Below are 72,089 nucleotides of genomic sequence, written 5' to 3' on the forward strand. Positions count from 1 at the left end.
TAAAGTGCGGACAGACAGACAAAGCCATCACAATATTTTACAGAAAACTAGAATAGAAAATATAAAAAACCTTTTTTATTATCATATATACCTCTGGTGCAATATTACATTTGTCCTTAAACTGCCCGTCAGTCCTATGCAAAATTCAGATTACATCAACGAAAAACCCTCTAATTTCGCCGCCATCCTCGAAAATCAAAATAGGATTTACTATAAATCTTGAAAATCACATTCGCTATTAAACTATTACGATTTATTTATAAATGAAAAGTCACACTGCTCTAAAAACTATTAAGATTTTTTATAAATCTTGAAAATTTGCTATAAATCCTAAAAACTATTAGGATTTATTTATAAATCTTGAAAAGTCACACTAGCTCTTAAAAACTATTATTTATTTACAAATTTGAAAACACATTCGCTCTTAAAAATATTAAGATTTTTTTATAAATCTTGAAAAGTCACATTCGCTCTTAAAACTATTAGGATTTATTTATAAATCTTGAAAAGTCACACTAGCTCTTTAAAACTTTGGGATTATTTACAAATCTTGAAAAGTCACATTCGCTCTTAAAAACTATTAAGATTTTTTTATAAATCTTGAAAAGTCACCACTCTTAAAAACTATCAGTTTATTTATAAATCTTGAAAATCACACTAGCTCTTAAAAACTTATGATTTATTTATAAACCTTGAAGAGACACTAGCTCTTAAAACTATTAGGATTTATTTATAAACAGCTCTTAAAAACCATTAAGATTTTTTTTATAAATCTTGAAAAGTCAGAAAAAAAACTATCGGTTTATTTATAAATCTTAAAGTCACACTAGCAGAAAACTTATGATTTATTTATAAACCTTGAAGAGTCACAAGCTCTTAAAAACTATTAGAATTTATTTACAAATCTTGAAAAGTCAATTCGCTCTTAAAACTATTAAATTTTTTTTATAAATCTTGAAAAACATTCGGTCTTAAAAACTTTTAGATTTATTTATAAATCTTGAAAAGTCACACTAGCTCTTAAAAACTTATGATTTATTTATTTGAAGAGTCACTAGACTTAAAACTATTAGGATTTATTTACAAATCTTGAAAAGTCACATTCGTTCTTAAAAACTATTAAGATTTTTATAAATCTTGAAAAGTCACATTCCATCTTAAAAACTATTGGATTTATTTATAAATCTTGAAAAAATCAAATCTTAAAACTTATGATTTATTTATAAACCTATTAGCTTTTTAAAAACTATTAGGATTTATTTATAAATCTTGAAAAGTCACATTCGCTCTTAAAAAAATTAAGATTTTTTTATAAATCTTGAAAAGTCACATTGCTTTAAAAACTATTGATGATTTATTTATAAATCTTGAAAATCACACTAGCTCTTAAAAATTTGATTTATTTATAAACCTTGAAAAGTCACACTAGCTCTTAAAAACTATTAGGATTTATTTACAAATCTTGAAAAGTCACATTCGTTCTTAAAAACTGTTAAGATTTTTTTATAAATCTTGAAAAGTCACATTCGGTCTTAAAAACTATTAGGATTTATTTATAAATCTTGAAAAGTCACACTAGCTCTTAAAAACTTATGATTTATTTATAAACCTTGAAGAGTCACACTAGCTCTTAAAAACTATTAGGATTTATTTACAAATCTTGAAAAGTCACATTCGCTCTTAAAAACTATTAAGATTTTTTTATAAATCTTGAAAAGTCACATTCGCTCTTAAAAACTATCAGGATTTATTTATAAATCTTGAAAAGTCACACTAGCTCTTAAAAACTTATGATTTATTTATAAACCTTGAAGAGTCACACTAGCTCTTAAAAACTATTAGAATTTATTTACAAATCTTGAAAAGTCACATTCGCTCTTAAAAACTATTAAGATTTTTTTTATAAATCTTGAAAAGTCACATTCGGTCTTAAAAACTATTAGGATTTATTTATAAATCTTGAAAAGTCACACTAGCTCTTAAAAACTTATGATTTATTTATAAACCTTGAAGAGTCACACTAGCTCTTAAAAACTATTAGGATTTATTTACAAATCTTGAAAAGTCACATTCGTTCTTAAAAACTATTAAGATTTTTTTATAAAGTCTTGTCTTAAAAAAAAGTCACATTTGAAAAGTCACAAGCTCTTAAAAACTTATGATTTATTTATAAACCTTGAAGAGTCACTCTAGCTCTTAAAAACTATTAGATTTATTTACAAATCTTGAAAAGTCACATTCGCTCTTAAAAACTATTAAGATTTTTTTATAAATCTTGAAAAGTCACATTCGCTCTTAAAAACTATTAGGATTTATTTATAAATCTTGAAAAGTCACACTAGCTCTTAAAAACTTATGATTTATTTATAAACCTTGAAGAGTCACACTAGCTCTTAAAAACTATTAGGATTTATTTACAAATCTTGAAAAGTCACATTCGCTCTTAAAAACCATTAAGATTTTTTTTATAAATCTTGAAAAGTCACATTCGCTCTTAAAAACTATTAGGATTTATTTATAAATCTTGAAAAGTCACACTAGCTCTTAAAACTTATGATTTATTTATGATTTAATTTAAAACCTATTAATTTATTTCACACTAACTCTTAAAAACTATTAGAATTTATTTACAAATCTTGAAAAGTCACTTAAAAACCTGAAAAGCTCTTAAAAACTATTAGGATTTATTTCATCTTGAAAAGTCACACTAGCTCTAAAACTTCAACAGAGCTCTTCAACAGAGGCCTTGTAGTAGTAACGTCAAAATAGCTAAGATGTCAATTTCCCATTCCAGATCTTGGTAACACCTGTGCTTTGCTGCCTCCCTTTCCAGAGCCGGCCCCAGCGGCTCTGCCAAGCCCACTTCCAGAGCCCGTCCCAGTCCCCGATCCTAAGCCAGGATATGGCAGACCTTACCGAGTACTTGGGGGCTACGGCGGATTCAGACCTTATAGAGTACTTGGGGGCTACGGCGGATTCAGACCTTATCGAGTACTTGGGGGCTACGGCGGATTCAGACCTTTCCGACTATTTGGGGCTTCAGGTTTTTCTGGGGATACGGGAAATCACGTGCCTCACGTGCCTCAGATCCCTCATGTGCCTCAGATCCATCACGTGTCTCAGATCCCTCATGTGCCTCAGATCCCTCACGTGCCTCAGATCCATCACGTGCCTGAGATCCCTTACGTACCTCAGATCCATCACCATGCCCAATTAAAAATTTGTATTTATCACCTAACGGCGGCCATTAAGAGTCCGCACTCACCACCAAACAGGGGCCATTATGAGTTTGTAATCATCACCCAACGGGGGTCATCTGGAGTCCGTATTCACCAACAAACAGGGGTCATTATGAGTTTGTATTCATCACCCAATGGGGGTCATTTGTATTCCGTACTCACCACCAAACAAGGGTCATTATGAGTAGTATTCATCACCCAAAGGGGGTCATTTGAAGTCCGTACTCACCAACAAACAGGAGTCATTGGAAGTTTCTATTCATCACCCAATGGGGGTCATTGGGAGTCTGTACTCACCATCATACTGCGGTCATTATGAGTTGCAATCATCACCCAATGGGGGTCATTTGGAGACCGTACTCACCACCAAACAGGGGTCATTAGAAGTTTCTATTCATTACCTAACGGGGTCATTAAGAGTCACCACTCACCACCAAACAGGGTCATAAAAAGTTTGTACTCACCACCAAACAGGGTCATTAAAAGTTTGTACTCACCACCAAATAGGGTCATTTGAAGTTTGTATTCATCACCAAACAAGGTCATTATTACTTTCTATTCATCATCAAGAGTCTGTAACAAACCCTGAATGGTGGTCATTAAGAGTTTGCATTCATAACCAAATAAGCAGGGCATTAACACTTTTTAAGAATCTGTACTCACGAAAACTACAATCGTGGTCACGAACCCACCAAAATCTGTCCATGCCAAAGTTAGTTCACAAGAATGTTAAATATTTTTGACGTTTTCAATCTTATCAAGATCATATTGATTCAGTTTATTGAGGACAGCATTAGTTTGAGGTATGCAAACGATTCTGCTTCTAAGAACCTTAAATTTTATGTATACGCAAGCACTTAATCCAGTTTTGTGATTTTGTTTAGCGTTATATTCTCATGGTAAAATAATTCTGATTAAGAGTTATATACATCCCACTGAGTTTTATTAGACCTGGATCGAGAGGGAAAAGACTAAAATAAGCATCACGAAAATTCAAATGAATACTAAAGATTGTTAATGGTTCAGCAGTAAAAAAAAATTATTCCTGTAGATCAACAGTGTAAATCAAATGAAAAGCTAATTTTAATATTAAGATTATATATATAATATATAAACACACAAACACGCACACATGCAGGTGTATACATATATAACATTATATATATACACACATATATACACATATACATATATATAATTAATTATATATAATATTCACACTCTACAACCTGTAAAAAACTTGTATAGACAATAGGGCTGGTTTCACCAGATGAACCACTGAATCCTCGCGTACTGTCTATATAAAGTACGTAAAGTATATATTTTAATTCACGTCATGTAGGTAATACTTCGTCTGAAGTAGAAATGACGGGATAAATCTGATTTAAAAGTCTTCATGTTCACAAGACTAAGTTTTTTGAAGGAAATTAGATTTCTCATGAAAGAATGACGTTTCCAAAGGTACCGACCACACGATGGTTCCCTCCCAGTGGATTTAAAACCTTTCTGTTCTCAGAAGAAAACATGTAAAAATGCGCCGGAGTTTCTTCGGCGCAATCGAGTTTTCTGCACAGCGTATAATGCTGTATGAAACTCTCTGCCGCGGCCCGGTGGTGGCCCGCGACGTTAGCACCTATAGCGGTGCCACACTCATGATCAACGGCTAACCTTAACCTTAAATAAAAGCAAAGCGTTTTAAATATCAAACGCCTTTCGCTCGCACTGACTGTCTTGTATAAAGCTTAATCATTTCCTTGATTAGAAAATGATCTTAACCAGTGTATAATTCAGCTTGTAACACTGCAAAATATGTGATAAAATACAATGTATAAGATCATTTTATTCATGATTTTATGCACAAGTGCCTTTTAACATAAATATGAGTGACATCGTGAAAAACGACCTTCCTTACAGTTGGTGTCTGCAATATCATACACTAACCAACTGCCTAATATTTATCTTATTATTATTATTATTATTATTATTATTATTATTATTATTATTATTATTATTATTATTATTATTATTATTATGATTAGATTATGAACGTTAATTATTATTATTATTATTATTATTTATTATTATTATTATTATTATTATTATTATTATTATTATTATTATTATTATTATTATTATTATTATTATTATATTCAGAAGATAAACCTTATTAATATGGAACAAGCCCACAGGGGCCATTGACTTGAAATTCAAGCTTCCAGAGAACATGGTGTTCATTAGAAATAGAGAAAGAAGAGATAACTCATAAAAGAGAAAACAATATAAATTAATACATTCCATAAATCAATAGTTACAAATATAAATAACTTATAAAGCACAAGGTGGCGGCCTCTGTTGTTGGTACATACCTACAGCGCCGCCAGAAGTACGATTATGGCTAACTTTAACCTCAAAGGAAATTTTTTTAAAAACTACTGAGGCTACAGGGCTGCAATTTTGGTACGTTTGGTGACTGGAGGGTGGATGATCAACATACCAGTCTGCAGCCCTCTGGCCTCAGCAGTTTTTACGATGTGAGGGCGGATGGACAGACAAAGCCGGCGCAATAGTTGTCTTTTACAGAAAACTAAAACTCTACTAAAAGTTGGAGACCTTCCGGAATTATCTCTGAACGCTCTCTTGTTCCTCCGCAAAATGTAAAATGGTAACCGTAGACAGGAAGAACATTACGTTGCAGGACGATTGCTGAGATGCTGACTGCAGTATGGGAGAAACAAATCTACATTTTATGTACGAGTACAAATATATTTAAAAATAAATCTCTACAGTTTCCCGAAAGCTCTCTGTAGAGATTAATTTTTCAATATATGTACCCATACGTAACTGTGGATTTTCGAGACTCGAGCTACTACGAGTATTTTTATGACTGCAATATTAAGAATTCCGCAATTCCAACGTAATACTGCATTGTACCCAGCGTACTTCGTTCGCGCTTGTTGCAAAGGCTACAATTTCCCGGAATGATTGCAGGATGCTGGGGAAAAACAGAAATTAACTCAAACCGGTTCAGAGCAAACTCAGTTGACAGATATCGTCGAGCCGATTTTAGATTCACCTGATCGTCCAGAGGACCAGACGTTCAGCGAATCCCCCTCGATTCGCTGAAACAATTCTTCTTTTAGGTTCATCAGAGTTCAAATCCCTCGTAGTATCTTGATAGGGCTTTGTCACGACGAATGTCCTCGTCGTGAGGAACTAGTCACTGGCAACTCGAAGCTGAACTCCGCTCGGGACGAGTCCTACGCTGCTTCCAGTGACTGGGATATAAAAGTGAAAACAGGACATACCCTCTACGCATTCAATCTCCGGTTACGTTCTCCCACACAAGACAGTCAGCTCGACGTACACGAGTCTTGGCGCAACTATGAACTTGGTAAGGCTTCAAGTGAAGTGTTGGATTCTGATGTAAACATTGCACATACGTGCTTTGATTCCTGACAGCAAAATACTTCGACAGAGACGTGGGTGAATATTAAACTAAATGTTTTAGTCATTCGGGGTTTGAGTTTAGTGTTATCTCTAGCAAGAGTTTTTGAATTGCATGTGTCCTAATTAGAATGTCCCAAATCCTGGTATAGTTTAATTATATCAACGACTTCACGCTTTACTTATTCAGGGTTTGAATTTAATACTAACTGGCTCTTATACACAGTCCCTGAATTACTTATGTTCTAATTAGAATGTCCCGAAACATTATAAAGAATCAAATTTCTGGAAAGTCTCAATGACGATTTTCTTAAAAGCCTGGAACCTTCCAGGCTCTTACCAAAAAAAAAAAAAGACTAATATTCCTTCCCATTCCAGACAGTCAAATTACCTCTTCTTATTCAAAATCTGTAAGAATCTTCCAGTCTCTTGAAAAACTCTAATATTAATTCCCATTCCAGGTCCTGGTGGCGTTGGCGCTCTGCTTTCTTAAAAAAAACTGTAATATTCATTTACATTCCAGAAATTGGTGACAAAAAACTCTAATATACTGTACATTCCAGATCTTGGTGACATAAAACTCTAACATTCGTCCCCATTCCAGATCTTGGTGACATAAAACTCTAATATAAATTCCCATTCCAGATCTTGGTAACATAAACCTCTAACATTCATCCCCATTCCAGATATTGGTGACATAAAGCTCTAATGTAAATTCCCATTACAGATCTTCGTGATATAAAACTCTAAAATAAATTCCCATTCCAGATCTTGGTGACATAAAACTCTAACATTCATTCCCATTCCAGATCTTGGTGACATAAAATCCCCATTCCAGAATCTTGGTGAATTAAATAACATTTCATCCCCATTCCAGATCTTGGTGACGTAAAACTCTAACATTCATCCCCGTTCCAGATCTTGGTGAGATAAAACTCTAGCATTCATCCCCATTCCAGAATCTTGGTGACATTAAACTCTAACATTTCATCCCCATTCCAGATCTTGGTGATATAAAACTCTAACATTCATCCCCATTCCAGATCTTGGTGACATAAAACTAACATTTCATCCCCAGTCCAGATCTTGGTGACATTAAACTCCAACATTCATCCTCATTCCAGATCTTGGTGACATAAAACTCTAACATTTCATTCCCATTCCAGATCTTGGTGATATAAAACTCTAACATTTATCCCTGTTCCAGATCTTGGTGACATAAAACTCTAGCATTCATCCCCATTCCAGAATCTTGGTGACATTAAACTCTAACATTTCATCCCCATTCCAGATCTTGGTGATATAAAACTCTAACATTCATCCCCATTCCAGATCTTGGTGATATAAAACTAACATTTCATCCCCAGTCCAGATCTTGGTGACATTAAACTCCAACATTCATCCTCATTCCAGATCTTGGTGACATAAAACTCTAACATTTCATTCCCATTCCAGATCTTGGTGATATAAAACTCTAACATTCATCCCCGTTCCAGATCTTGGTGACATAAAACTCTAGTATTCATCCCCATTCCAGAATCTTGGTGACATTAAACTCTAACATTTCATCCCCATTCCAGATCTTGGTGATATAAAACTCTAACATTCATCCCCATTCCAGATCTTGGTGACATAAAACTAACATTTCATCCCCAGTCCAGATCTTGGTGACATTAAACTCCAACATTCATCCTCATTCCAGATCTTGGTGACATAAAACTCTAACATTTCATTCCCATTCCAGATCTTGGTGACATAAAACTCTAACATTCATCCCCATTCCAGATGACATAAAACTCTTAACATTCATCCCCATTCCAGATATTTGTGACATAAAACTCTTATATACATTCCCATTCCAGGTGACATAAAACTCTTAACATTTATCCCCATTCCAGATCTTGGTGACATAACACTCTAAAATTCCTCCCCATTTCAGATCGTGGTGACATAAAACTCTAATATACATTCCCACTCCAGGTAACATAAAAATCTAACATTCATTCCCATTCCAGATCTTGGTGACATAAAACTCTAACAATCATTGCCATTCCAGATCGTGGTGACATAAAACTCTAATATAAATTCCCATTCCAGGTGACATAAAACTCTAACATTCATCCCCATTCCAGATCTTGGTGGCCTTGGCGTTCTGCATTCTTCTGGGTACAACGACGGCCTTTCCAGAACCGGCCCCAGTGGCTCTGGCGAGCCCTCTTCCAGAACCCGCTCCAGACCCGGACCCCCACCGACGGAGAGGCTTTGGCTTCGGCCTTGGGAGGTTTGGAAGATTTGGAGGCTTCGGAGGCTTCGGGGGCTTCGGAAGGCGCCGAGGACGCTTCGGAAGGCGCAGAGGCCGCTTTGGGCACGGCCTCTTCGGACATGGCCTCTTCGGAGGCCTTGGACTCCTCGGCGGCGGTCATCACCACTTCGGAGGCGGGCATCACCACTTTGGGGGAGGTCATCATCACTTCGGCGGCGGTCACCACTTCGGTGGCGGTCACCACTTCGGCGGTGGTCACCACTTCCATGGATAATTCTAACTGTTTTCCTAAAGATTCATTATTCGTCACCATTTTCAGTGGGGGTCATTAAGAGATCGTGTTCATAATCCTCTGGAGGTCATTAAGATATTGTATTCATAATCCTCTGGAGGTCATTAAGAGAGTGTGTTCATAATCCTCTGGAGGTCATTAAGATACTGTATTCATAATCCTCTGGAGGTCATTAAGATAAGATAATCCTCTGTAATTGTTGATAATCCTCTGAGGCCATTAATAGTGTGTTCACAATCCAAAGAGCATCATTAAGACACTGTGTTCACCATACACAGGGGGTCTATAAGACACTGTTTTCACCATCTAATGGGGTCATTAAGACATTGTGTACACTACTCAGTGAGAGACATTAAGAAATTGTATCACCATCCAATAGGGGTCATTAAGAGTCTGTATTCATCACCAAATGAGTCATTAAGAATTTGTATTCACCAACCAACAGAGGTCATTAAGATATTGTGTTCAGTTCCCAATGGGATTCATTAAGAATTTGTATTCACTATCCAGTTGGGTAGTGTGTTCAATACCCAATGGGTGTCATTAAGAGTTTGGATTCACTTCTCAGTGGGGGTCAATAAGAATCTGTTCACCACACAAGGATACATCACCAACCAATAGGGGTCATTAAGAATCTGTATTGACATCACAACTTGGGGCCACAGAGTCTACACTCAACACCAAATGGGGGTCATTAGGATCTAGTTCACCAGCTAAAAGGGGTCATTAAGAGTCTGTACACCCCACAGCTACTATTACTGGTCACAAACTTACCAAATTGTGTGGCAATTATTTTTCCTGACGTTTTCGCTCACATGAAAATTTGCTGCAATAAAGGCTTGAGATATTCAAGCGATATCCTTCAGTATTCTGATTTCAGAAACACAAATTTCATTCACATTTAAACCCTTGTAATGTGAGGGCTTAAATATGTAAAGTAAAGTGATCTCATTTACTGTTGTATTCTCAAGGAGAATAAAGTTATGCATCTTACAGAAGTTCACTAAACCTAAGTCCAGAGGGAAAACTAACTTAAGTATCATGAAAATTCATATGAATACTGAAGATGGTCAGTTGATTCTAAAGGATCAATACCATGATCCATGTGGAAAGCGCATTTGCAAAGTTTTTTATTTTATTATTATTATTATTATTATTATTATTATTATTATTATTATTATTATTATTATTATTATTATTATTATTATTATTATTATTATTATTATTATTATTATTATTCAGGAGATAAAACCTATTCACATGGAACAAGCCCACCAAAGGGGCCACTGACTTGAAATTCAAGATTCCAAAGAATATGGTTTTAATTACGAAGAAGTAAGAGGAGGTACAGGGAAATACAGAAAAAAAAGAGATCCCACTTATCAAGAGAGAAAAAAATTATTAAAAAATTAATAAATATATAAAAACATATTAAAATGCAAGGAGCATAGTATTAGTGCAGTAATGCATTGCATCTTCGGTTGGGCTTCTGAAGTTCCCACTGCACGACATCCTCTGAAGGGAGGCCGTTCCACAGAAGTCACCACAGGGCAGAATCAGAAATCAGATCAGGCAAGTGTGATTAAGGAGCAGACATATGACATCGATGAGTTCCAGTTTCGTCGCAGTCGATTGGTCCTGTCAGTGCACTGCCCTGTGAGGTTGATGCACTCTCCAGTGCCGACCAGATTCAGAAGAACCAAACCTGTGATTGTGTTGATCTATAGCTGTAAAAGATCTTCATACAGCAGAATAATTCACCCTGTTCAAACCAGTTCTTGCCTTTTCGTTGTGCAGTCTAATGCGTTTCCATGTAAGCTGACTATCTGTTGAATCCTGTTTCAGAAATGAATTGGGAAACTTTGCTTGGTGAATTAAACATTATGCTAAAGAAGAAGATATTTGATTTTCTGTCTTATAATGAAACGCATATTTTTCTACATTACTTGCATGTTAATCCATGTGCTTTGTATTCAGTCATTTATTACTCATACTGGATGGATCTACACTCATATATGCACACAAATACACATACAAATACATATACATATATACATATATATACACACATATATATATATATATATATATATATATTATATATATATATATATTATATATATATATATATATATATATATATATATATATATATATATATATATATATATATATATATATATATATATATATTTATATATATATACACACACATATATATATGACCACTTTTTTCAAGAACGCGTTATTAATACTTACCGAAATCATCATCTCATTATTATTATCAAAATAGTTTAACCAGACCATCTCGTAACAAAGATAGAATTCTCCTTCAAAAACTCTTAGGTTCCGCTACCGTGACATTTCATTAGGAGTTTATTATAGCGTTGCAATCCACTTATTGCAACAGGGATTTCATTTTCTTCGGCGCAATCGAGTTTTCTGTACAGCCGCTACAGCATGTAATCAAGGCCACCGAAAATAGATCTATCTTTCGGTGGTCTCGGTATAATGCTGTATGAGCAGCGACCATGAAATTTTAACCACGGCCCGGTGGTGGCCTATCCTATATCGTTGACAGAGGCACGATTATGGCTAACTTTAACCTTAAATAAAATAAATACTACCGAGGCTAAAGGGCTACAATTTGGTATGTTTGATGATTGGAGGGTGGATGATCAACATACCAGTGTGAAATCCTCTAGCCTCAGTAGTTTTTTAAGATCTGAGAGCGGACAGAAAAAGTGCGAACAGAATAAAGTGCGGACAGAATAAAGTGCGGACAGAATAAAGTGCGGACAGACAGACAAAGTTGGCACAATAGTTTTCCTTTACAGAAAACTAAAACAGATTTTGAACGAATGTTTTAAAAATTCTTATTTACCCAATATTCTCATGGAATTGATGTCTTACGGGAGTTGTACCCTACAATCTTGAAAATTATAACGTCAGAGAGAGAGAGAGAGAGAGAGAGAGAGAGAGAGAGAGAGAGAGAGAGAGAGAGAGAGAGAGAGAGAGAGAGAGAGAGAGAGAGAGAGAGAGAGAGAGAGAGAAATATAACTATAAACAAATACCTGTCATATACAACTGGTACCTTCTTTAAAGCATGCAGATATTGTACTGACCAAAAATGACCTCACTTCATATAAATACCTCGGTGTCTCTTCCGCAAATCGAATCATTAGCATATTACTTTCCGAGGACACACGTTCCTATCCCAAGCACCCAAAATTTGGCAACTGACGGCCAAACTCCGCCCATATCTACCAGCACGAGAACTGCGATAACTTCTACTGGAATATAAAAGTGAAATCAGGGTTTATCCTGAGCCTATTCAGACGTCAGGAGTCGTCGGTCGAAGCTATGTTTGTGATCAATATACCTACAGTGATTCCTCGCAACACGATGAAGTTGTTAAGATGTCACTTATGAATAGTTCACTTGAGAATATTTTGCAGCGCTTCTGTGATTGGCAGAATGTTTGCAACTGCTGGAGAGAGATATATGTATTTTTTTGCACGGCTCCTGAGATTAGCAGAATCATTTGAGTTCTCTGAGAAAGAAAATATTTTAGATTTTCCTGACTCACCGGAATGTACATGTGTATATGTACCTATGTATGTGTGTGTATATATATATATATATATATATATATATATATATATATATATATATATATATATATATATATATATATATACATACATAAATACATGTTGTTATTTACCTCACCAGATCCTCGTGATACTGGCGTTTTGCCTCCTTCTGTGATCCGATTTAGTGATTCCAGGACCTGGATCCTCGGCCCTTGCGAGCCCAATACCAGGCCGAGGAGGGGGAGGACTCGGAGGGGGAGGACGAGGAGGGGGAGGACGAGGAGGGGGAGCAAGAGGAGGTAAAGGAGGCCGAGGGAGGCCAGGACTCGGAGGAGGCAGGGGCACGAGGTTTGGAAATGGTCATCACCACGCAGGTCGAGGAGCGTTCCAAGATCGTGACAAACAGGGCTCCAATTTTGGCAATTTCGTGCCCTCCGGAGTCCCTGGTCCCTGAAGACGCCGCTTTACTCACCGCCATCCACTTTCCACTGGTGCTCAAGAGGACTCGTCAGTACTCATCCCTAGGTTCCATTAGCAGTCATGAAGGATCTTCACTCACTGACTTACTCATCAATCCCTATTTATATTTGCTGTCATGAAGGACCTTCGCCCATTATTATCTATTTCTATTTGCAGTCATGAAGGATCTTCACTCACTCACTAACTCATTAATCTCTATTTTTATTTGCAGTCATGAAGGATCTTCACTCACTCACTGACTCATTAATCCCTATTTTTATTTGCAGTCAGGAAGGATCTTCACTCACTGACTTACTCATCAATCCCTATTTATATTTGCTGTCATGAAGGACCTTCGCCCATTATTATCTATTACTATTTGCAGTCATGAAGGATCTTCACTCACTCATTAACTCATTAATCTCTATTTTTATTTGCAGTCATGAAGGATCTTCACTCACTCACTGACTCATTAATCCCTATTTTTATTTGCAGTCAGGAAGGATCTTCACTCACTGACTCACTCACTCATTAACAATACAACAATGTAACCCATATGGGCAAAAGTCAGTTTCATATGTTCTTCAAGATCTGATTGATGATTCTGTGCATTAATTCAATGGCTCTTTTGCAAGAGTCTTAAAATGTGAAATCTCTTAAGGCCAAATACTATTTTTTACACTAAATAATGAAAGAATTTCTAGTTTTTCCTTGACATTTTTTTCATTAATCCTGCACAAATGAGAAACCTAAACTGAGTTGAAATGTACAATTTTTTAAGGCCAGATACTATTTTTTTTATACTGAATAATAAAAGAATTTCGAGTTTTTCGTAGTAATTTTCTTATTAACCCTAACCTAATGAAAATCCTTAATTGAGTAAAAACGCATTTTTCAACTTTATTAAATTTTATTCATGGTAGAAAAGCCCAGCATTAACATATAAAAACGAATTTGTTTTCGTCTCAGTGTAAAATATCATCTTGACCCGCTTCCTTAAACAAGAAACATATCGCTCCATCACAGACGTATCAGTTTTGAGAAGCGAGATATATTTAAAATGAAAAATCAAGAGAGTTACGACAGTCTTGTAATGATGGAGCGATATTTAAAAGAGAGAGAGAGAGAGAGAGAGAGAGAGAGAGAGAGAGAGAGAGAAATACAGGCAATAATGAGAAATATCACTGCCTGTCTGTCAGCATTAAGGAAGGTATATTTAAAAAGAAAGAGAGAGAGAGAGAGAGAGAGAGAGAGAGAGAGAGAGAGAGAGAGAGAGAGAGAGAGAGCAAAAAAAAATGCAGGTAATAATGAGAAATATCACTGCCTGTCCGTCAGCATTAAGCAAGATATATTTAAAAAAGAGAGAGAGAGAGAGAGAGAGAGAGAGAGAGAGAGAGAGAGAATGCAAGTAATAATGAGAAATACCACAGCCTGTCTGTCAGCATTAAGCAACATATTTTTAAGAATAAGAGAGAGAGAGAGAGAGAGAGAGAGAGAGAGAGAGAGAGAGAGAGAGAGAGAGATATAACTATCACCAGTTATACGGTAGTACTTCAGTTTCCCCGAGAAAGGAATAAACAAATACCTGTCATATACAACTGGTACCTTCTCTAAAGCAAGCAGATATTGTACTGACCATAAATGACCTCACTTCATATAAATACCTCGGTGTCTCTTACGCAAATCGAATCATTAGCATATTACTTTCCGAGGACACACGTTCCTATCCCAAGCACCCAAAATTTGGCAACTGACGGCCAAACTCCGCCCATATCTACCAGCACGAGAACTGCGATAACTTCTACTGGAATATAAAAGTGAAATCAGGGTTTATCCTGAGCCTATTCAGACGTCAGGAGTCGTCGGTCGAAGCTATACTTGTGATCAATATACCTACAGTGATTCCTCGCAACACGATGGAGTTGGTACGATGTCACTTAAGAACAGTTCACTTGAGAATATTCCGCAGTGCTCGTGATTGGAAGAATCTTTGCAACTGCTGGAAAAAGATATATATTTTGCAAGGCTCCAGAGATTAGCAGAATTATTTTAGTTGTTTGAGAAAGATAAATTTTTTTTTTTAGATTTTCCTGCTGGGTAAGTGCATTTTCTTTTTATTCGTCTTTCGCTAATTCTCGCTGATTCCAGCGTCACATATTCTTTGCATATCATAATCACTTTCATCTGTGTTATTACTGGTAGTAGCGGTATGAATTATTTAGGAGAGATTTAAATGTACAATAAAATTCACCTCTTTTATAACGTATATAAATCAGTACGCCCTGTTATCCCTGACTCATCGGATTGGACATATGTATATGTATGTATGTATGTATGTATGTATGTATGTATGTATGTATGTATGTATGTATGTATGCATATGTATACATATATGTATAACTGAACCACGAAAATATGGAACGTGATGAATATATAAATAAAGATAAAATCCACGAAAGAAAGGGAAACACTGGAGTGTGAGGCCTTTCGACTGTCTGTCGTCCTTTGCTTACAGACTGAAGAAATACAAAAGTAAGTTTACAAAGAAAGCTCGTGTAAATGACAGATGGGGATTACAAAGGAAAAAATATGTACCTGGAATCCAACACAATTGAAGAATTAGTAGAACTCCCAAAACAGGGTTAAATATTTTGTAAAACCTCTTGAATATTCAACCCTGTTTTGGCAGTTATATATATACATATTATATGTATATATGTGTGTATATATCCACATACATACATTTTTTCCTTGTCAATACTCATCCCTGTCATTACACGAGGATCTTCACCTTTTATGACTTACCTTTTGTATTTCTTCTTCAGTCTGCTCACTAAGCAAAGGACTCATTAACAGATCGGTCAAAGGACCTTCACTCAGCACTCCAGCGTTTCCGTTTCTATTTGCAGTGGATTTTTATCTTATTTCTCACTCAGTAATCCCTATATGCATTATGTAGGACGTGTATATATCTATACATACATACATATGTTGACTCGTCAAGACTCATTCCTAGGTTCTATTAGCAGTCAAGAAGGATCTTCACCTGACTCACTTATTACCCATTTCTGTTTGCAGTCATGAAGGACCTTCTCACTCACTGACTCACCCATTAATCCCTATTTCTATCTGCTGTCATGGAGGACCTTCACTCACCAACTCACTCATTAATCCCCGTTCCTATTTGCAGTCATGAAGGATCTTCACTCACTCACTCACTGACTCACTCATTAATCCCCGTTTCTATTTGCAGTCATGAAGGATCTTCACTCACTCACTCACTGACTCACTCATTAATCCCCGTTTCTATTTGCAGTCATGAAGGATCTTCACACTCACAGACTCACTCATTAATCCCCGTTTCTATTTGCAGTCATGAAGGACCTTCACTCACTGACTCACTCATTAATCCCCGTTTCTATTTGCAGCCATGAAGGATCTTCACTCACTCACTCACAGACTCACTCATTAATCCCTGTTTCTATTTGCAGTCATGAAGGATCTTCACTCACTCACTCTAGTAATCCCTCTTTGTATTTGCAGGCATGAAGGATCTTCACTCACTCACCCATTAATCCCTATTTTTATTTGCAGTAATGAAGGATCTTCACAATCACTGACTGACTCACTCATTAACAATGCCACAGTAACCCACACGGCCGAGATTAAGTTTCAAATGTTCTTCAAGATGAGACTGATGATTCAGCGCTATAATTCAATGGCTCTTTTGCAAGAGTCTTAAAATGTAAAATTTTTTAAGGCCAGATACTATTTTTTATACTGAATAATGGAAGAATTTCGAGCTTTTCATTAAAATTTTGTTTTTCATTAATCCTGTACAAATGAGAAACCTAAATCGAGTTCAAATGTATAATTTTTAAGGCCAGATGCTATTTTTTATACTAATTAATAGAAGAATTTCGAGTTTTTCATTAATTTTTTTTTCATTAATCCTGTACAAATGAGAAACATAAATTGAGTTAAAATGTATACTTTTTTTTAGGCCAGACACTATTTTTTTATGCTAATTAACAATAAAATAATGCCAAATTTCTCAATGAAATTTTCTTATTAATCATATCCTAATGAAATACTTAAACAGATTAAATGCACTATTCAGTTTTATTCAATTTTATTCGTGGCAGAAAAATCTAGCATTAATATATAAAAATAAATTTCCTTATTTCTGTCTAAGTGTCAAATATCATCTTGACCCCCTTCCTTAAACAAGATGCATTCGATACAGACATATCAGAGAAGCAAGATATATTCAAAAATGAGAGAGAGAGAGAGAGAGAGAGAGAGAGAGAGAGAGAGAGAGAGAGAGAGAGAGAGAGAGAGAGAGAGAAATGCAGGTAATAATGAGAAATATGACTGCCTGTCTGTCACCAATAAGATGCACTGTGCTGCAGATAAGTAAATATATTCAGTGTTCTCCCAAACATTGAGCAGGTTGGCTTTCTAAGTTATATATTAAGAAATATATTAAGAAATCTAGAGAAACAGAATAAGAAATCACATTACGATTGACGCCAAAAACGAATAACAATAGTTAACTTGAGGAAATGCAATGGTTGGTACAATAAATAAAAAAAACCCGCTGGAAGAAAGTTAAGATATTGTTACAACTGATTTTTAAAGATAATCTGAAGACTTGACCGAATTCGCCAATTGCTGACAAACAACGGCTAGGCAGATCAAAAAAGAAAATGGACGAATTTTACCAATCCAACACCGAGGAGATGTGCACGAACGTAGTTTACAAACTGACTTGTCCAGAGACGTGTAAATCTCACAGCCAAAACTACATTTGGCACACTACATTAAGTTAAGTGTACCTTAGTTTAACCAGACACTGAGCTGATTAACAGCTCTCCTAGAAAGGGCCCGAAGGATTAGACTTATTTTTCGTGACTAAGAACCAACTGGTTACCTAGCAACGGGACCTACAGCTTATGGCGGAATCCGAACCACATTATACCGAGAAATGAATTTCTATCACCAGAAATAAATTCCGCTAATTCTTCACTGGCCGGCCGGAGACTCGAACTTGGCCTAGCAGGGTGCTAACCGGGAACTCTCCCGACTCGTCCAACGAGGAACTTGGCGCACTACAACGACCCTTCGGAGACGTCTACTGACTCATGGAAATCAACATTATGTAGATGTTCATCACAGGAAACCGACCCTGAATAGCCAATATACTCTCCTCCAGCGGGAGAAGGATTGCACGAGCCAGCAGGGACCAGACTGCACGCCCCAAACCGCCGGGTACATCGCGCCCCTTGGAGGACACGAGAGCGTCCAGCGAAGGCGGAGTAACACGCTTGCCCAAGTCGCCGAGGCCCTGCCCAACGCGAACCTCAAGGCGTATATCAGCGTGGACCATTTGGACGCACACTCATACACTCAAACTTAATAGTATCCACATTTATGTATGTAGAGACATTTGTTTATTTGTACCTTTACATACGCTCGAAAATATTATTTATTCTTGTACCGCACTTTATGTGTTTGCAAACCAACGTGGAAGATTATACTAAATTTTAAACACATATTTATGGAAACACTATTGCATGGTATTATATTTTGAATATCTCTTTAACCACAATTATATATCAAGTCATCAGATTATCTTAAAAGATTCCTTATAACAATATCTTTATTTATATATATATATATATATATATATATATATATATATATATATATATATATATATATATATAAACTTGCAAAATAAAATGTTCTGCTTGGCCTTGCAATATTATTCATTATCAAGCTAAGATCGTGTATGTATATATATATATATATATATGTATATATATATATATATATATATATATATATATATATATATATACACACACATACAGTATATATAGATCATGTATGTGTGAGTATATATTTATATATGCATATATATACATAAATATACAATATACATACATACATATATATATATATATATATATATATATATATATATATATTTATATATACATGTACATATATATACATATATATATATATATATATATATATATATATATATATATATATATATATAAACATATATATATATATATATATATATATATATATATATATAAATATATATATATATATATATATATATATATATATATATATATATATATATTTACATACATATATATATATACATATACACATATACATTATATATATATATATATATATATATATATATATATATATATATATATATATATATATATATATATATATATATATATATATATATATATATATATAATCAGAAAGCTACAAACGTCCTTTAATATCAATTCACTCTATATGTAATATATTTTCATATATAGTTATGAAGGGGAATTTTTATCAACTAAAAATAACATATATGAAAATATATTATATATGAATATATTTACATATGAATATGGTGATGTGATAAATAGTATATATATATATATATATATATATATATATATATATATATATATATATATATATATATATATATTTATATATAAATATATATATATATATATATACATATATATATATATTACTAAAAAGGACCTCATTCAAACTGAATGGTATCTAATGGAGTTTTTATTCAAAAGTTACAAGCTTTCTTGGACAATCAGTCCACATTATCAAGTATCCGTACAATGAGCAGACGCGTAGTCCGGCTGTATTTATATCTGTGTGCTGGGTACTTTTAATCCTATAATCGCCTAGCTCTTCCTGTGTGACCTCCACCCCCTCTTGACCTTGGTCTTTCTCTGATCCCTCCTCCCAGGTGACCGTTTTCCGTGCGTTCTCTTGCGTTTTTTCTTCGTTTCCTTGCTACTGTGGAGTATACGATTTTTCTAGATATGCTGTCTTCAAAGCCGTTTCCGGTGTTCCCTGCCATCGTGTTGTTGGCGCAAGTTATGAAGGCGTTCTCTACAACCAGTCTAGATGTTTTGTTGGTGTTCCTGTACAGAAAACTCATATTTTCCCAGTCTATTCTGCGATCATTTTCCCAACAGTGTTTGGCAACTGCCGACGTCTGATTATAATGCCTTATGTTCTGCAGATGTTGTTTGCTTCGCTCTTTACATGATTTGCCAGTTTCGCCATAGTACCCTTCTTCACAGTCTAGACACGCTGCCATATAAACCACCCCTCTAATCTCTTCCCCCTCTACCGACTTTTTGTTTCTAACTATTTTATTCCTAATGGTGTTTTTGTAGCTGCCTATCAATTTGAAACTATTTCGGGATTTTAAATCTGAAAATCATCCCGAAAAATCCCTTAACAATAGGGTCTCTGTTCAGAGTCAAAGACCGGCTCAGTCCTCTGCTTTCATCCAGCGTTGTTTACAAGTATACTTGCCCGGGATGTGATCACGGGATATACGTGGGATGCACGAGGAGGCTGTTGAAGGTCCGCATAGATTCCCACAGGGGCATAAGTCATAGAACAGGTAGCAGGTTATCTAATCCTGAGCAATCAAATATACGAAATCATTCAAAATTATGTAAAACTTATATTGACGGCAAGGATTTTTCCATCTTAGGCCAAGTGCAGAACAACAACGACTTAACCATCCTAGAATCTATAATTATCAAGAAGACTGTACCGTCGTTAAATACTCAATCGTCCTCAGTGAAATTGTTTATAGCCTAGTTTGGACAACTGGTTTTCCTCACTCTGTTTTTACTTATTTATGTTGGTCTTGTTCTTTCTTTCATATAGGTAGGTTATGAAAGAAAGAACAAGACTAACAGTTGGTAAGAGAGGCTTGAGGAAAGTAAGATGGAAAAAAGAGGAATATGAACGAAGGTACAGTTTACTGATTACACTGCAAAACTGTGGAACAGTTTTCATGTTAGTGTTGTGGACGCTGAATCTTCAAGCTTCAAAGGTCACGAAACATTACCTCGATTTATATTCATTTCTCAACAGCTGTAGGTATAGTTCATACATCCAGCTTCAGTGGATTCACTTCTCGTTATTGATTCGTTTCTAATACTTATATGGCTCCATATAAGAAGAATGTGTGGTATATATAATGTACAGGAGAAGGCTAGGCAAGCTCGTCTGAGACACTAAGGCCATGTAATAAGAGAGAGGAGGTGGAACCCATCAGAGAGCCAAGAACATGCCAGTGATGGTGAGGAGGAAGGATATGGGTGAGGTAGGACTGGGAGAAGATGATGCAAGGAACAGAAATAGATGGAGAAAAGGTTGACTGGAGCAGCCGACCCTGCTATACAGTGGGACTGATAAGGTCGAAAGAAGAAGAAGAAGAAGAAGAAGAAGAAGAGTTATGTGGCTCTATTTCCTTTTCTACTGTAATAATTAAATGACTCTGCTACTGTTTACAAAGATATGTGTTGACAACAATGATGCTGAAACACTTATAGAATAAACGAGAGAGAGAGAGAGAGAGAGAGAGAGAGAGAGAGAGAGAGAGAGAGAGAGAGAGAGAGAGAGAGAGAGAAAATATCTTACAGAGAGAATTCTCAATTTGCTTCGGACATAGGAAACACAATTACTAGGAGGTGACTAAGACATTTATTAACAGAATTAAGAGAGAGAGAGAGAGAGAGAGAGAGAGAGAGAGAGAGAGAGAGAGAGAGAGAGAGAGAGAGAGAGAATTAAATATCTTACAGACGGAATTCGCATTTTGCTTTGGGCATAAGAAAAACAATTATTGTGAGGTTTTAAATTACAGTTTTAGCTGTCTGTCAAAAACTAAACAAGAACGCAACCAATTTTATTTTTACATAAAATTTTATATACAAATTTTATATAAAGGTAAATTTATTTTTCGAAGTTAAAAATGGCATCCTTTAATATTAACGATAAATCATTAACCATTTGCAGATTTCAAATACTGTTAGCGTTCTTCTCAAAACTAGAGAGCAAGAGAAAAGCAAGATGGCCAAAAATTATTATTATTATTATTATTATTATTATTATTATTATTATTATTATTATTATTCACGAGGTAACGAGAAAAAGCAGTACCACAATTATTATTATTATTATTATTATTATTATTATTATTATTATTATTATTATTATTATTATTCATGTGATAAGAAGAAAAACAATTATTACCATTTGTAATAGTAATAATAATAATAATAATAATAATAGTAATAATAATAATAATAATAATAATAAAAACAATAATAATAATAATATTTTTATTCGTGTGATTACGATAAAAATAAGCATTATTATTATTATTATTATTATTATTATTATTATTATTATTATTATTATTATTATTATTATTATTATTATTATTCACGAGATGGGTCCCACTGACTTTGAAACAAACCATTTGAGAATGACTTAATTGATCTATAAAAAAAAAATGTCCTTGTATTTAGAAATGCGTGATGGAAATATCGCATATATATTTAGGGAGAAACGTTTTTTCTTTCTTTCTTTTTTTTTTGGGGCTTCTGTTGTGGCGTCCTTCAAGGTAACATACCCCAGATGCCCTCGGGTCAAACTATAACGGGTGAGTGAGATTCTCTGCGCCAGTGATACTTCTGCTATTTTCTCGTTGGCACATAAATAATAATAATAATAATAATAATAATAATAATAATAATAATAATAATAATAATAATAATAATAATATTTATTTTCATCGTAATCACATAATAATAATAATAATAATAATAATAATAATAATAATAATAATAATAATAATAATAATAATAATAATAATAAGCACTGCGACCTGTGAGGTCATTCAGCGCTGGAAAGGAAACTGAGAGTAAAAGGTCTGACAGGTGTAACAGGAGGAAAACCTCGCAGTTGCACCATACAAAGACCTTTTAGTTATGCTGACAGTGCACCCCGTGAGGCGAACTGACGGCAACAGCTCCCTACGGGGACAATTTAGTTGTGGCCAGTTGTAGAAAAAGGCGATAAACAAACAGGTAACTGCGAGGGAACAGAAGGTAAAAACGATACACCCGAATAGATATATCGACGCGACGGGATAAATCATTTTAATTTAGTGGTCCGAAAATCTGACAAAACAGGAGTCGACAGCACATTCAAATCGACGAACAAATGTGTCAGATCGTCAGCATTCGACGCCTTCACGTTCTTCAAATGATGTCATATGCAACACAAAGGTGTTTTATGTATAGAAGTATTCCACTATAAAATACACAGCAAGGGTTAACCCAGGGGCTACAGTCTGTGCTGGCATAAGGCTAGCTCACAGCCTACAGCAACGAATCCAACAGGTTGGCCAACGCCTCGTGATAGGTGGAAATAAAGTGAAATTTCAGTGCGAAAATGAAGGTCGGTTATACTGTACACGATACTTTCACGAACTGACAAGAAACTTTAATAGGAGATTTTTTTTTATCTTTACTCAGACCTCGATCCAGAAATATTGCCTCGGTGAAAGGCTGGATGCAGATACAAGTGTCCGTCTGTTTCTAAAAGGTGGGGAAATTCAAGAAGACACGTTTCGACTTGACAATTCGTCAGTAGTTTGACGAACTGGCGCAAGCCACTTTTTCCTCTTTCTGAGAAAGTAAGCCTCAAAGATTTTGATATTATTCAGAGCTCATCAACTCATTTTTGGGGGGGATTTTAGTTGGAAAATCTGACGAAGCTGACAGCTGAAATTTTGATATGTTGTCGAGTAACAAAAACGGACACTTCGACTGGAAAACTCAAAAACATAAAAAAAAAAAAATGGTACACGCAGGTTGGTCCAAACAGGGACGAATTGTGATAAGAACAGGTAAGAAACTCCAGTCAAGGGTGGCTATGCCTGTTCATAACCCAGTCATACGATCAGTGGAGAAGATTGAGAATAGCCATTCTTATGTTATGTTAACAGCTCCCTTTTAAAATTAAGCAAATCCCACTTTTGAAATAAAAGCAAATCTGCTTGCTTGCTTGCTTAGGAAGACTCAGAAGGCCCCTGGGGAATTCCTATGTGAGAAGCTATTTGATCAGTGAAGAAGATTGAAAATAAGCCTGTCTTGTTGTTATTTAATCGACTCCACTACAGCTCAACACCTTTTGATGCTGGGAAACAATGTCTGATCTATTTGATCACAGCTCACTTTCAAAATACCAGCAAATCTCCTTGACTAGGCTTGCTCACATTTGAAACAAAGCAAATCTGCTTGCTTTGGTGCTTGGGAAGACTCAGAAAGCCCCTGGGGAATTCCTATGTGGGAAGCTATTTGATCAGTGAAGAAGAATAAAATAACCTTTCTTATGGTATGTTAACAGTCCCTTTTAAAACTAAACAAATCTGCTTGCTTGCTTGCTTGCTTGGGAAGACTCAGAAAGCCCCTGGGGAATTCCTATGTGAGAAGCTATTTGATCAGTGAAAAAGACTGGAAATAATCTTTATGTTATTAATACCAACATAAGTTCCTATTCTCCAATCGACTCCCACTACAGCTCACGTTTTGAAACAAAGCAAATCTGCTTGCTTTGGTGCTTGGAAAGACCAAGACAGCCCCTGGGGAATTCCTGTTTGGGAAGCTGTTGTTTTGCTTGCTCGACCCTCTGGGGGGGAGACACGAGGAGAGAATGCCACACTATGATTCCACGCTCCGCAATTCTGGATGCTGACTCGAGATTCCTTTTTAGCCTGCTCAAATTCTCCCTGTATTTTAATCATTTACTTGCATTTCTATCTATTTACTTGTTAATCTGTTAATTTATTTTTTTCTCTTTTTTAATAAGCGGTCTCTTCTTTCTGCATTTCCATCTGTTACTTTCTAATGAACACTAATATTCTTTGGAAGTTTGAATTCGAAGTCGATGGCCCCTGTGATGGGCTTGTTCCACATGAATAGGGTTCAACTTCTGTATTATAATAATAATAATAATAATAATAATAATAATAATAATAATAATAATAATAATAATAATAATAATAATAATAATAATAATAATAAAAAAATTAAAAAATTAAAAAATCAAAATCAAAATCAAAATAAAATAATAATAATAATAATAATAATAATAATAATAATAATAATAATAATAATAATAATAATAATAATAATAATAATAAAAATTTAAAAATAAAAAATAAAAATTAAAAAAAAAAAAAATAAAAATCAAAATCAAAATAATAATAATAAAAATAATAATAATAATAATAATAATAATAATAATAATAATAATAATAATAATAATAATAATAATAATAATAAGAAGAAGAAGAAGAAGAAGAAGAAGAAAGAAGAAGAAGACGAAGAAGAAGAAGAAGAAGAAGAAGAAGAACCATAGCTCTCAAAGGAGGATAGCACGACCTCATTTCCGTCTTTTAACACAAAAAAGAAATCATTCAGGACACGTCAGTCATTTCCTGTTCTCCAAAATGTAGAGCAACTGAACTGTATTTTTCTCCTGATCTTTTTTAACCTTTTTCTTTTTTTTTTTTTAAAGACTTGCCTGGGTTTACCCCCGCCAATTCCACTACTACGTCACAGCAATGACCCTCAAAGCATCGTGCCCCTCTTGTTCCATGAGTTTTAGAAGATCTCTCGAGCGCCAGGAATCATTATCTTAGCTTCTGCGCTGAGGCGTCGTCTGTGAAGACGATACCCTGTTTCCAAGCACAGATCAACACGGTGAGGCTTTTAAGCTGATTTCGGCTTCCCGAGAGAGAGAGAGAGAGAGAGAGAGAGAGAGAGAGAGAGAGAGAGAGAGAGAGAGAGAGAGAGAGAGAGAGAGAGAGAGAGAGAGAATTTCTTATGAGGGAGAGAGAAAAAGAGAGAGATACAATTTCCTATGAGAGAGAGAGAGAGAGAGAGAGAGAGAGAGAGAGAGAGAGAGAGAGAGAGAGAGAGAGAGAGAGAGAGAGATTTCTTAGAAGAGAGAGAGAGAGAGAGAGAGAATTTCTTGAAGGAGAGAGAGAGAGAGAGAGAGAGAGAGAGAAGGAGAGAGAGAGAGAGAGAGAGAGAGAGAATTTCTTAGAGAGAGAGAGAGAGAGAGAGAGAGAGAGAGAGAGAGAGAGGAGAGATTTCTTATGAGAGAGAGAGAGAGAGAATTTCTTATGAAGGGAGAGAGAGAGAGAGAGAGAGAGAGAGAGAGAGAGAGAGAACACCCTCTCTAAGAATAGACATGAGCAAGGAACGCGCTGAAATGCGCCTGGAGAATGTAGAATGCAACAGCAATGCACAGTCAGTCCATTGCAACCACCAGACGTACGAAACTAGAACTGCACTCCTTAAGATCTTGTGAGAAACTAAAGATCAAATCCTAATGGGTTTTAACCTCTCCTCTTAGTCCTTTTCGGTAATTCGACTGAAAATGTGACACTGGGCATACAGAAGAAATATATGAAAATATGCAACTGACGGCCTCCTTAATTTTAAAGTCACATGCGTGTTCCTGCTGTCACAAAATCTATATTAGTTCTATTTCAAAAGAGTGGAACAGTCTGTTCCACTCAGCAACGGAACTAATGTAGATTTTCCGACACCAGGAACGTGACGCTGCGGTTCCTCAGAAGAATAGTGAAGCAGATATTCTGCAACACGCTCATGACTCTTTAAAATTAGAAGAGGCCAGGTAATAAGTACTAAATATTAGAGAAATTTAACATATATAATACATATATATTTTATATATATTATATATATTTATATGTGAATATATACTCTCTTTTTCAGATGAGGATGAAACCTTAATATATAAGATAATGAGAAAAAGACTTCAACATTAAATGGCAAGAGATGGGAAAAAATATAATATGAGTCTTCTACTAAATAATTATGTTGACATACAAAATAAAAACTAGAAGGTCGAGTGTGTTGGTATAACCTTCCATGATAGTTTGAGTGGAACATTTCTGGTATAAAAAAAGTACTTCCCACAGAAAAAAAAATTAAAAGAAAAACTAACACACATAATATCGTAAGCATACAGTAATAAAAAGAAGACCTGTTTATGTGCTACAGAATAAATATAATTAAAAAATGCAATAAATAAAATAAAACATTTCTGGTATTAAAAAAAGTACTTCCTACAAAAAAAAAATTAAAACAAAAACTATCATAAAAGCGTTTCGCAAGCATACAACAATAAAAGAGACCTATTTATGAGCGACAGCATAAATAAATCAAATGATACAATAAATAAAATCAAATGGAAGCTGAATACTTTTCAAAATCCAATGATAGAAATTTGTTAAGTCAACCTTTTTTGAAAAACCTGACAGCAAGATATTTAAAATACACATTTTCATATTAAATATTCCAGAAATAATAAATAACTAAGTAAAAAAGGCGCCGAACTTTCTTCGGCGCAATCGAGTTTTCTGTACAGCGTATAATGCTATATGAAACTCTCAGTCACGGCCAATGAAACTTTGAGCCGCAGCCCATGAGACTTTCACCCACGGCCCGGTGGTGGCCTGTGTTGTTGGCTCCTATAGCGGAGCCAGACGCATGATCGTGGGTAATTTTAACTTTAAATAAAATAAAAACTACAGAGGCTAGAGGGCTGCAATTTGGTATGTTTGATGACTGGAAGGTAGATGATCAACATACCAATTTCCAGCCTTCTAGCCTCGGTAGTTTTTAAGATCTGAGGGCGGACAGAAAAAAGTGCGGACGGACAGAGAAATATATATCTATATAGTTTTATATTTACGGAAAACTAAAAGCAATATAAAAGACAAAGTTCCGAACACGTTGTATAAGTCATACATATGATACTTAAAAAAAAATACCGTTGTATGAAATACTTAAATCGAGATATAAAAATATTAATGGTAAGATCACCTATATAAATTAAATGATATAAATATTATATATATATATGATGCAACGGTAGGAAGTTGCAGCTGGAAGGAAGGATATATACAAGTTATATGACAATATATCATCTAGAATAACCATCAAATATTTATGTATGTATGTATGTATGTATGTATGTATGGAATGTATGTATGTATGTATGTATGTTGTATATATATATATATCGAACCATATAAGACAAGAACTCAGGACTACAGTGATATAATATAACCACACGGCCAACAAGTGATATAGTTATAAACTCACCACAAATCCCAGTTGAACTAAATCTAAACAATATAAATATATTAATATGCCATGCTAACCGAGGTATAGGAATTATATTATATGCTTATATATGAATACGGTGATGTGATATATTCATTCATAATATGGCTGCGTGCGACAAACGCGCTAGATGGTCAGCATGGCAGAGGTGGGTTGATATCGATTCTAAGTACAAATACCTGAGTTCGACGGGACTTTGGGAATAATATACTTTCATATATACCTCACTTGTTGGGGTGTGGTTTTTCAGTTGATAATAAGTTCGTCGTCTGCCGTGGTTCGAACCACGGAAGACAAGAACTCAGGACTTAGTTATCAACTAAAAAAAACACTTTGGCCAACATAGTGAAGGTATATTATTCCCGAGGTACCTACAAATTGTCAAACTCAGGTATTTGTAGCTTAGATCTTGATATCAACCCACGGTGATGCCATAAAAATTCATATATATATGATATTGGATATTAAAGAACGTTTATATATATAATGCTTGTATATGAATATATATGATATATAAAATATATATATATATATATATATATATATATATATATATATATATATATATATATATATATATATATATATATATATATATATATACATACATACATATACATAAATCACAGCCTACCAAACATCCAAACATATTGGCGATAAGTCTTGAGAACGACGAAGAGCGCAACCCACGCCCACGCTCACCCAACCCACCTAGCAGGTGGAGAGAGAGAGAGAGAGAGAGAGAGAGAGTGAAGACTTTGAATATCACACATCTGACGCTATGCTTTGAAGCAATGAGAAATGATAAATGGCCTTCCCTTCCCACCTGCTTTGGTAATCCTGGTATATTCCCCATTTCTTTGCAGCAAATTCCCCAACCCCTTTCCCCCGTTCACAAAGCAAAATCATTAAGCTCTAAATCCCCCAGGGGGAATTCCGGAGAGAAGCGCCGTTGCTTTGATCTGCTTGCATGGCCGACCTTCCCGCGCGAATCTCTCGGGAGCCATTAGGCCTAGCTAGCGCCACGAGTTGCCGGCTTCGCGATTCAATACGCTGAATAAATTCCAATGCATTTCGCTCTAGAATAACTCTTCCTTAACCTTCGCTCGCTGTACAAGAAGACGACCTCATTCACTGACGTTCCATTCAGAGTGAGAGAGTGAGAGTGAGAAAGTTTCAGAAACATTCCGACCGATAACTACGTCACCGCCTCCGGTTCTTGACTCACCAACACGCCCAACAAGCTTTCTTTTTCTTTTTTTTTTCTTCGTAGATTTATGCTGTTTCAGGCAACTGATAACCTCCTCTGCCGGCGTCACCTTCAACACACCCAGCCACCCCTCCGGAGGTACCGACTCCACACACACACACATGTCCTCCTTGTGTCCCAAGAAGCATAAAAGATCTTCCAAGCCACTGAATACCTCAGTCTATCCCCGGGTTTCGGCTTATAGCATCACTCAAGCGCTTTCCGCTCTTCCTCTGCGAAATCTGCTTCAACAGACGCCATGAAATTGGTGAGTTGATTGCGCTATTTCTTCTCTTTTAAGTTTTCTTGTTTATTTCGTTCTGTGTATTGATTTTGTTGTACAGATTATATATACATATCTATACAATATATATACATTATATATATATGTATGTATGTATGTATGTATGTATACATCATATATATATATATATATATACTTATATATTTATATATATATATATATATATATATATATATATATATATATATATATATATATATATATATATATATATATTATATATATATATATATATATATATTATATACATATACATATATATATATATATATATATATATATATATATATATATATATATATATATATATATATATATGTATCATTCAGAGTAAACAGTAAAAACTGTAACACATTCAAGTCCTATGAATTTGATAATCAAGTATCCATCATGACGGTATACATAATTTACCAGCCATAAGATAGTTTATACAAATAAGAAAAATATATAATCAGATTTGAAAGCTGTGTCATTCTGAATACAGAGACCAAATCAAACTGAGGTCACCCTTAATTACGACAAGAACAATTTTGATGTCATGAACTATTTTCATAGCATGGTGCTCAGAACGAGAACACCAACTTTACAAAGTAAACAACATATTATGACTGACATAGTTATCGGTCAGATCTCTACAAAGTTTCAGTGTTTAGTCTGTTGCCTCTCTGCCACAATATTCAAATTTTCGTGCCTTCCCTTGTACTCCCTGGTTTAAATCCTTTCTCCAGAACTGGAAACGAAAGGATGGCCCACGTTACCACATTCACAACAGAAAAACTCTGGCGATGGCAACAGCTATGGCCTAATAAGGCTTTTGTTTCCTCGAACTTGCTTGATTGGCTGACTTATTAAGCCAGTGGTTCTCAACCAGGGGGGAATTTCAGAGTTTCAGGGGAGGAATTGTGACCAAGGATTTACAGTATTATATGCATATTGTTTGGAATACCACCTTTTGAGGCAGACAGTTTTGGAAAAGTGGGGGGAATGACATTCTGACATATGGTGAAAGGGTGCATGGACAAAAAGGTTGAGAACCAGTGTGCTTAGGCTATAAAGCCGGCACTGGGACACTTTCAAAGGGTGCATGGTCAAAAAAGGTTGAGAACCACCAAAGCTTAGGCTATAAAACCCGCACTGGGACACTTTCAAAGGTGCATGGGCCAAAAAAGGTTGAGAACCACTGAGATTAGGCTATAAAACCCGCACTGGGACACTTTCAAAGGTGCATGGGCCAAAAAAGGTTGAGAACCACTGAGATTAGGCTATAAAACCCACACTGGGACACTTTCAGCGAACAGTTTAAGGCTAGAGTACTGGAACAACAGGCCCAACATAAAATAGGCTAGGAAATTCATTCACTGAATTGTTGAACTTATTACTCTTGCCTGATTATGTGTCAGAAACTGCAAGATGGAAGAAATAAAGCATGAATGGACATAAATAAATGGCTACAAAGTGGGTAAAGCAGCTTGGGGCCTAAGGAAGGGACACTGCAAACAACCTTTAGTAAAGCCTACAGTGCACCTCACGTGCACTGATGGTACGACCTCCCTATGTATTGAACTGGCTTGAATTCTATTTGGTCTTAAACCCAAAGACCCATACTTTGCATTTCGGTATATATGCTCAAACATATCCAATTTCCTTTGCTTTGGTGAACTGGCTTGGGGCGTTTTGACTCTGGACTCTATCCAGACTTAAACTTAAGACTTTTAATCTCCATTTCAGTACATTCACCTGTCTTCTCAGGTAAAAAACTCAATCAGATCCTATTTCCTTTATTTTGGTAAACTAGCTTAAGGTGTTACAACTCTGGATTCTATTCTTGGGACTTAAACTTGAAACTATTACTATTCAATTAAAAGTTCAAACAGATCCTATTTCTTTATTTCACTTCGCTATATTTTTTACACTTCTCTCAACAGGCATCAGCTCAAACAGATCCTATTTCCTTCGTTCCAGGTTATTGCAAGACTTGCTCTCAGCCTGCTCGTGGCTGTGGCCCTGGCCTTCCCTGACCCAACGCCAGTGGCAGTGCCCAATCCCAATGCAGATGCCAGCCCTGAGGCCAATCCCCAAAACAGATTCCTCGGATTGGGAGGATTGGGAGGATTATTAGGATTAGGAGGTCTTGGAGGTCTTGGAGGTCTTGGAGGTCTTGGAGGTCTTGGAGGATTTGGAGGATTTGGCACCGGATTTGGTGGAGGATTTGGCCCTGGATTTGGAGGAGGATTTCGCCCGGGATTTGGCGGAGGATTTGGGCATGGCCATCACCACCACCACCACCATGGTGGATTTTTTGGCTAAGACAGAATTAGAAAATAAAAATCTACAATAATAAAAATTAATTTATATCTTAAAAAATATTTACTGGTCCAGCCAAAAATTAACTTTGTTTTGTATACATTTTTATACAAAAGATCATGTTTGTGAAAAATGCAAAATGACCTTTGGAATTCCTTTGAATCTCTTCTTCAAAATACCAACAAAAAATATCAGGAGCTCAAAAAGGGTATATTGGAAATAATATCCACAAAATGGGAAATATATATGGTCGACTTGATTCCAGATGGGATGAGTCACCAGCTCACTGGTGTGGCTTCATGTTCTGAAGATAAGGCCTCATCATAAAGGGGAAAGTTGATCGATTTCATGAAATTTAGGCTGTCAAGCCACGCAGTAGGGTACTTCAAGCCAGTCAGCGCTTAAGACAGTGAAAAGAGGGAGTTTAAGTGGTTAGACAGCAAGATCAAGAGATTCAGAGACTAAAGGAGACGAAGTACAAGGCTCTAAGATGGAACTAGGAGAAAATCTAACAGGTGAACAGATGGACTAGGAAGTAATAGTTAGGAGAAGTTGTTCAGCAAGATTAAAGAAAGGAAGTAAGAAAAAGTGGTTGAAGCTAGGGGCCAAAGGGACACTACAAACACCCTTTTGTAATACCTACAGTACACCGCATGAGGTGCCCGATGCGACTACCCCCTGCTGGGATAAGAAAGCTGACAATCTCAACATATGGCAGTTTAATATTTTACATAAAACATCATTTTAAACTACACTTAGACACTTGGGAATCCAGGTGGTTTTCTCTCATTGTTCTGCTAGACTCCCAGGGCTGCTTACTCTTAACCTTGTTCCATTTCATTGTGGAATGGAATGGAATATAAAATCTCAGCCCAAGGCAAAGCACTGGGACCTACGGGGTCATTCAGCGCTGAAAAGGAAATTGAAAGCAAAAAGGATTTAAAGGTGTAACTGGAGGAAAACCTCGCAGTTGGAAAGTAAGACAGAAAGTATGATGGAAGAAAGAGAAGCTGAACAAAGGTACAGTAAAAGGAATGAAAGGGGTTGCAGCTAAGGGCCGAAGGGACGTTGCAAAGAACCTTAAGTAATGCCTACAGTGCACCATGTGAGGTGCATTGACGGCTCTACATCCCTACGGGGAATAACTTAGAAGATGGAATATTGTAAAATTATGCCTGTCCCTATAGAGTTTGTATAGATGTAGACTGTAGCAATATCAGACCAGTCTCCAATCTTCTCTATAAGCTTAATGAAAAATGCACATTCAATTAAACAAATTATTATACTTTGAATCCATGCATTTTCCATATGACAAACAATATCTCACAGTAAAAACCCAGGTCATTATAATCCCCTTATAGATGTATCTAGTTACATCCAAAACAGCTTAGGGAATGAATGTTAATCCAGGCTTCTCCAGACTGATTTAGTGCTGCCTTCATTTGCTAACATCGAGGCTCATATACATAAATTTCAAAAACTGGGTGCTGAGAGCACATATATACTCCACCTCTTTCACAGTTGCCTTAACTGACCAGTAGTACAATTCCCCAGAATTAACCCACCCCCCAAACAGAAATTAAAAGTCTCTGTTTCTCCAGACACATGTATATACATATTCCTCATGGGTAGACATATGCATGATTATGCAAATCAGTGGTTCTCAATCTTTTTTTTAGTGATGGCACCCTAACTAATGTAATAATTACCGTGGCACCCCTTCTTCTCCATCCCACCAAATCGCATGAATTAACTTGTTATTTAATAAATAAAATTATTATCCATACTATATATATATAAATAAATATACATGTAATATATATATATATATATATATATATATATATATATATATATATATATATATATATATCATATGATATATAATTATATGAAGACTTCTGCAACCTTTTTTTTTTTACAAATGTTCATTGAGATGATCTAGCCAAGACAAAATTCATGACGATCTTGCGGCACCCCTAGGCACTGTCTGTGGCACCCCAGGGTGCCACAGCACCCAGTTTGAGAATCACTGATGTAAATACTTTAAGACTCTTGAAGCTTACAAAGCATCCCTATATCTGTATGCAGTTATGTACATAAATGTAATGTGTGCGCATATTACAAAACAAAGAAAAACGTGACCATTTAGGAAACTGAACACTCAAAAGCCTTGGAAAAACCCACAGCACAAGTCACGTTACCTGCAAAAGAAAATTGCCCAAGAGGCTATTGTTGTGATGTTTATTATCTCTCTCCTGCCTTCCTTTCCTCCCTCCCTCCCTCCTCTCCCCTTCCATCCTCTCCCTCCCACTACCCAGTGCCTTCTTCCCACCTTCCAGAAGCAAATCTACAGGATCTGCAGACTGGAGAGCTCCGGGAATTCCACAAGGTGAGATGCTGTTTACGGCGCTGGTCTTCCCCAGCAGGAAAAATTATGAAAACAACAACAGAACTGAATGTGTCGCAACTCAGTGAGTGTTCTGCGTTACAGCTCAATCATTTTTCAAGCTACTCTTTCCCTCATTACCCTCTAAAAAGGATTTATCAAGGAGAATACCAGAGAACACGATTTAGTATGATCGACAAGTTAAGCGGCCACGTTCTTCCGGTCTTGAACAAACCTATGGACGAAATTCACGTTTTTTTTTTTTTTTTTTGGCAACTGGTTACCACCATTTGCATACTCGCTAGTATGGCCTCAAGACGAGATCCGCGATGTATTACGTACCCATGCGCTTCGTTGCCTATAAATGACCTCTCCGGATACAACCTTTCCTTCAGTTTGCCAGAAGCGAAACTACTGTCCTCACTGGAACGAGATTTCCTATTGTTTTTTTTTTTGAAAAGTACAGGTAGATCGATATGACACTATGAAATTGGTAAGTTTTCTCTGCTTTCTCGATCACCCGGAGAGAGAGAGAGAGAGAGAGAGAGAGAGAGAGAGAGAGAGAGAGAGAGAGAGAGAGAGAGAGAATAACAATATGTATCCGTAAAAGAAATATGAAAAATTTCGTGAAACTGTCCCCACAAAATGATGAACAGGGCAGAGAGAGAGAGAGAGAGAGAGAGAGAGAGAGAGAGAGAGAGAGAGAGAGAGAGATTTGTTTATGTACGCAAGGGCAAGAAGTACCTGCGCGAATGTGCGCATGCGCGACGTCCACACTGACATAAACAAAGCCTTGCATATTTCAGGTACTCGTAGCCTTTGTCCTAAGCCTTATTTTGGGAGTGGCCCTGGGCTTCCCCGGTCCAGCCCAGTGACCCTGCCCAGACCCGAAGCAGAGCCAAGCCCGCAAGGATTCGGACACGGGTTGGGTCATCACCATCACCACCACAGACCCTTCTTTGGACACGGTTTCGGACACGGTTTCGGACACGGTCTGTTTTTCGGCTGAGATGACCGAAGCAGAAGTCAAAATATTCATTCAATATCACTTTTTTTTTTTTACAGTCTCACAGTTGGTTCTTTTTGTTTTTCAAGAGATATTTTAGAAAAAAAAAACATTACATAAAAATCTTTAAAATCTCCAAACTCTTTAAGATATTATTTTGTTAAAAAAAATGTTAAAAACAATTCTTTGAAAATTTCTAGAATCTTTGAAAAAACTGCTAAAATTAAAAAAAAAAAACCGAATACTCTAAATAAGAAACCACAATTAAACAAAAAAACTTCTTTCAGTTTTCTTCTGAAGATGGAAAGACAAACCCAAAAGATTCTTGTGCATAACTTGTTTACTGGTAAATATTTACATATTACTTTGATCTCGAGCACTTTCAGGTCCTAACTGTGACCCTTTTTCAAGAGACGAGGTGGTCAGGCTGGTTCAAGGCCCAGCAATCTTCTGGAACTTCTTCTCCCTGTGCTGTCATTTATACAGTCTCTTGAAGTTGTTTATACCTGAAAAAGGGTCAAGAATCTTGTCGAGATCAAAGTAATATGGTTTCTCCATTTTATTTCCATTATTATTATTATTATTATTATTATTATTATTATTATTATTATTATTATTATTATTATTCAGAAGATGAACCCTATTCACGTGGAACAAGCTTACCAAAGGGGCCACTGACTTGGAATTAAAGCTTCCAAAGATTATTATTATTATTATTATTATTATTATTATTATTATTATTATTATTATTATTATTATTATTATTATTATTATTATTACTCGGAATATGAACCTTATTCATATGGAACAAGCTTACAAAAGGGGCCACTGACTTGAAATTCAAGCTTCCAAAAAATAATAATAATAATAATAATAATAATAATAATAATAATAATAATAATATTATTATTATTATTATTATTATTATTATTATTATTATTATTATTATTATTATTATTATTATTATTATTGCTGCTTCAGCTGCATTTATTTTATAGAAGACTTCTTCTATTTCAAGGATCTCCTGCCACGCCCAGGAGGGTGCCATCATGAACAACGCCCGTGCTACCCACAATATTTCCATCTCCCGCGACAGTATTATACAAAAAATAAGTATAATCGGGAGAGCCGCCGACCCTCGACGTCTGCGCCTGCTGGAGGCGCTCCTCATTGCCGAGAGAAAACCCACAATGAATACGACGCAGGAGGCATCGCTCCTACCCACGAATTCGAGAAGAGTAATGCCGAACACCCACCAAATCCAACGAATACCTGAAAATGACAACCCTGAGAATGGAGACGCCCCTGATGAGCGAGGCGCCCTTCGAGACAACCCACCGACTACGACAGAAAGAGTAAATAATGACATCATTCATCCTCCGCCCAACAGCAGCCACACTACCGATGATGTCAGCCGGCATGACATCACGCAACGGCAGGCCAATGGGAACGCTGGAATGAGTGATATTCCCAGGTTGCGAAGATCTGTCAGGATCGAGCTTCGCCGCAGAAGTTTGGCTTGAAGTTCGCCGACTGCAACCAATCAAATTCGCCGTCCATGACCCCCCGCTGAAGCCCGTGTATAAATTCAGAAGGACCTATGCAATCTGCCAGTCCTCTACTAGCTCCCGCTGGAGAATGACAGAAGAGTCTGTCGAAACGTCGCGGCAACAATTGTTTAGCAACTATATGGCATAATGTTCTAACTGTATAGAATATATAAAGAAGCAGAATCCAGATTTTTTACTTTCCCCCATGAAATGACAAATATAGGCGAGCTGTTAGCACGCACCTCCACTGAAGAGAAGTCCGCGATAAGGAAAATAGAAAAAGTCTTCTATAAAATAAGTGCAGCTGAAGCAGCAATAATATTCAATAGAACCTGTTTGAAAGAGGTCTGCTGCCAAATTATATTATTATTATTATTATTATTATTATTATTATTATTATTATTATTATTATTATTATTATTATTCAAAAGATGAACCTTATTCATATGGAACAAACCCACCAAAGGAGCCATTGACTAGGAATTCAAGCTTCAAAAGATTATTATTATTATTATTATTATTATTATTATTATTATTATTATTATTATTATTATTATTATTATTATTATTCAGAAGATGAATTATTCATGGAGCCATTGACTGAATTCAAGCTTCCAAACATTATTACTATTATTATTATTATTATCATTATTATTATTATTCAGAAGATGAACCCTATTCAAGCCCACCACGGGGGCCACTGACTTGAAATTCTTGAGCTTCCAAAGAATATGAAGGTGTTCTTTAGGAAGAAGTAAGCAGAAAGACGAGATCTCACTTCTCAAAAAAAAAGGAAAAATTAATTAATAAATTAATATATGGATAATTATTTTTGGCAAAAGATACTCGGCCCTTGATTATCAAACAAAAATCAATGTGTGTGTGTTTGCAAGTTGCTGTGCAGCAATACTCGTTTAACCAGTTAATTGACTTAAAAACACACTCTTCCGGAAAGTTCTCTCTCTCTCTCTCTCTCTCTCTCTCTCTCTCTCTCTCTCTCTCTCTCTCTCTCTCTCTCTAGCTGGGCCTATAAAAATGCAATGAGTAGCATGAGTACAACTCACATTGATATGTTCGCATATTAGTATATGTTTCTTAATCTACTCTCTCTCTCTCTCTCTCTCTCTCTCTCTCTCTCTCTCTCTCTCTCTCTCTAGCTGGGCCTATAAAAATGCAATGAGTAGCAAGAAACCTCGCACTGATAGCATATTGGTATATGTTTCTTAATCTACTCTCTCTCTCTCTCTCTCTCTCTCTCTCTCTCTCTCTCTCGTTTTTATGAAAAATGAAGTGGTGTACCACTGTGAATTTCTTCACCAATAATAATAATAATAATAATAATAATAATAATAATAATAATAATAATAATAATACTGGTGTGACATGGCGTAGGGATCAAGTGAAGCCAGAACCCGCTGATTCAGCAAAGGTAACCACAAGGTTCATCAGTATGGACTGCAGACCCCAGGTAGAATGACACAGCATAATTTCTTCCATAGCTGCACAAAGAGGGCCTGCGGAAGAGCCACGAGGAACTGACAGAACTGACACAACAAGAGTTCAGTGGACTCTCTTCATTCTGCGCTGAAACGAAAATTCACAGTAAAAAGGTTTTGAAAGGTGTAACAGGAGGAAAAGCCTACGGGGAAAGTACAAATAATGATTTATGAAATTTAGGCTGTCAGACCAAGCGCTGGGGCACTTTTTCAACAGTTCAGCCCATAAGACAGTGAGGAAAGAGGGGAAAACAGTTTCAGAAAGTCAAGGAGATGAAGTACAAGGATTTACAGGTGGAATTGGGAGAAAGCCCCACGGGTAATTGAATGTAATAACTTACAATTCAAGGAGACTTGGAAAGAATGAGAACTACGGATTACCATGATATATCAACAGTCTCTTAAGTTACAATAGGCAAAACTTTCCTCAGTATATTCTGCCAATAATTCTTGGATGCAGGCAGGAAACTCACTATATCAACCAAGTTTCGTGTGCAAACAAACATTCAGAAATGCATACCCATGGCCCTGGCAGCCATGAACGAGACTGGAGAACTGGTATGAACCCAAGTACGCAAGCGCGTCTGTATCTGTCGATGTCATACATCAAAATAGTTGGCAAATGGGAAGATAAAGCACAGGTCACCTTCGCTACATAGAGAATGACGCAGCAGGAACGTTGACAAGAGGAATTTTCTGATGGGCTCTTCCCGGCTGGGGACAGAGGACTGTGAAACTGTACTGGCTGAAAGACGCCTGTGTCGAGGATGCGGCCAGTAAGAAAGCAACATGTCAAGTGAAAGATTAAAAAGGATATTCCTTTGTGTAGTCTAGGGATGAGAGGAGAAGAAAGAAAGACCTGTTCCACCTGAATTACGAGGCAAATGCAAACCTGAATGTCTTTTAACCTTAATGCAGTAGGTCTTAAGGGTGCTTCTGTAAATAAGCTGATTTCAAGAAACAGCAACAAAAGGGCTTCAAGTTTCTGAATTTACTGACAAGCAAAGAGTGTGAATGCATCTTTGCATTTACAACAGAGGCTTGAGGAAGTTGATTTCAAGAAATGGCAATAAAAAAAATTTTGAAGTTTCTGATTTTATTTACAAGTAAGGAGTGCGAATGTGTCTGTGCATTTACAACACAGGCTTCTGTAAATACGTTCATTTGAAGAAATAGCAATAAGAAAAGTGTGAACATTCTGAATTTATTAACAAGAATGAAGTGTGTGAATGTGTTTACAACATACACTTAAGGAAACCACACGACTCCAAATTCACCCCAGTTCCCTGAGGGGAAACCAATTCCAAGAAAACCATAATTGAAGACTTGCTGTATTGAAGCGGCATTGATTTAATGACCTTCCCTTGGTAGTTCATGCAACTAGTTGCAAGTGGCTGCCAGTAGCACTTCAAATCAAGAATCAGCCAGTTGCAACGATCATTATCATATTTTCTTCAGAATTCTTATCAATTTTATTTGTTAAGTTTTTGTTTAGAGTGATACTATATGAGAGATGCATACATACATACATACATACATACATACATACATACATACATACATACATACATACATACATACATACATACATACATAAACAGCAAATAGCAGTTCACGTTCTGCATAAAGATTTGAATTTATCGTAAATTCTTGTAACCACAGAATAATTAATTTGTAGTGGCCAATCTAATTTCAATAAGCGACCCTAGAGCAGCTTTGAAATTACTTAAAGCTACAATTGCAAAGCTGTCACTCGTTGCATTCAAGAATTTATCGTTAGTTAACCATTTAATCCCAAAACCATCATTATTACTTACTGAGGGTCCTTTCAGCCCATGCAAAAATGTTCACTTACCTCTGTAAAGAAATTCACATTTAAGCCTATATTTTTTAGAAAAGACTTTCCCACAGAAATTCACATTTATGACTACGATTATTAAAAAGAATATCCAAAAGAAATTCACATTTATGTCTATGATTTTCAACAAAGAATTTCCATAAGAAATTCACATTTACGCTCACGATTTTTAAAAAAGAATTTCACTCAGAAATTCACATTTATGCCTACGATTTTCAAAAAGTAATCTCCAAAGAAATTCACATTTATGCCTACGATTTTTAAAAAGAATTTTCAGAAAAATTCAACGATTTTCAAAAGTAATCCCAAAGAAATTCACATTTATGCCACGATTTTTAAAAAAAATTTCACTCAGAAATTCACATTCATGCCTACGATTTTCAAAAAGTAATTGCCCAAAGAAATTCACATTTACGCCTACGATTATTAAAAAGGAATTTCAAACAGAAATTAACATTTATGCCTATTATCTTAAAAGAATAAATTCCCAAAGAAATTCACATTTATGCCTACGATTTTTAAAAAAGAATTTCCCAAGGAAATTCACATTCATGCCAAAGATTTTGAAAAAAAAAAAAAAAGAATTTCCCAATTTTGTTACGAATAACAACGAGAGTCTGAACACGTGTAATTTCTTATACATGATGACAAATGCAAGCAGAAAGCGTCATTTTAAATGTATAAGAAGACACAGGAAAAGGGAAGTTTGATAACCAGTGTAAACTGCTTCCCTGTGGTCGGTTTCACTGAAGTTTTCACCATTACTACGACTTTGAAGGAAAATGTCATTGGGGCGAATCTTATCTTGACCACAGAAGGTGATCAGTCACTTTCCAATAAAGGAAAGCCAGTGAACATTATAGTTAAACGATTAATCAACCGGAATAGAAGAGAATTTAGAATATAGGCCAAAGGCTAAGCGCTGGGACCTATGGGGTCATTCAGCACTGAAAAGGAAATTGAGAGTAAAAAGGTTTGAAAGGTGTAACAGGAGGAAAACCTCAAAGCAGTTGCTCTATGAATCAATAATCATTGTCAGGAGAGGGTTGGGGAAAGTATGATGGAAGATCGAGAATATGAACGGAGGTACAGTAAAAGGAATGAAAGGGGTTGCAGCCAGGTGCCGAAGGGACACTTCAAGGAATCTTAAATAATGCCTACGGTGCACCGCACGAGGTGCACTGCAAGCACTACCCCCTACGGGGATTCATCAACAAAATAATAAAAAAAAAATTATTGGCGAGGCTTAACTGCTCTGAATGTTCGTAATCCAGACCATTAAGAAAACAATGACACTCCAATAGAGCTAAATAATTTACTAAAATATATATAGCAGTCTCTCATATCTTGAGTCTAATTCTTTGCATTATTTTTCACCGATATAATATATATATATATATATATATATATATATATATATATATATATATATATATATATATATATATATATATATATATATATATATATATATATATATATATATATATATATATATATATATATATATATATATATATATATATATATATTTATATATATAATACATATTTATATTATATATTTATATTTATATATATATATATATATATATATATATATATATATATTTATATATATATAGCTATAATATATATAATATATATATATATCTATATATATATATATATATATATATATATAGATATATATATATATATATATATATATATATACTATATATATATATATATATATATATATATATATATATATATATACATACATACATATATTTAGCCTATATATATTTATATATAAATTTCTATGTATCATGCGTGTTTTTCCATAAATTATATGCTAAAGGGCATTAAAAATAAAAAGAAAATCTTTGACCACAGACGGGGAAGTGTATAAAATTACCATCGGCTTCAAACCGGGCATTAAAAATAAAAAGAAAAACACACTGACTTAAATCTATCTAGTATAAAACATCAAAAAACAACAACAACAATAATAATAATAATAATAATAATAATAATAATAATAATAATAATAATAATAATAATAATAATAATAATAATCAGTTAACCTTTTTTGCAAAGGAACAAAAACTATTTAAGACTGACTTTGGAAGCAGCGACATTTCATCAGACATGATCCAACAACTGACATATTAAACAGCATAAAACGGAAATGGAATGGAATATAGAATTTAGGCCAAAGGCCAAGCACTGGGACCTATGAGGTCATTCAGTGCTGAAAAGGAATTTGAGAGTAAAAAGGTTTGAAAGGTGTAACAGGAGGAAAACCTCAAAGCGGTTGCACTTTGTGAAACAATTGTCTTAGAGAGCGTGGCAAGTAAGGTGGAAAGAGAGATTGTGAACGGAGGGACAGTAAAAGGGATGGAAGGGGTTGCAGCTAGGGGCCATGGAAGGGACGCTGCAAAAAACCTTGAGTAATGCCCACAGTGGCCTGCGTGGGGTGCACTGTCAGCACTAACCCCCCACGGGACATATAACGTAAACAAACCAATCGAATTAAACGAAAGGAACGACGTTCCTTTAGGAAGTCGTTCCTTTAGGAAAAACAACAGACCTTTTTCGTGATGCAATTGTTCAGACAATTAACACCTGAAATATAACTGCCCTGCGTGGGCATTTTTGAGATGACCTGATTTTATTAATTGACATTTTTGAGATGACCTGATTTTATTAATTGACCTGTTGATGTTTTGACAGATGAGTTATATTCTGTGTTCCCTTAAGTAACTGGGTGTTTATGATTTTGAACCTTATTTCCTTAGAAGAATTTTTTGATACTTGATGAATCATTCGTTTTCATTCTTCATAATTTTTAAGAAGTTATTTTCGTTGTTTTTTTGTCAATAAAGGTTTAGTTTGTACTTAGCATCTCATTCCAGTAGTCCTTAGATTTTAGTTAGGGAAAGGTATAACTAATGATGTCGGCTCACGCTAAACGCTATCACTTAATATCTCGGGATAAGCGAGATTCAAGCCTCTGTTCATAAAACAGAGACTTAAATAAAGCAAAGGCTTCAGAATTGGCCTTTACATATAACTGCTTCAACCGATGCCCTCTAATGGGACAAACTTTTCACAATAAAAAAATGTACCATTTATGTACTGTTAAATACACAAATACCTAAAAATTTATGGAACTAGACCACTCATGGCACTGTTAGCCCCTCTAGTTATAAACCTTAATTCTGTCTCACAGTCCAGAGATCATTTTATTAAAATACAAAATACCAACAGAAATGTTATCGCTGCATACTTTGTGAATTCACATATCGATCACCATTAGCTCCCTCTGATTATAAAGCAAATATATTTGTATATTAAATACGAAATATCAAAAGAATTTTTAATCACTTCATACTTTGTGACTTTAGTACAATTGATCATCGTCAGCTCTGGCATATGACAGAGCTAAGCTTTGTCTCACAGTCCAGATACGCTTTTGCCTCTTCTTCAAATACGAAATATTTGAAACATAGATTGAAGAAGAAGAAGAAGAAGAAGAAGAAGAAGAAGAAGAAGAAGAAGAAGAAGAAGAAGAAGAAAGAAGAAAAAGACTTAACTTAGAAATACATAAACCACAGTCCAGATACGCTTTTGTTTATTCCATTATGAAATAAATATCTGAAAAAGATTGAAGAAGAAGAAGAAGAAGAAGAAGAAGAAGAAGAAGAAGAAGAAGAAGAAGAAGAAGCTGCAGGAGAAGGAGAAGAAGAAGAAGAACGCAAACACGACCAAAACAAATGCCAACCGAGAAGCGCGCCTTGAACTCTGACGCAACGACAGAAACTGGTCAGTCAGGTCTTCCTACTTAACAACCACGCCAGCCACCAGCCCTTCCAAGAAGCCTCAGGCCACATTTAGCGTAATCGCCTTCCCAGCGACCCTCAAGTCTCTCAATTCTGCTTCCTGTTTTGAGTTATTCAACTCTCATCGTTGCACATTTATCTGCTTTCCAGAGAGATTTGAGGCAGTCGGGAGCTGGTGTTTGTAAAGCGTATGGATGATAAGCCTGTGCCCAGATCTGGATGCTAGGTCCATGGCAACCTATGGATGAGAGGCGTATCCCAGTATATGGATGAGAGGCCTACGCCAAGACCTGGATGTTGGGCCTACGCCAAGATCTGGATGACAGGACTACGGGTATTCCAACACATGGATGATAGAATTTTGAGTCAGAGAAGCTTAGAGAAAGGAAAAAAAAATTGGCATCAATTTATTAAACTCAAATATATATATATATATATGTAAAAGCTCATGAAGGTGACCTTTGAAAAGTTGGTCAGCTATTCGCAGGGTCCATTTTCACTACACGCAGCAGATAGGAAACTGCTGAAGCAATTCGCATACCACAAGGGTCGAAGAAACCTCCTTGGTGACAAGACACGGGCTGGCAAATGCGTTTTCAGCAAAAGAACGTTCTAGAAGCTGAACCATTTACAAAATCCGGTTTTTGAAGGATGCTTCTTAATAATGTATGGTGTGTACGTGTACTTCGTGACGCCTCGAAGTACAGAGGCGTGTCTTGCCGAACTTTGACCTCGAATGATGTCATACAAAAGTACGTTCGTTCGTGCGTTACATAATGAATATAATGGGAGGAACCGTTGTTCGAATCGGACTTGTGAGATCCGATTCATGTGTGTCTGAAGATGTGGGTGATTTTTCACATGGAGACTGTCCCAGAGGACTTGTGGAGTGAATAAGAATTCATATACGTTTTTAGACTTTGTTTTTCAGAACTGTGAACACACGGTACCTCCTGTGTCAGTGAAATGTGTTTCTGCAATTTTTTTACATTTTATGATTTTTAATGTGACGTTTCTTCTTTCACAGGTATTTCTGTTCCACTCCATTCCTATTCCTTTTTCCTCTCTCCCTCCTACAAGGATGAGAGTGGTGTGACATTTGAGATGAACTGGATTTATAAATTGACCTGTTTATGTTTTGGCAGATGAGTTATTTTCTGTATTCCCTTAGGTATTTGAGTGTTTATGATTTTGGAGCATTATTTCCTTAAAGGATTTTCTGATAGTTATGTGAAACATTGGATTTCATTCTTCGTAATTTTTAAGAGGTTATTTTTCGTTGATTTTTGTCAATAGAGGGTTTTAGTTTTGTACTTAGTATCTCATTCCAGTAGTCCTCAGATTTTAGTTAGGGAAAGATATAACCTATGATATCGGCTCACGTTATTGCTATCACACAATGTCTCAGGATAAGCGAGATCAAACCTCTGTTCATAAAACAGAGACTTAAATCAAGTATAGGCTCAGAAAATGGCCGTTATATATATATATATATATATATATATATATATATATATATATATATATATATATATATATATATATATATATATATAAGTATATGCATGAAACAGCCCTTCCATTTCCACTACTCTTCGAGAAACTGATAGTCATCCCATTTCGAGGGATATCACTGAAAAACGGCCATTTCCATCCCAGCACTGAGAGAAATATAAAGAAAAATGCCCCTGGGGATTTTCTAAAAATGGGGAGATGGGAGAGGTAGTATAAGACAAGGTCCTAAGGTCAAAGATATCATCGCAAAATGCAAGCAGAGAGAGAGAGAGAGAGAGAGAGAGAGAGAGAGAGAGAGAGAGAGAGAGAGAGAGGAATTTCTCCAGAGATTCTTATCTTCATTGTCTTCATTTACATCTCAAATTCGTCCTCCCTTCTCTCTCACGTTTTCGATGGAGACCAATTATTTACCTTTTAGGACATCAAAGGGCCTGGTGTCTAACTCCTTTGGCTCTGAAAGATGATGAATCGTTTCTTCTGGGAATGGGAATAAGAAATCAGGCCTTCAAGCTTGCTTCTTTAGTATAGTCTCTCTCTCTCTCTCTCTCTCTCTCTCTCTCTCTCTCTCTCTATCGTTTTGGCACCCTTTTATTCTATGATCGTCATTCCATTACCTTCAGGATGTTCAATATCCAGATGAATGCCGCTTTTCTCTACCTATTGGCGAGATACCTTGCAGCAAAGAAGACTCACTCACATCTCAGGGACTGACTGACTGATTACGGAAAATAATTTGGCCAGCGCCATAACAACGAAGGTCGTCGGTGCCTACCAATGCCAGGGGCAGAAGACTCCTTGACCTCTAAGTGACTTGACTTGGGCAAAGAGAGCGCTGCTGAACACGGACACTGCCCGCCGTCCGAGGGGGCCAACAGGAAGAGATTGTCCAGGACTGTCCAAAAAGCACATTTTTCCTCCATGCTAGGAATGACAACATGGCCGCTAAGCACAGGAGCTTTGTTAAACCAGCCTCCAATAAGATTGACTTGAGATCAGTTGCTTCTGCAACATTCAGGGTGATGAAGAATCAAGACGACAGAATAGAGATGGAACTTAGTTATGAGAGAGAGAGAGAGAGAGAGAGAGAGAGAGAGAGAGAGAGAGAGAGAGAGAGAGAGAGAGTCATATTCTCCAGTAATAATGACCTTATGGTCTCTTACGAAAAACTTATCTGAATCGTTAAAACTGAATGAAAAGAACCAACTATAAAATAGATGAAAACTTAAAAATCTTTGTATTATTTAGAACTGATTCATTCGTCTTATGAAAGGATTAAGCAACCCTTGTACCCACACCCTCAAAAGCATCTCTTGCACCCATACCCTAAAAGCATCTCTTGTACCTATACCCTCAAAAGTATATATCTCTCGTACCCATAGCCTCAAAAGCATCTCTTGTACCTATACCCTCAAAAGTATATATCTCTTGTACCCACAGCCTCAAAAGCATCTCTTGTACCCACACCCTCAAAAGCATCTCTTGTACCCATACCCTCAAAAGCATCTCTTGTACCCACACCCTCAAAAGCATCTCTTGTACCCTTGTACCCCTCAAAAGCATCTCTTGTACCCACAAACGCATCCTTGTACCCTCAAAAGCATCTCTTGTGCGTCCTGTACCCTCAAAAGTATCTCTTGTACCCGTACCCTCAAAAGCATCTCTTGTACCCGTACCCTCAAAAGCATCTCTTGTACCCGTACCCACAAAAGCATCTCTTGTACCCATACCCTCAAAAGCAACGGTGATAAAAGAGGTCGAACGAGGAACCTCCTTATACATACTCATAGGAGGCCAGTGTTCAGAGGCTGGACCCGGGCTGGAAAACGGCTGATCTATACGTGGAATTCAATGCTTTAAGACTATCACTAGTGCCCACAAAAATCAAAACGTTTATAGAAACACTGTGCATTTCATAACCGGAAACGTATCTCGGTCTCTTCAAGAAAAATGCTTTAGAGTGCTCTTGAAATGGAGCAAACCTCTATTTAGTTATCATTGCCTCCATTTGGACCAAGAGCATCATCAAATAAAATCATCACCATCACTTCCTACCATCCATCCGACACGCAGAGAGTGAAAAGAGCTCGGGATATAATATATGGAGCTCTCAATTCCCAAGGATATCTAGCCATGCATACGACGACCGGAACACTCTCATGCACATGTACCAAACTGTATAGTGTCCCGTCATACCAGAGGGAAATCGACTACCTAAATAGATACTCTGGTGTCTTTTTTATCACTTGATTGGGAAAATAGTCATAGTGCTTTGCTGAACTTGATCTTTTAATTTGCCAGGAACCATTTCACGTTCACAGGACTTTCATTTTGTTCTTCACAGCAATGTCCCTGGGATTTTATATAAAGCATGTTTTTTTTTTTGTTTTTTTTTTGCAAATTTATCGTTTTACAATTAATACTTTCTCACTACACTCTGAAATTCACGTTTCCAATAACCTACAGGATTGCACAAGTTGGCAACAAAGAGGCAAACACAAAATAATAATAATAATAATAATAATAATAATAATAATAATAAGAAGAAGAAGAAGAAGAAGAAGAAGAAGAAGAAAGAAGAAGAAGAAGAAGAAGAAGAAGAAGAAGAAGAAGAAGAAGAAGAAGAGAAGAAAGAAAGAAAATATCAGTAACCCTTTCATTTATTCAGTCAATTAAAATTCAGAAACATCTGATCTGTACATCTGACAGAACAACATGACTGGAAACACATTATTCACTTATTATGATTTTTATTCCATTACAAAGCCTGACATTCAGTTACGTATTCATTATTCATAAGGGACATATACTTGAATGTATACGACTCAAAAGGTATTTGGTTACTGCCAAAATATATTATTCATGTGGAACGCCCAGAACTGAAAACTGCTACTGATGCATGTAGTAATGGGGTATATACATTTCAATGGAGAATGCACTTTCAAACTTCCTTTCTTTTTCAGCTGGTGAAATGATATGGAGCAGGATAACAAAACTTCTTATTCAGAGAAAGTAACCAACATGCTATATCACACGTGTGAAATATGAAATTGATGATCAGGTCTCAGCGAAAATATTATAACAGAAATAACAAGGGCGGTTTCAAAGTGCCCCATGAAGAAGAAGAAGAAGAAGAAGAAGAAGAAGAAGAAGAAGAAGAAGAGGAGGAGGAGGAGGAGGAGGAGGAGGAGGAGGAGGAGGAGGAGGAGGAGGAGGAGGAGGAGGAGGAGGAGGAGGAGGAGGAGGAGGAGGCTTTCCAGAAACATTTTCCAGCCACTGACGAGGCGTCCGAGATGCAGATCATCCTTCAAAAATGTCAGTTTGCGAGGACAAATTCTGACAAGATGAAAACTTTCGGCTTCACTGACTCAGCAAGTTAGGCAGGTTCGTTTTTATCACATTTATTTGAGTGCCTCATCACTTAACGTGATGACGCTCGTGTAATTCAATTAAATTAAGTTACGGAAGTGACTAATAAAAGGTGAAAAGATGCAATCATTCGTTCTGTGAACAGGAATGACTTGAGGTCCCACAGACGGCACACTCCTCTCACAGCCCAGCCCAGCCCAGTCCAGCACCCTCACAAACGGCTTGCATAATATCAACCAGGACTCCTTAATTACCATGTTTCCTGAGGGGAAAAAAATGTAAAAAAAGAAAAAAAAAAGCCGATCTGAAACCACATACCGAAGCATATATCGACAGCATTTCGATTTTTATTAAATTAATGAACAAATGCACCTGCACGCTTTGAAACGCAGTCTATACCTCCAGAGTGCCACTTTAGGCTACATCTGTACATATTACCAAAAAACGTTCATTGCACATCAAGACCAAAAGTTGAAGAAATCAATGACCTGTACGGACACATGGAAACAAAAACACACCTGAACAACGTTCAAATAAAACCAAGATGATGACAACGCCAGAACGAAATGCTTGCCTTATTAGCAATATTAACATATTAATTAATTAATATTAAAATATTAAGGACAATGAGGTGGGAAGCAGGAGAAGTGTGTTGGGGGGATCTTGAGGAGTTATCCCAGGACAGAATGTGGTGGTGTGAATTCATCGAGGTCCTGTGCATCCCCGGAGGTGTCACAGTAAATGATTGATTGATTGATTGATATTAAGATATATGAGCCTTTCAGTCGAGAAACATGCCAAGCGCCATCCTGAGCCAAAGTGTTTTTAATTTAATATATATTCTAAAAATGGCACTTGGCATGTTTCTCGACTGAAAAGCTCATATATACTATATATATATATATATATATATATATATATATATATATATATATATATATATATATATATATATATATATAGATATATATATATATATATTATATATATATATATATATATATATATATATATATATATATGACATTTTTATCACACCGTGATTTATATACGACCATATAAATTCCCTTCGGTGATAATTCCCCATCAGGGGATATTCCCGGGTAGCGTGGATTTGATATTAAGCGATATTTGTAGCTTCATGATCGTATATAAATCACGGTGTGATAAAAATGTCATGAAAAGAGCTGCGTGTTCCAAACGTACCAATGAACTATCATGGTCGAGGTGGGTTAATGCCGAAGCTAAGTACAATTTCCCCCGCTCTCGACGGGTAAATAAAGTACACCAGACTCGGCGTTAACTTATACACTCTCTTGATAGCTCAGTGGTTAGCGTCGACTGGATTCGCTGGATGCGCGTCTGTGTCGTGGGATCGAGACTCGGCAGTGCCCGTCCATTTTATCACTTATAAATTCCCCTTCGGTGATAATTCCCCATCGGGGATATTCCCGAGGTAGCGTGGATTTGATATTAAGCGATATTTGTAGCTTCATGATCATATATATATATATATATATATATATATGTAATGTCGCGATGTGTATACACATACATATAAATAAATATATATATATATATATATATATATATATATATATATATATATATATATATATGAGCCAGAGAGAGAGAGAGAGAGCGAGAGAGAGAGTTAGTAATATGAAGGACGAAACTGAGTCCTACTGGGGAGGCGGCGGTATTAGAAGCGAGGGGCCACAATCGCCCGACAGAGGAGATGAATTCCGAGCGAAAATGGAGTTGGGCGTCGTGATGAAACCGTTATGCATGGCGCTTTGGTCTTACATTTTCTGACACGACGCTCTTTCTAAGTCAAGTCTGCTGATGTGGCAATTCAGAAAGGTGGTTGGGTTCCCAGATATTGGCTCAGTGATAGGGGAATGTCCGCATCTTTCTCCTGTTCCCCAGTTATGCACCAAGATGCGTTTTGTCATGTTTTTGTGGTATGAATTCCCCACAACCTTGTCGTTACGCTGCTTAACACTGTTGCCTGATCATCAAAAGCTTCTCCCCAAACCCCCACAGCCTACCAATTTGTTTTTGATTTCTCAAAAAAAAAAAAAATGTCCAACAATATCATAACAGTTAATAAACACCAATAAACATGTAATGGTGTCTAGATGTTATTCACAATTCTAACAATCCTATGAGTGATGATGAATGATGCGATAACAGTGGAAATTCAGGGTTCCCAAATATTCCTCCAACATTAATATTGAGACACATAGCTAATCAACATTCATTAACACTGAGCATGTTAATATTAATAATAATCCTAACAGATTTTGAATAGTAATGAAAGCAGATGCAGGAGAATGGTGCATAACATTATTCATTAACGGACGGAAAGGTATGAAAAATCCATAATGAAAAAAATGGCTTTACTCACTAATCTTGCAGAAGTTTGCAATAGTCCCTAGACAGGCCAAGGTCACCATCAAGTAGTTGTGGGGGCGGGGTTGGGGTTGTGGGGCAGGGGTGGCAGAGTTGAAGATGAGGAGACTCCACCGTAAGCAGCTGAGTTTGTGAGGCCCCGAGCTGACTGATATTGTCCATGCTGTGGCTTTTGTTCTTGCTCCGGAAAGAGACATCTGTCCCAGCCAGCCTCAGCATCTTATCAACAAGAGCTTTCGTGAGCCACTCACGAAAGCAGGCGTAGTTCCTCGTTGGAGGGTCGATATCGTTCTCGGCTAGCACTTTGCTGGGCCTGCGTTCGATTCTCCGGCCGGCCAGTGAAAATCAGAGAATTTATTTCTGGTGATGAAATTCGTTTCTCGGTATAATGTGGTTCCGGATTCTACAATAAGCTGTAGGTCCGTTGCTAGGTAACAATTGGTTCTTAGCCACGTCAGATAAGTCTAATCCTTGGGCCATCCCTAGGAAGCTGTTAATCAGCCCAGTGGTCTGGTTAAACTAAGGTATACTTAACTTTTGAAAGCAGGCATCCTACTTCACATACGAAAACCGCATCTTGTAATGGCGAATGAAAATCTCGTTGTCGTACCTTAACTTCACGGCGGCGACATCCACCAAATTAAAGCATTTTTCACAGTGCCAAGACACTACTGATGTAGGAGCAAATATGACCATTTCGGGATGTGTTGACTGACGGGGTCGTGGTTGGAACAAAAGTTAAGTATTTCTTAGTTTAACCAGACCACTGGGTTGATTAACAACTCTCCTGAAGAGGGCTGGCGAAGGATTAGATTTATTACGGTGGCTAGAACCAACTGGTTACCTGGCAACGGGACCTACAACTCATTGTGGAATCGAACCACATTATACCGAGGCAATTTCTATCACCAGAGATAAATTCCTCTAATTCTTCATTGGCGGTCGAGAGTCGAACGCCGTGCGAGCCAACAGCATGCCAGCCGAGAGCTCTACCCACCCCACCAATGACGAACTGGTTGAAACGAAAGGTCAGAAGTTGTTTTGTATGCGTTCAGGGACACGCCTAGGACAGCCACTGTTATTACCCTGGTGTTGTTGCTGGTGCATTTCAGGTCCTTTACTGCTGCTGCCCCTCCACCCCCAGACAAAGTTTCCTTTGCAAACTGAGCCTTCTTCTTCAGAGTGGTTTTGCGTCTATGGAGACAAATCTGCCTTCCAGATTATTATATCCGTCCGTGCACTAAAGGTAGCGAAGTACCTCAGTGTCCACTTGTCGCTCTCTTCTGTCTCAGAGAGCATGCTGTTGGCCCGGCGTTCGACTCTCCAACCAGCCAATGAAGAATTAGAGGAAGTTATCTCTGGTGATAGAAATTCATTTCTCGTCATAATGTGGTTCAGATTCCACAATAAGCTGTAGGTCCCGTTGCTAGGTAACAGTTGGTTCTTACCCACATAAAATAAATCTAATCCTTCGGGCCAGCCCTCTCTAGGAGAGCTGTTAATCAGCTCCTCAGTGGTCTGGTTAAACTAAGATATACTTAACTTTTTTCTGCCTCAGAGTCACCGCTCCCTCTGGATGGGTTCCCCTAGCTGTGAATAGGTCCCATTGCTAGGTAACCAGTTGGTTCTTAGCCACGCAAAATAAATGTAATCCTTCGGGCCAGCCCTCTCTAGGAGAGCTGTTAATCAGCTCAGTGGTCTGGTTAAACTAAGGTATACTTAACTTGTTCTGCCTCAGAGTAACTGCTCCCTCTGGATAGGTTCCCTTCGCTGTGAATATCTCTTTTGGGGTAGGCTCAGGCTGTCTGCAAATTCTGCTAACTAAAGTATTTGTTCAAACATTGGTTTTATTTGATATAGCATCATTGTGTTGTTGTTATATTTGTCTTTAGTTTGATTCACTGTATCCTGATTCATCATCATGTTTATTAAAACTGCTATAATATTAAATTGAAAATTAAGTCTAGACCATACTTTCAGATTTCTCTTCACTAACGTTTTGCATCAAATAGTCAATACAGGATTTTCAATCGCTGGCGAATATTTGTAATCATGTAATAAAGTAAATACCTCTCAGTGAAAATGAGGTTTGCTGAGATGTATTCCATTAATTAACCTAATGTGTATAAATTTATGTATAATTGTTATAGATGTTATGTATAATACTATAATTGTACATATATTTATTTGTTATTTACTTTTTATTTGTTACCTTTAGTTTTCCCAGTTCTTGCTCCCTTCATTCTTACTTCAGACGACTGTGGTTCCATGTCAAGACATTGACCTAGTTATAAGAAAGTGGAGCAAATTTTCCAGCCTAGGAATCAAATGTATTTTGCCATGTTTAGTACTAGCCCCTGGAGGTCATATGTATTTTTTTGTGTTTTTAGTACTAGCCCCTGGGGATCAAATGTATATCTCATGTTTAGTATATTATGAAGTCAATTCGTGTTTAGTACTAGCCACAAATCATGTGTATTTTGCCACATGTTTTTCTTTAGTCCCTGGGTAAAATGTATTTTTTTGCTGTGATTAGTACTAGCCCCACAAGTCCATCTTATTTCTCCATATTTAAATTACTAGCCCTAGGATCAAATCTTATTTCCATGTTAATTTTCAGCTATGAGATAAATGTATTTGTCATATTATTTTATTTGAAAGTCAAATGTATTTTGCATATATTCTATTGTGTATAGGGTTTCAGTGTGTGCCAAATGTTCTGATGCCATTATAAAATCAATATGACACTACAGTATTAGTACTAGCCTGAGGTCAGAAATGTATTTTATGTGTTTGGTACTAGCCCTGTGGTCAAATCATGTTTCTCTGTGCATAGTACTAGCAAAGTCAATCTCATTTCTCATGTTTTGATGCCCCAGCTGGGGATCAGTATATTTCTCTGTGTTTTCAGCCTGAAATTCAATCAATATTCTCAAATGTTTAGTAATAAGTTCAGTGTAGTGCTGCTATATTTATACTGAGCCTAGGGTCAAATATGTACCCTGGTTAGTACTAGCCCCTGAAGTCAAAATGTGTTCATATTTGTTTTAAAACTCAGTTGGTCAGTGTACTTTGTATGTGCATTTCTTTGAGTTAATCTGTTTGCATTCTTTATTACTAACATGAGTCAAATGTAACACCATCTTAGTGGTGAGTACTAGCTGAGTGTTAAATGTGTTTCTCATGTGTTTAGTATTGGCAGGAGTCAAGTGTATTCTGTCTTGTTCACTTCCTAGGGGTGTCAAATGCATTTCACCATGTTCATGCTAGCCCCTGGGGTCAATTCTGTCTCACCATGTTTGTTACTAGCCTTACTTTATTATAGTATTATTTCACCTTTTTATTATTATTGTATTGTGTGTTGTTATTATTTATTATTGTGTGGCCAACATGTGACCCAATTCCACAGAAAAATGACCTCTAAACAATATGTAGTCAGGCCTCCTAAACATCTGCTCTCGGATCTAGTATTTAACATCAATGGATTCTCTAGGAATTATAGGACTTTCTTTGCACTTAAGTCACTTAACACTAACTAAACCAGTGTGTACAATTACTAAACACTTACACTCACTATGCAATTACACTGCTAAAACTGCTACGCACTTACTATACATAATATAAACACAAACACTCTCTAAACATTCATTAAAGTATCATATATTTTTCAAAACCATAAACAATGCTGACATTCATATCTTACTCAAATATATAAATATTAAACACTAAATGCTCACTAGAAGCCTAAATGCTCATGAAACCCTGGCATAACTGAAGCACTGAAGCATTCACTGGTGCTCATTAAGCACTTGCTAAACACACATTAAGCATTCACTCAGCCTAAACATACTAGCATTCACTCATTTATTAAGTATTCACTCAAACCCTAAACACTCACTAGAGCATTCACCCATGCCTAAGCACTCCACTAAGCATTACTAGCCCTAAACCTCCACTAGCACAAAATGACATTCATAAACTGTACTCACTAAAGCCTAATATCACTGGAAGCCTAAAGCACCCACTAAAGCACCGACTAAACATTTTTCAGACTGTATCATAAATGTTGCACTTTAAATACTAACTAAACATTCCACTAGACCTAAATATCATATTTAAAATAGCATTATGACCTGTTTAATCACTAAACATACAACAAAATCTAAACCTCACTAAAGCACTGAACTAAGAAAGATTCACTCAAACCCTAAATACTCACTGACCTAAACACTCACTGAAGCATTCACCTGGAAGCCATAAACGCTGCAAACACAAATTAGACATTCACTAAGCCTAAACGCTCACTGACCTCAACACTCACTGAAACTGATACAAACATTCATTAAACCTATAATGCTCACTAAAGCCTAAATACTCACTGAAGCATAAATAAACATTCATTCGGCACTAAACACACACTATTGTTCACTAAACCATAAGCACTCTTGCCTAAGCCTGGGCTAGACATTCACTGTAGCCTAGCATCATATGTACAAACTAAACATTCAATAAACCCTAAATGCTCTACTATTTAACTCATTATTTTAAATAAACATTATGATATAGCCTCACTAAACACAGGCTGGCGACAAGACAGCTGGTATCACTGTTCCTAATACTCCTAAACTAGACTAAACATTCACTAAACATACTAAACACAAACTAAACGTTCACTAAACATACTTTGTACAAACTAAACATTCACTAAACACTCACTGAAGCACAGACTAAATGACGTTCATACGAGCGCCTAACAAGCACAAGAGCTAAACGTTCTTTGAAACTGTACATACTAAGGCCAAAACTAAATATTCAGTCATTTACCTCAAAGTGCTCACTCAGTCTGATCCTCAAACAGCCTGGCCTCCACTCAAACACAGACTAAACTCTGGCATACTTAATTTCAACATACTCAAACAGACAAAGTGGCACAGGCAGATTCACTGACTACAAGCACTCCTATTTGATAAACGTTGCTAAATCTGACATATGGACATTGCTTGAAGCACCTAAACACTCCTACTATTCCACTAAACTGAGCTAAAAGATTCACTAAACCCAAACCTGCTGACAGTTACCTTATTTGAGCCTTGCAAATGGCACAACGGTAAACGCACAAGCTAAACCTCCTAAACATTCCACAAAGCCTTTAACAGTAAACGCCTGACTAATACCTAATTCACAGAGCACAATGTTCATTACAAATGAGCGCTCTTTCAAACATTTGGCCTCTGCAATGGCTGCCTGGAAAACAGTGCAGGCACAGCGCCACTCAGCATTCCCCATGCCCACTAAGCAACAGGATAAGTAATCCCCAGCTGTTCAAATTGCAAGGTAAATTACTTGATGTTTTAGTTGACCCTCTAAAGCAGTCTCTAATCTCTTACCATCTGGTCTGAGGAGTGAGGCTGGTCCAGTCTCCAGAGCCAGTCTTCAGGTCTCATAAAAGCGAATCAGGCGCTCTGCTTAAATTCCCAAGGGACCGGGTCGTTCAGGTCTGTAGGAGTGAAGTCTGATATCCAGTTCTAGATTCCCTAAGGATGGAGGAGTCCTTCAGGTCTCATGAAGCAATCCTGACATCACTTTGGGGTTCTGGGGATGGAGTCCTTTGGTCATGGTAATCATGCTCCATAGGATTTAAGGATGGAGAGTCCTTGAGTCTCATAGAAGTAAATCCTAAACCCTCCTTCTAGATTTAAGGACTGGGAAAAGTCCTTGAGTCTCACTTCAGCCAATCCGGGCGCTCATGTGGGATTTGGGATGGAGGGTCTTCAGTCTCGCGGAAGCCAATCCAGAGCTGCTCTGCTTGGATTCCCAGGGATGGAGGTCTTGGTCTGTAAAAGTGATGTGGTGCTCCTTTGGGATTGAGAGATCGGAGTCGTTCCGGGTCTGTGAAAACCAATGCCACATACACTCCCGCTTCCAGGATTTAGGACGGAGGAGTCCTTCCAGGTCTGAAGCCAGTCCGGTCGGGCACCTGAAGCGAGAAACTAAGCATAGGAAGAAGTCGTGTCTGCATCGTTATTACAATCAGTTGCCTCTCAAGTAATGCATTCGGAGCTTTCATCGCTGCTTTCATGCTGCTACTTAGGATCGTATTGGCCGGAGGCATCAACTGGACGAAGTCTCTCGAGACCGAGTTCCATTGCTGTGATGCCGCCCGTGAAACTCTGTTGGATTTCAGGAGGAAGAACAAAATGCATCGCATTCTGCACTTCCTTCTGGACTATATTGGACACCCGCAACTCATATGGATCAGGGCGCTCTGACGCTGATGGTTGTGCAGCCTGATGAGCGCTCCCGGGGCAAGCAGAAGACTTTGCGCCTTGTGACTGAGGTATTCTTGAAGAAATAGACAATCTTGTTTTGGCTGATGTTCCTGTTCTAGATCGCCATTCTGTGTTGCTGTTTGGGGCTGAAGGCGTTGTTGGAAGAATAATAGGACATGATAAACAACAGAAGAGGGGATACGGACGGGAAGTGGAAGAGGGAGAGCAAGTGGAAGGGAGAAGATATTTCAAGAAACACCTCAGTGGGTTTCAGATGAGCCATTACCAGAGAAGATGCGTGTCCAAAGCTGCTTAGAGGAAGAAAGTGAAAAAGAAATTCAATTTAATCAATGGAACATATGAATTCCCTGTCGAAAAGGAAAGGCAATATCACCAGACGAATATCAGAGGTCACGAATTCCACTGATTTTTACAGCGTTCGCCTCGTCAGCTTCCGAAGAGATGACACCGGGTGGCCATTTGGAGGCTACGATCAGTCAAAATGGCCTCCTGCATTCAGGAAATCCTCGTGAGCAGGTCGATGGATGTGACATCGATTCTAGAGACCTTGCTATGGAAGAGCTCTCTCCCCTCCTGGAATTAATTTTCGACCTGACAATGGATTGGTTGCGCTTGCTAATCATCAAAGGAGGTTTCGCCAACTGGAAGACGAAAAACAGACTTTCATTATTGCAGCGCCAGGTGTTCACATCGCTTGGAAGAATGGCTGGATAGGCGATGACGAAGTCTGGAATTAAGTGATCTCAGGTAACAGTGTGGAAGAAGACCCCAGAGAAACTGAAGAAGATGATAATGAGATTGAGGACGAAGGGTGGGAGTTCGAGGAGGAAGAAGGTACCAGATCATTGTCAGCATATCAGCTGAGAGTCCCTGCAGAGGATGGCCAGAGCCATGAGGACTGGCGTCTACGAAATCCTTCCCCGGCTCCTCAGAGAGGAAGAGGACAGTATCCTTGGAAGAGGCTGAAGGAAAAGTTCCTCTCAGGAAAAGCTTAGAGGAGCTGTTAATATTACATGAGAGGACAAAACCGAACAGAGACAGAAAACATCTGATTCCAGGTGGAAGAAAAGACTGTCTGAGAGCGAGGAGGGCCTAGTCACCTGAAGAAAGCGGAAGAAGAAAATGTCCCTCAGGAAAGAGGACTGTGGATTAAAGTGATTTGAGAAGAAGGCTACGGGCGTATTATATGTATATAGAAATTGCTTCCTGAACCAAAGGTACTGGCCCTAAGTACGAGAAACGTCATACCAAATGATAAAGCAGGTACATTTAAGTGTGGACCTCTCAGACAGTGTGGGAAGAAATACCTTCTCAGCTTCAGTGTGAGAAAGACCTTGACTTGGGACAGATCATTGGCAAAGGAGGGAAATTCGCCAAGATGGCCAAGCAAGACCACGGGGTTGTCATGAATGTCCGGAATGATGGTACGAGGATGGTTCAGCTCACAGGACCCAAGAGGAACGTCGAAAAGGTCTACAAGGAAATCAAATTCAGAGTGGATAAGGTTTTCAACATCAACGAGCTGACTCAGGTGTCGGAAGGGCTGTTTGCGGTAGGAAAAGAAGACGTGATGACTGTTGATCAGAAATTCAGGGAGGCTGTATTGGGGCCACAGGAACTAACCCTTCGAAAACTCATCAGGGAAAATGATGTGGCCATCTACCTTCCTGACAAAGATGATGAACGTCATTACATCAGTATCTTTGGCCCTCTCAAACAAGCCCAGGAGGCTGCGGAAGTCATATCCACAATGATTGATGACATCAAGAACTTTTCAACGGAAAACGACCTTAAGCTTGTGGGCTTAAATTGGTACCAGTTCGACCTAGGACTTGAGGGCAGGCGTCTCCTTCTTGCCCTCAACGGACAAGGTGCTAGGGAAGTGAGGAACCTTTTCAAAGTAACCCTGATTCTTCCGAAAGAAGAGGACCAGAGGGAAATAGGCTTTTTAGGAGGATACTGGAAACAAGTGAAAAGCGTGTGTACACTCCTTAGTTTCTCCTTGAAAGACTCTCGACTGCCAAAGGTTCCCTGTATCCACAACGGAAGGACTGAGCAGAACTGGGGCAGGCCAATATCGCTTGGAAGTGGATGCCCAGCACAAGGGACTTCTGGTCGGCCCCAGAGGAGAGAACCTGAAGAAAATCGAAAAGTACAACAACGTCAGGATCATTGTCCACAAGAAAACAGAGGGCTTCATCACCGTACAGGGGCAGTTAAACGATGTCGAGGATGCTTGCGTAGACATCAGAGAAGCCATGAAGCCCCCTGTTCCCAAAGGAAAGGACAAGGTAGGAGGAAGGCATTTCTCACAGGAGGAAATCGTCCAGGATCGGCAGGATTGAGGCCATATCTAAGATCGTTTTAGACAAGGAAAGAACGGAGCCATGATCGCCAGCCAAAGCAGTTTACAACTATCAAAGCTAGATCTTGTTACAGTCACCTTCCAGGGCCCTAAAATGGACTGACACACTCCAACGACTGCCGTCCGAGAAGGGGCGAAAGGATGCCAGTGCCTTCTTCCACGGTCCAGAGAATCGTCAGCACCGAAACAAGGACATTGTCCAGGACGGCAGAGAGCGGGAGCGCCCTGGCAGGACCACGAGGGCTTGACTGGGCGATTTGCCCAGGGCCAAAGAAAGGAAGCGGAGGCCCTACAGCGGGATGAAGGCTTGCCCATTTGGCAGCAGGATAGGAGCAGGAATTGGTACTCATTTGTTGGCCCTAAGAAAATTAGTGTGTTTAGTTTGTAAATGTTGAAAAACAGAAAGGTGGATAGTGATATATACACAAAAAATACAAACACAAAATCCCTAAAAAACATAAAATGGAAAAGTGAAAAAAAAATAGTGTTAAGTGAATTAGTGTTGTTTTGTAAGGAAAATCATTTTCCTTTTAGTTTTGTAAATGTTGAAAAACAGAAAAGGTGGATAGTGATATCCCACCAAAAAAAATATAAAACACAAAATCCCTAAAAAATATAAAATAGAAAAATAAAAAAAAATAATTAGTGTTAAGTGAATTAGTGTTAAGTTTTGTAAGGAAAATCATTTTACTTTTAGTTTTGTGATTATGGAAAAATAGAAAATGGTGGATAGTGATATCCCCACCAAAAAAAATATAAAACACAAAAATCCCTAAAATATAAATTGAAAAAAAAACAAATTAGTGTTAAGATTTAATGGAATAACGAGTTTTATTTAATTGTAAATGGGATTTTAGTTTTGTGGCAGATCTGTGTGATGACTTTTTGCCCACGGATCCCGAGTCCTGGATCTGCAGACATTCAGCCACAAATCTCGTGTGATCTAAGTTCCCAGAGCCAGAATAACTATAGAATTATGATTTGAAAGTGCCTCTAGGTATGATGATAATTATAATTCTGATCTAGTTCTCCCCAGTAGAAGATCATTTGATAGCTTGTGTCTGTGACTACAGTTCCACTGGAAATATTAAATTAATGTAAGTGGCTTTTGCCACAGATCGAGTCCTGGATCTAGCAGACATTCCAGCTCCCCAAATCTCGTGTGATCCTAAATTCCCGAGAGCAGCAGGGCTAACTTCCGCAAGGAGAATTATGATTTGAAAGTGCCTCCCCCCAGGTACTTGATGATAATTATAATTCCCCCGAAGTGTTAGTTCTCCCCAAGGTAGAAGGAATCATTTGTGAGTAGCTTGTGTCTGTGACTACAGTTCACACACACAAATATTAAGTTACAGATATCGCTCGATATCAAGTTCCAAAACTAGAATATTTACCAAGAGGAGATTATAATAGGTAAGTGTCTGGTGTTATCTGGTTGGAGTGCCTCCCCAGGTATGGCGTTCCTTGGTGGGTAATTCTCTAAGGTATGGGGATTCTTTGTTAGGCATTTTAGTAAATAATGAGTAACATCTAAATGGAAGTCATCTTATGGACATTTAAGCCACAAACGTCATTTGCATCAGGTTCCCTCATTTTATGAGTCACTTTCACCCCAGAATTGTGTTAGTTACAAATTACTTCCCCCAAGCCTTGTTTATCTGAGGTGAAGTGGACCCCAGTGAGGAACTGATGGGCTGATGTTCATGTATGTTTGTGTCAGAATGTAAGTCATGAAGTGTTGTGTTATGAAGTTCACACACACAAACAAAACATATTTGATCATAATCATTCAACATGTGATTCATCTCTCACATCTGCAAGGTTAAAGCTAGGTGTGGGGCGTGACCAGATTTCAAACTTTCTTTCCAAGTCCAATGACTTAGAATAAAATCCAAACTGTCACAGCTCCTGTACCCCCTCCCTTTTTAACCTGTGGGTGATGTTTGAGAGATGAATCAAGTGTTAATATATTTAATAAACAGGACAGCGAGATGACCGGAAATCATTTCTTCTTCTTCTTCACACCAGCGTTTCGGGAACCATTTCCCATCTTCAGGGCTACAAACAGAATTAATTTTTACAATATTAAAAATATGCTAAAATAAGCTAATAATTGTAAGAAATCTAGTTTTGACATATAACATTCGTTAAGCTAAAAGTAAAAAAAAACTACAAAGCGGCTTTAAGCTAAAAGTAAATTAAAACTACTCATAACTCAGTGAAATAGATAAATAAATAAATAAATAAACATAAATGATAGATAATCGATAAAAGTTCATTTGTATTATGAGGTTTGAAGTATATTAGTTGTGGCGAACGGCGGTTGGCTGTGAAGCCTCTTGACAGTAAGTCGAATAAGGCCCTTTGCTTTTGGTTTATTTATCATTTATTTTGTACTACCTCTGTAACTGCTGAACTCCGAGTAATTTTTAATTTGCTTTTGAAAACAAAAGAGTCACTGTAATTTTGCACAACAACAGATCCATATGTTTATAACTAGATTTCTTATAATGTCAGCTTATTTGCCATATACCCTGTCACTGTAAAATTGAAATTTCTGTTTAACCTGAATGAGGAAATAATTCCCAAACTTATTGAGTAATGAATAAAAATGTTGATCTTTTAACAGACTACTGGACCTGACTGAAAATAATTTGGGAGTTTTGTACCAGAATTCGTTGAGCTGGAATACCTCACAGACTTCTGTATAGTCCTGAGAGAGAGAGAGAGAGAGAGAGAGAGAGAGAGGAGTGCCTGGAGTATTTGGTAAGATCACGTAGGTTAGTACCACAGGTTATCAGATAAGAACAGCTCTTGAAGATGTCACTATGTTGCATTGTAATTCTCTACGACAAATGAGCAGTTTTGCCATGTGTTTTATATAAGTAGTCTAATATACTTACACATAAGTGTTATAAGTGCTTAAGTGAGTAAGGTGTTGAATGGGTTGGACCTCATTGGTTCTCAGGACTCCATTCAAACAATTTGAAACAACAAAGTCTAAACCAAGCTTCGTCAGCATTTCTCCATATCCGCCTTCTTTGTGGCCAGTCCTCAGGGAAGGCAGGAAAATGGCGACCTTTATAGCATTAAAATAAAGTCTTTCAGTTTGTGCCATATTTTTCTTACGGGAACGACGTAAACAGGATGTGACGTCACTCTGTCTCCAACGAGAAAATGGTCTATTGTAAACAGGACGAGTTAAAATTGATAAGTGAAAGGACACTTTGTCATATTAAACATTGCATTTTTTTCTCGCTTCTTAACAGAGGAGAAATATTCATTCATATTCTATTTGCGTCTATGACATTTAGAACAAAAATAATCTTGGGTTTGTTTACAACAGAATATTCATCAAGACGAAACATTCATTCCTCAATAATCATCATCTTAATATTTTTTATATATGGAAACTTTAAACATTAATAAGCAAGTCATGCATGTTTCTCAACTTTCGTCAATCAGCTTAATTCCTGTAATTCTTTTATTTATTTACTAAATAACACAGGACAATGGAATACACAATCTCTTTCACCAATGATATATTTATAAATATATATGTAAATCATTCGCCTTTACAACCAAGGCGCGCAGCACTTATTCTGAGTGGCCAAAATATAAATTCTGGGGCAACACAGGCCCATTCCGCAATTTTGGGGATACGTTCTATCTTATAATCTATGCTGTACTGTTTCTTTCTGACGACTTCATTCCTGAAACCTCTTTTCAAACTCCTGAAGTCGAAACCCGTGCACTGATGACTCAGCCAGTTCTGTATCTTCTTCCGTCGCAGTCCGGATCTGGGACCTTCTGTATGAGAATCTGCGACCAGCCTGGTTCACGACGAACGCAGCTCCGAGTCTCGGCATTCATAAAAAGAAGTTGTAGATTTATTGTGCTTCTTAAACAGAATGACTATTCACGTGGATAAATACAACTTGGGCTGTCAGTTTATTATAGCTGGTTCATATCATAAAAGTGAGCCTTAAGGTCTGTGCAGTACAAAAAATGGGCATGACCCAAGGTACATTACAGCTGGGTATTTCATGTGTTGCCTCTCCTAAATCCTCTGTCAGACAGTCCTACTTAACAACAGCACTGTAGCTCCTGTGGCCTTGTCTGTAGCTGGCCTACCAGGAAAGCAAACCCTGCTCCTAGTACCATTCTGTGTATAATATCTACTGTTTTGCCACTGCACCTTGGGGCTGCTGTCCTATCAACCCACGCCTACAACGAGCTTGCACGCCCTTCCGGTGCTCTAATCTTTAAAAATGAACCAAGGTCCCTGACTTGTAATTCCTCTGATGGGCGTCAACCAGGGCACCCATTTGTCCCGCCGATAGAGTTACCTCTTCCAGTCTTCGGTTGACCTGGAAACTGCAGACGTGGTCTAGGAATTCCAGGTCACCAGTTTCCCACAGTCTGTTGTAAAGAAGGAAGACTTTCTTTAAAAATGGTTATTTTAGGCGGGAATTCTCTCGTAATGATTTTACAGAAGTGGTATGTGTGTCTGTGTGTGTTATTTTTGGGTGTGCGTCACATATTACTGTCACGGAATCTTGAATGATCGTAGACTTTTTTGATATAATTTAATTACACCACATTTGACATTATATATATGTATAAACTGACAATAAACATTTTTCTAATTTAACTATATAAAAATTATATTACCAACAGTATACATTACAATTACTTCAGAAGTAAAACTTAAGGTTTTCATGAACTTAATATTCACATAATTTTAGGCTCGATTAAAAAAATAGGAAGAAAAGAAGAAGCTATTTGTTTACCCGACGAGCTGTGACGTCAGAACTTACACCAGGCCGTCTGTAGCCCTCCTAAGATCACTCAGGTCTTGGCCCTCTGCCTCGCCCAAAACGCTGGCCATGAGGAACAACCCGAGGAGGGCGCAGACGCAGAAGGAAGGACGCATTGTCGTAATCTGGGAAAGATGGAGAATGTTGTAAATATCACCGAAAAAGGAACAAAAATGGACAAATATTAATTTCCAGTGAGGATTTTTCCCAAATCGTGTCATATGAATGACCTTTGTTAACTGCTCGACCTCCTGGGGAGTTGGTGAGTATATGGTGCGAGTTGTTTGGTCAACTAACCTTGGCGTCACGAAGATAAGAGGTTTAATGTCTGCCTTCCACCGAATACGTGACAGTTCGCCCGCCCTTCGAAGGTTTATATGTAGTGCCCACGTTGGCGTGGGTTGCCGGGAATATGTTTTGTTAAGAAATAAAACGGCTAGATTTAATGTTTTTGCGTTTATTAAGGCACGTCCTGGTGATTACATATTCATTATAGAAATTTAATCATTATAATTCAGCAACTTAAATAAAGTATATACCTCGAAATAGGCGATTGTCATTATTTAAAGAGACGCTAAACGATAATGATGTTTAGAGGGAATCCCACTGGTTTTAAGAGTGGTCTTTAGACGCGCATGGTCCCAATTCCCGAAAAGAAATTAATATGTTAAAATACTACTCCACACCACACACTCACGCATATACACTGCAAGTCTATTTGTACACAAATCAGGCGTAATATATACATTATAATGCATCATCAGTATTTGTGATATGTTACGCCTAAGTCTAAGTATCTCTCTATCTAGACCTTAGTTCATAACTCCACTAAACTGTGGTTTTATACAGCTAAATGTATAACATATTTAAATACTAGTAATGTCGAAGGCAAAATCAAGTTAATATTTATATAAAATGTGTCAGAAGAATATATATAAAACGATTAATTAAAAAATTGGTAGCCAACTTTTTCTCGATATACCCCGTAGCAACAGAGAGCTGTTCTTGGTAACTCCTTCGCTGAATTAAAAATCGTATGGCCATGACTCTCTCTCTCTCTCTCTCTCTCTCTCTCTCTCTCTCTCTCTCTCTCTCTCTCTCTCTCTCTCTCTATAATGGAAACACTCTTTGCATATTGCCAAATAAACCATTTCCCTGGGAAGAGAGTGGAGTCTAGAAATCTGTTATATATGGCCTCCGTAAGGCCTCAGCCTACTGCATCCTAGGCCTTTACTTTACATAAAGGCACCAGTCAAGATATAATATTTTACAGTATCATTGCAAATACCAATGATGCTTCATCATTGCTGTCCCAACTCGAAGAAAAGAAAGGAGGACTTAAACAAATGCACATCTACAAACCAGCCACGTCCTTCCCATAGTTCTCACATTGCGTGCATAACTGTTTTAACTCCGTCAGCCAAAGGGTGTTTTCGTGAATGTGCAGGCAAAGAAGGATCTCCCTGTCTTTTGGGTAATAAAGGACACCAAACATTCGTACATCTCGGGTCATGTCCTTTAGCTATATTTGGGAGCAGTTCCCCCATTTTTATTTTGAAGGTTTGAAGGAATGTTATTTAAGCGGGTGATCATTTATAGTATTGGTGGTGTAAACACATATGATATTTGATGAAACACTTGTAAGAAAACACTTTATTTTACTGAGACCTTATCTATATATATGTATGTATATAGGTAGATAGATAGATAAATAGATACGTTGTTGCCTGCAACATCTATGATAGGCCTATAGTTTGGTAGAATCTTCAACCTTTGATACTTTTTGTCTGTTGTAGTTTGAATTCCATTAAATTCCCGTATCATTATTATCTACATAGTGTTTCAGTTCTGTCTATAATCACTCCTAAAATATCGTCTTTCTCATTTATTTCCGAGATAACAACTTCATCAAGTCATCCTCAGTCAGAATCATAGCTGTAGTCAGTTTGTGTTACTCTGACTGGATGTTCTGAAGTGCCTTGTCCAAGCAATTCTCCCTCCAGAAGTAACCTTAGGTCATCCTGAGAATGTTGACCTGGTCTGAGAACAAAGGAATGAAGATTGTTTAGGTAAATGAAATGACCATATAGAGTCTATATAGTTTCCTCGGCTCAAAACCGCCCGACTGTTTTACTCTCACTGGTGCTGGAGAGTTCCCACCCAATTTCTCAGGGCAAGGTTCTCAGTGCCTCTGCTAATGAGACCCTGCTCCAGGAGTCCATCTTCGTCTATTCTTTGCTGTCCTCTGCGTCTTCCTGTGGGAGGTTGTGTCTTATTATCTAACTGGCATTTTCTCTGCTGATGCAGGGCATTTTTGAAGAGAGGTGTTCTATTGCTCGCTGTTGCAGAATGGGGGCAGTGTGGGTTAGGACAGGGGACAGGTTCTGAGCTGAGTACCCAGCGACTGCTGTGGCTTAGCGCAGGCAGCTTCTGCCTGAAAGCAGGTTGGGTCCCAGCCAGGAGTTTGAACTGTAGTTGAACACTACAGAGAAGCAGGCACTATCTGCCTGCCTTAAAAAACTCTTCAGCGTGTCATATCAGTTTGAGCTTTGTGGGTTTGTGCCAACTGCTTTGGCCCAGAAGGCCTTTGTTTTGGTCTGCAGGCGAAAATATTATATATGTTCTCTCACAAACTAATATTGATCACAATAGAAAATGAAATACATGTAAATGATTGAGTATTTTTTCTAAGTTTCAATTTTAGAAAATGCACGTAGGGACATTTGATTCCCCAGGGGCTAGTACTAAACATGGCGAAATACATTTGACTCCCAAGGGGCTAGTACTAAACATGGCGAAATACATTTGACCCCACAGGGGCTAGTACTAAACATGGCAAAATACATCCCAGTCCTTGATGGCTAGTATAAACATGGTGGTACATTTGACCCTGGGGCTAGAGTACTAAACAGCAATAAAATACATTTGATCGACCAGTGGCTAGTGTGAAACATGTGAAATACATTTTGAAGTCGCAGTAAAGCAGCACTAAACGACATGGCAAAATACATTTGACCCACAGGGCTAATTACTAGACATGCAACATTTTAAATATACAGAGTTAGTACTATTTGTGGCAAAACACATTTTGACCTGCAGCGGCTAGTACTAAACTTGGTGAAATACATTTAACCCTCATGGGCCTAGTACTAAACATTTATCAAATATTTGAACCCAGGGACTAGTACTAAACACAGCGAAACAGTGTAGGTGAGTCACTGTTTTGCTGTGTTCAATGCCTTGTGAGCTGTGTAACATGTTTTTGTGTAGCATTCTCTCTAGGTTCTTTGCAGCGTGCCGTCAGCCGGGACCTTGGCTGGTACTACAACACACTTCATTCCTTTGACTGTACCTCCTTTTTCATATTCTGCTCTTCCATCTTACTTTCCTCAGCCCTCTCACAGCAATTTGATTGATAGTCTGTCACTTTGAGTTTTCCTCCTGTTACTGCTATCAAGACATTCAATATCAGTTCATTTTAGCAATAGACCTAAATATTTTTGGTCCCAATTGTAGCATGTAACCTAAATTCTATATTCAATTCCTGCAGAAAATTAAAAGAAAAGGGAGACTGCTAAAGTTAGAGTTAGGGACCAGATGGAGCTTGGGAGCCATTGCCAAACGACAGATTAACAGCAAACATTTTCTTAGAAGCTAAACTTGCAACTTGCTGTATCGAGACAAATGTTTACAATCCGTCATCGACATTTTAAAGTGTTTTAGCGCTGCGCAGCGGCTTGACTTGTCGTTAACGCATTATTCATGCTCGCACCTGTTCTTATTGACCGAGCAAATGTTATCAAGACAGATTCAATCAGTCTGATACTAATAATGTGATGCGATCGCCAGAGACGACGAACCATGTTGACCTTAGTGTTTGGACACAGATACTGAGTTTGCAATAGAGTATCTCAAAGAGATGTAAAGCGATAAGAATAACATCCAGAATCTGTAGAGTCAGAGGGTCAGAGTGAGAATCACTGAATGATATAGGATCAAATGAGAATCTGTCAGTGGAAAAGAGTCGAGAAAGAGTTTTGTGAATGTGCAAAGAATCAGATGAGAATCTGTACACATGTTGAAGATCAAATGAGAGTCTTAAATGAGAAAATTCAGATAAAGTCGCTTCAGACCAGAGGATCATGAGTCTCAGTAACTCACCCAGCTTACCTCCAAAGGGAATCCTGTTAGGACCTGGCCTCTGCAGATGCTCTGGGATATCCTTTGTACCATGAGACCAGCTTTATCTCCCCAAGATGGCAGAGACCTGGAAAAGGAAAGAAATGAGGAAGCAGAAGTTCCCCAGAAAACTTCGGGAAAAATAAGTACATAAGGGAGCTGGAAACAAAAGACGCTTGTGTGGTAAAGAGAGACAGGCTGGATATATTGAATTTGAAGGCTAACTTCCGGGGTAAATGAATATAAGGACAAGGTCTGTGAGATCTGCAGGGTGCAGGAGGAGGAGGAGGACACCACCGAACATTTATTTATTCAGGTGTAAAGCCATACGAAAAACAGATCATGCCATTACTTAGAGGGCCACAAGTCCCTGACATAAGGTGGGAATATATAAGACTAGCCACAAAGTGAAGATGTATTAACCTGGAAGCGGTGGATGTCAAGCTAATGGCATAAGGCTCTGCCCCACTTAAAGAAAAAGAAATGAAGAAGGGGGTTAACAATAAAGTGAAATATTCTGTAATATCAGTTGAAACATCTTTCCATTTCAGGTTATTTATTCACTGAAAATAAGTAAAATAAACATTTTTGAAGTACTATAAAGTAGTTTTAAAACTAAAGACAGTTAAAACTGAAACAACGAGAGATAAAGCTGCACCTCTGTGAATAGTGGAGACAGTGTCATAGCAGCTGTGTTTGTGGTGAGTGCTTGAGACCAGGAACCAGGAATAACAGAGATTCAGCATCATTTGAAATAATGGATTAACCACGCCGAAAGAAATAAAATAAAACTGTTTAAAGTTAAATAGATCTACGCCTAACACGAACAGCTTAGTGTGCCCGCAACGCTGTTTGTGGAGTGAACGCTTAGGAACCCGGAAGCAAATTCCTGAGATGTATGCTAATATTGCACCAGCCCGGTTCTTTTTTTTTTTTTTGCCATGCCCCTAGGTTAGGTTAGGTTAGGTTGGGTTGCAGGTTGGAGTTAGGGTTAGAAGTTCAGTGGATTCATTATACTGTAGCCTGTAAGTTGGATCCATTAGGAGACATAATGAGATTATTTTCAAGTACAAAGAAAATTCTATGGTTAGTTTTTCAGATATGGCGTCCCACTTTTCCAGGGGAAGGGATTCCCGGTACTCGATTACATCTCTGAAAAATGCAACGGAACGAACCAGGAACCATAGAACCTACGATCTTCTGTGGTGAACACTTGAGCTCAGCTGCTTCTACGCATGTGTTCATGGCTACAATTCATGCAAACTACAAAGTTTTCTTGCCTAAGGCCTGAAAAGAGACCTGCATGTACACTCGGCAGGAAAGTGAAGATACAGTTTTTAATCTTCGGACATATGTTTGCTACAAATAATCAGGGCATCTGGCAGCTTTAGAAAGGGAGGAGCTTCAGTCTTATTGTGTTTGTTTTGCTTGACCTCCTATATTTCAGTCATAATCTGGTTCTGAGAATCATTGATGTAAATGTAGTAATGTTTGCAGTATTCTAGTTCAAGTTATGAATTATAATAATAGTTCTGAGCAAAAGAAACAATTTTCATAATCTACAAAGTAACCTTGCACATATGAATTTATGACACCACAATGAACGGAATGCTTATAATCGGAAACGATCTTCATATTGAAATCAAAGTTAATTTGAGCAATATCCAACAAAACTTAGGAACAATAAAGGAACGAATGCAATGTTATGGAGAGAGAGAGAGAGAGAGAGAGAGAGAGAGGGTTGCTGTTGCTTGGCAAAGGCTAGAGCCTATATGTAGAGCTACTCATTTGTTATTTTTCTTTTAGGATTGAGCAAATTTATATTTGTATAGTGTATGCTTTGTATTGGAGAGAGTTAGTTGCTGTTGTGTAGGCCTGGGCCTGCATGTGGGAGCTACTAATTTCATCATTCTTTTTCTTTGAGTTAGTGATCTGTATTTGTGATATGTTTTGCAGTAGAGAGAGAGAGAGAGAGAGAGAGAGAGAGGAGAGAGAGGAGAGACTGCCGACGTTAAAAACATCAATTGCTTGTGTTTTCAACGCTAAAGTTAACATATGCAGTCCTCCATACATCATAGAGAATAACTCTTGTGGATTCCAAATAGATTAGGTCAACCTGCTAAGCTGTCTAACATTTACTGCCATTAATTTCAGCTGACCTTTAACTTTCCGTGAAATACAGAGTAAATCTATAAAAATTAAGAAATTATCATTACCTCATGTGTTAATTGCAATAATAAACCTGTTCATGGCAAACGGTAAATATTTAGTTTCTGATAAAAGTACTACACCAGGATATCCATACACTATCTTTTAGATCTCTACTTAGACGAGAGTCATCTGAGAAATTCTGATTACTTCGGACATGCGTAGATGTTTAAGTATCTGAACGTTTTTGTTTCAGATTTAACATATATGATATAATTTGCATTGTATTTCATATTACATTAAATTTACCGAGATTATATGTTTCTAGCAAGAAAAAATTAAAAATTCGATGAACGAAATCTAAAAGAAAACTGTATCTTCACTTTTCTTGCTGAGTGTACCCAAATTTCTAGAAATGTGACCATCTTCTGTATCTAGGATGTGTTTGATTTCCTTATCCCTTTAATAGTAATATGTCAGTCTTGTCTTGCAATTTTTCACTTTCTTTAACATCCCCCTTGACATTCTGAAAAAATTCCTTTGATTAAATAATTATAACGTTTTGTAATCTCTCACTTACAAAAAAGTCAACTCCTCTGGCTTATCGAGAATGGT

General features: G+C 37.2%; 2 protein-coding genes across 3 annotated transcripts; both read left to right on the top strand.

Moving 5' to 3' along the window:
* The first annotated feature begins 6,351 nt into the window (after positions 1-6,351).
* Positions 6,352-9,410, top strand: LOC136855325 (heterogeneous nuclear ribonucleoprotein A3-like). Its single transcript, XM_067132234.1, has 2 exons — positions 6,352-6,630; positions 8,816-9,410. The coding sequence occupies exons 1-2, from the start codon at positions 6,622-6,624 to the stop codon at positions 9,218-9,220; spliced, it is 414 nt and encodes a 137-aa protein (XP_066988335.1). The 5' UTR covers positions 6,352-6,621; the 3' UTR covers positions 9,221-9,410.
* Positions 9,411-29,566: 20,156 nt separating this feature from the next.
* LOC136855326 (pupal cuticle protein Edg-91-like) lies at positions 29,567-32,404 on the top strand. Of its 2 annotated transcripts, XM_067132236.1 has the most exons (3): positions 29,569-29,908; positions 31,907-32,090; positions 32,127-32,404. In XM_067132236.1, the coding sequence occupies exons 1-3, from the start codon at positions 29,900-29,902 to the stop codon at positions 32,249-32,251; spliced, it is 318 nt and encodes a 105-aa protein (XP_066988337.1). In that variant the 5' UTR covers positions 29,569-29,899; the 3' UTR covers positions 32,252-32,404. The 2 variants fall into 2 exon arrangements, with proteins under 2 accessions (XP_066988336.1, XP_066988337.1); XM_067132235.1 differs by having other exon boundaries at positions 29,567-29,908; positions 31,907-32,404.
* The last annotated feature ends 39,685 nt before the right edge of the window (positions 32,405-72,089 follow it).

The sequence above is a fragment of the Macrobrachium rosenbergii genome, chromosome 31 (genome assembly GCF_040412425.1).
Source record: "Macrobrachium rosenbergii isolate ZJJX-2024 chromosome 31, ASM4041242v1, whole genome shotgun sequence".
Lineage (NCBI taxonomy): Eukaryota > Metazoa > Arthropoda > Malacostraca > Decapoda > Palaemonidae > Macrobrachium > Macrobrachium rosenbergii.